Here is a 72,089-nt window from a genome sequence, read left to right as displayed (position 1 = left end):
ACTCAACTTGACCAATAATGGCGGTGAAAGGTGTTCATCAACGGGTTTGGTTTTGGGGAGACATTTTTTAGGTGTCTACAGTTATTTATAGAGAAAATCAGCCAAAAAGATAAATTAACAAAACAGAGTCTGGCGCACGAAAAACAGAGTTGGCGCCAATCCTGGCTAATTGGCGCCAGGCGCCAATGGCTAGCACCAGGCGCCAGGCCTGGCTCCAAGCGCCAACGCCTGGAGTTAGGCGCCTTGCCTGTTTTTAACGCGTTTTTGAAAATCAGATAACTTTGCCGTACTGGAGGATAAAATCGTATATTTTCCTCAGAAATGCTTTTTGATTTTAATTAAAACTCTGAAAGTTAACAAAAGTCAATTTATCAATGCTAATTGAATTAAGAATGAAAAGAACCTTCTAAAAGAATCTAGAAGGCTAAAACCATTCCTAATTGCATTAGGAATAATAAATCATATTAGGCCCTCCCCTAGATCATTGGGCCGCATATAAAGCTCAAACCGGGCCGAGTTTAGTAAATTGGCCATAACTTCCTCAATATTCATCGGAATTGGGCTTATAATATATCGTTGGAAAGCTCTTGTTAATCCCCATCCAACTACACTATTATTGGACCCATATCATGGACCAACCAAATTGGATTGGCTGTTTTCTTAAAATAAGTTTTCAAAAACAGAGAGAAGAGAAAAGAAATTAAAACTATCCGCAACACTAAACTTTCCACACTTTGACTTCATTCGATTATGATTCGACATGAAAGGTACTCATCACTGGTTTTTGTTTTGGGGAGACACAAATGGGTGTCTATAGTACTTATTCTTCATTTTTTACCTTTAATCGCCATTTTTGCCTTTTCAAACTTATTTTTTTTCTTTTCGTATTTTTGGCTTGGGGATACTCGTACCTTCCTTTCTTAGCCCCCAGGATGCTTGGGCGACTCGCTTTCATATCGGACATCGTCTGGTCACGATTAAGAAGAAGCGAGCAACTTACGCCGGCAACTTTCGTCAGAGGATCCTTTCGGCGACTCGTGTGTTGGTGAGTATTCTAACAACACATGTATATATCTATTGTTATTATTATATTATTTTTTTTGATTATTTATCATGTGGTTGTGTTTTGTAGATCGATCTCCGTCCTTGGAGTTTGATCGTCGGAGTCCCTGAGGCTGTTCGGTCTGGCATGGTTCGTTGCCATTTCCGGGCTCTTTATCAGGGACTTCCGGTGCTCCAAAGGAAAGACACTTGGTTTTAAGGTCCGGATGTTGCGTGCGGACCAGCTGTCTACCGAGGATCGAGCTCAGGCGATCCTTGGTTATCCAGCGGAGCAGATGGTGCTGCCAGGTAAATCTTACCCGACATTTGTTGCATCCAGGCTGACTCCTTTTCCAGCTTTTGTTCCAATTAGTATTTTTACTATTTTTTTCTTTTATTTTTAGAACTTTAACTCTTTTATTATATTTTCAACAAGTCGAGCTAGGTGGTTGGGTGCCTTCTACGACGGAGATCACGTATACCGATGCTTTCGTGTCGATAATTCGTGAGATTCTCCCAGCAGCGGAGGATGAGGACATACCGTTTGTTCCTGAGATGGTTGAGTCGGTTTGTTTATTTTGTATATGTATTTATTATTTTTCTTTCATATACATTTGTTCGATAATTGTCCTTGTATTTTTAGAAAACGTTCCGCGAGAGATCATGAACGGAATGGTGAGGACTATGCGTGCTTTCTGAGCCACTTATCGGAGAGCCCTCATGGCTTTTTCATGCCTTGATCATCGGATAGTCGTGGTAAGTTTATTTCTTTTATTTTCTTTTCTTCTCTCCCTCTTTTTTTTTTGTTTAAGTTATTACACATTTTCTGAATTAATATTTGTTTTGGATTTTGCAGGATGTACAGCAGCCTTCCAGGAATCGCCGAGCACCCTGACTTCCTTTTTATTATGTATATATTTTTTTTATGGAAAACAAATGTACATATATTTTTTGTTGTACATATGACACACATATCCTGTATATATATCATATATTTTTTGTTTCCATGAGTTTTTTTTTTTTTTTGAAAAGCAAAAAAATTCCAAGGGAGGCAAAAGGTTCCTGACTTACCCCCTCAAAAATATAATAAAAAGGAAAAAATAAAGGAAAAGGAAAGGAGAAAGAGAGAGAAAGGAAAATAAAGAAAAATAAAAATAAAAAGTAAAAAAGAATAAAATAAAAAGGTGATGGAATAAAAAAGATGAAAAGAAAGAAGAAAATAAGGTTTAAGCATATGATTAGTCATAATATTTCGTTAGTATTCCATTATTTTGTGGTTCAAAATATGGAAATAAACCTAAGAACATGTTTCGATAGACAAGACGCGCACAACTGGATGTGTTGCGCGCGGCTACCGCACGCATATAAATTGGTTGTGTGTAGGATTTTGATAATCCGCATTCATTCGTTAGTAGTACTATAGAGAAAAAGAATTAATCTCTCTAATCTCTCTCCCTCTTTTTTTCAAACAATGGTAAAAACCTTCGAACAACGTTTGAAACAATGGGTTAAATTACTTCCCTTTCAACCGAGGATAAGTTAGCCTTCAAAATATACCATCTTGACCCTCTATTGAGTTATATGCAACTAGTTATAAATTTTGATTTCCTCCATGCTACTGTTAATCATTGGGACTCGAACCACCATGTTTTCCTATTTAAAAGGGATGAAATTGTCCCGTTACCCGACGAGTTTGAGGCTCTACTAGGCTTCCCTGAAAATACTCTCCCTGTGACATATGCCCCTAACTTGTCGAATCCCAAACCTATATTTCAAAGATTCTTTGGCTTGAACGACAATGATATGGCCAATATTGGAACAGAAGAAGGCGTGAATTTAATTTAATTTATTGAACACTTCGTCGCCCCTCGTGACAACTTGACTAAATAACGCTTTAAAATTCGTGCTTTATGTTTTTGTCTTGTTGTCAATTGTTTACTTAGGACAGGGAAAGAGTATGGAGATTATTCTATGGTGTCCATAGTAGAGCAAATAGAGGGGTGTCATTAACCCGCTCCCTTAGCTTTGGCGAAAACTGTTCTGTGCTTGAATTGCCTTAGAGGAGACCCTAACGAGAACGGTTTCACGGGAAGTCCGCTCCTATTACACATACGTTTTTTCGTCGTATTTCAGCGCAAATCAGGAAGTTGCGCTGGCAAGATCAGCGCAATAATTTTCTAGGATACGCGTGTGTGGCGCGCGCAATTGATTTTGATGCGTGCGCCACTGTAGGGAATATTTCAAGCATTACCCCAAACTTGAACCCCACTGTGATCATACACTTAAGCATGGTGGTGTCCAAAGGGAAGGAAGCTAGAGCAAAAGAGTTGTCAACAAGTTTAAGAACTTGTAAACCGTTCACAGGGTGAAGGTTACACCCCTTAACGATCCAAGAGATCATTAACTCCAATAGGTATGGAACCAATACTTGGAAGTTCGGGGATAAAGGTATAAATCCAATCTAAAAGAGAAAGAACCAGCCCTAATATTAGGTTTCTACTTTATTCTTCTCGTATTCATGTGCGCTTTCTCACTAACATACAATCAATAGGTTAACCCTAAACCTATTTAATCTATGTTGGTTGAATATTAATACACAAAAAGATCTATTATTGGCAATCACTTGAATTATAATCATATTAACTTAAACAAGATTTATTAATTATCTTATTAAGCGTGATTACAAGTAGCAATTCCCTTTAAACATGCATAAAAGGCGTGATCAAGCAATAACAATAAATATATAACAATCAACATGATAATCATCGTAACAATAATTATAATCCAAATAATTATAATCATCATAATCATAATAATCATAATTAAAATAATCATGTTCATGTTAAAAATAAAGCATAATATATAAGAGCAAGATCCTAGGCATGATACTAACAAGATTAATAACAAATCCTAACATGTCACTAAACATACAAAAATCAAAGCTTTAACCCTAACATGATACTAACATGATATTAGGAAAGAAAATAGGAAGCATTCTTTTAATCATACTTGATATTAGGAATTTTTAGTTATTACCCTAAGCATGATACTAGGAAGCAATAAAACATCCTAACATGATACTAGGAATCAAAATAACAACCTAAACATGATTTCTATATCAAAATATCAATTAAACAATTAAAGTACTTATTTAGATGCCTCGTACCTCTTTCTAATAACAAAATACACACGTTAGTAACTTCAAGGAAAATATAAAATCAAGCAATTAAATTAAATAACTGAAATAGAGATTTGGGACCAAACCCTCAGTCCTCAGAAATACCAAACCTTTCATGTCTAGGGCGAAGGCTACTTCGAACTTGGCTAGGTATGTCTAAATCTTGTGAATGTGGAATTTTGTTTGTGAAAAGTTGGTTTAAAAAGAAAGAGAGAGAAAATCAAGAATTTCTTGATGAGAGTTGGTGATTAAAAACGGAGGTCTAAGGACGCTATTTATAATGAAAATAGTCAGGATATGATAAAAACGATTCAGAGTTCGAAAAGGAATAAAACACGTCGTTGTCGCCACAACAGCCCCTGTCGCCGCGCGATAGGGTCTGACGTTCGGCGTTAAAGGAGGTTTTTCCACACGTTTTCTATTTTTTAATAAAATTAAATCGTAAAAGTCCGTACGAGGGGTAAAATCATAATTTCATTTAAAACACTTCTTTTATTCCAAATAAAACTCATAAAACATAATTATCAATCCTAATCCTAATCCCATTAGGATTCAAAAGAACCTTCTAGAAGATTCTAGAAGACTATAATCAATCCTAATTGCATTAGGAATGATAATTCATAATAGGCCCTCTTCCAGATCATTGGGCCGCATATAAAAAACAAACCGAGCCTAGTTTAGTAATTTAGCCATAACTTCCTCATTATTCATTGAAATTGGGCTTATAATATATCGTTGGAAAGCCCTTTTTGAGCCCTATCCAACTACACTATTATTAGACCCTTGTCATGGAAAAAACTAAAGTGGATTGACTATTTTCATAAAATAAAATAGGTTTTAGAAAACAGAAAGAAAGATTTTAATAAAGACTAACCGCAACCCTAAACTTTCCACATTTTCACTTCATTAGATTATGATTCGACGTGAAAGGGTATTCATCATCGGGTTTGGTTTTGGGGAGACACAAATGGGTGTCTACAACCACCTGCTTGTGTAATGTCACAAATTAATTTGTTTTCTTTCTTTTCAGATTGGGCTCATAGAGCGTTTGCGAATTGTTGATCAGCCACAAAATCTTGAGGCTAATGGAATGAGGACATTCCTTAGACGTCGAATTCTCTACAAACATAAGAATGAAGAAGAGTGGAACATAAGTAGTATGATCGGGAATAATATTAATTGTCCCTACATTAGGCTTTTAGGCCTCTCTAGCACTACTTACATTTTTCCTTGCAGGGTGATGAGACAATATGGGATGAAACAAATTATTCCCCCACAATATTGTGATGCCCCTAAGGATGTGATTTTTAAACCCAAACGAATTCCCCGTTGGATGGAATATTGGTCAAGTCTTCCCAGGTGGCCTGGGTATGTAGTGCAAAGTCCTATGGCGAGTATTGTATTATCTTCTTTCTGTAAGGCTTGGATGAATGCGGCGGACAAAGGAGAAAAAACAAGGCTCGTTCATAGCAACACGCCGCCTCGGCGCGCAAAATCACCCAAACCTTTGATGCATTCGGCCACCACTACTCCTCCTAGTGGCCAAAACAAAAGAGTGAGAATAAAATTAGACTTCTCATCACCTAAGGCTCGTTCAAATAAACCAAAAAGAAAGGCTCCTACTAAACCCGTGTAACAAGGTGTGACGATTAAGGAACCTTCACCAAATACTCACAAAAAGGCTCCAATGAATACTAAAGGTAAAGGAAAAAGAGTTGAAAAGACTCTTATTCCTAAGTTGAAGAACAATGTTTGGGTTAAGAAGAACGTCGAAGGGGAAAGCTCTAAGGTTGTTGAAACTACTGCAATGGAAACCACTCCTCTGTTTACTGTGACAATTGAGGATATAGTAAAAGCTTAGAGTGTTACACAATTATTAGTAGTTTAAATTCGAATAAAGTGTAATCATTATTATGTTTTTTTAATTATTATCTAGTTCAATGATACTTTTTGTTTTTTGAATCTTTGAATGGAATAAAAATGAGCTTCATTTTTATATGACCGAATCATAAATATTGCCTACATATTCATGTTACGAAATCAGGTTTTTGTGATATTTATTTTTTTCTTCAATTTCTCTTGTAGAAATTAATTGAAAAATTAATCAAACTTTGTTTGATAACTTAAATAAAAGTTTAATTTTTTTGTTTTTTGAGTATATGTAATTTTCGAGAAACGCCCTTTTTATCGCTAGTAAAAATTGAAATATTATTTAAGCGTAAAAATTCTTGGTTTGTAGATCGTCATCAAGTGGTGCGCGCAACATCCAAGGTTACGCGTGCCTATCGCATCCGCGCACAATTATTTTAATTGCGCTCGAAAACTGTGCTAAGAGTGTTAATTTTTTTAATCATATTATTACCCCCCCAAGTGTGAAGAGTTTTTCGTGATGTTCAAAAAAATCTGAACACTTTGAATGATACTTCGTATATGTTTTTTTAATTACCCCCAAGTGTTATGAACTTTACCGTGTTATTCAGTAAAGTGTTTAACACTTAGAATCTTTATTTAAAAGCTAAAAAGTGATTGTTTAATGAATGAACGAGTTTATCCGGATTTCATATGTAATACTTTTTAAGTCGATCAATGTTTATTAATTGGCGAATTTCATCACCCCCAATATCCATTAATTTAACAGCTCCTCCTGATGGAATTTCAATTACGGGGTAAGGTCCTATCCAATTAGGTTTGAATTTCCCTCTTGGATCGGTTGGTGGACCCCTAACCTCTTTTAGTACAAAGTCACCTTCTTTAATATTTTGAGGTTGTACTCTTTTGTTAAAATGTCGTGCACTGCGTCGTTGGTAGACTTGTACATGATGCAAAGCTCTTAGTCGTCGTTCGTCGAGAAATAAAAGCTCTTTATACCTCGCTCTTACCCATTCAGCTTCCGGTAGCTTACTTTCAAGTACGATGCGTAGGGATGGTATTTCCAGTTCAACTAGTTGAACTGGTCCATTCCGAAAACTAAGGAGTACGAAGTTACTCCTATTGATGTTCATATGGATGTTCTATAACCCCATAGAGCAAAGTGTAGTTTATTCGGCCAATCCTTATAATTTTCTGCCCTTTTCTTAATGATGACTGTTATGTTTTTATTTTCCGATTCTACAGATCTATTCATTTGAGGTCTATATGGAGATGAGCGATGATGTCTTACTTTATAACGAGTTGATAAGGTCTCAACTTCAGCTTTGAATTGAGATCCCTGATCACTAATTAGTTTGTGTAGAACTCTATATCTACAAAATATGTTTCGTTCGAGAAACTTTGCGACATGTTTAAAAGTGATATTCACGTAAGAAGCGGCCTCAATCCACTAGGTAAAGTAATCGATGGCTACTAATACGTACTCATGTCCTCATGCTTCTGTTGGAGAAACTTTACCAATTATTTCAATTCCCCATGTCGAAAAAGGCCAAGGGTAAGTGAGGTTGTATAGTTTGGATGGTCGAAGGTGTTGTAAATTAGCGAACATTTAGCACTCTGGACATTTTTTAACATATTGTATGCAATCATGTTCCATAGTGGACCAATAGTACTCTTGTTGCAAAATTATTTTAGCAAGCATTATTCCATTCATGTGAGGTCCACAAACACAGTTGTGAGTGTTCTTCATAAGGCGTGTGGATTCGAGTGGTCTATACATAATAAGCTTTAACCATTAGGTCCCTTTTTGCATAAATATATTGACCATTTAATAGACCAAATTGGAGTGCGAGTGTTCTCAAAGATCGTAAGTCTTTTGATGAAGTACTTTTAGGGATATGTACCATGAGTAATATATTGGAGGATATGATCATACCAAGTATTGTCTCCTTCGATGTCATTTATTTCCTCTATTGCGTTGCAATACGCTGGTTCTTCTCTTCTATCAACGCGTAATGTCATCATATTTAAATGATCCGGAATGTTGATCATTGAGGCTAATTTTGCTAGCGCATTGGCTAATTGATTATCATCCATTGGAAGATATTTAAAGTCAATATGTTCAAAATGCTCGATGAGTTTCTCTATGTGTGCTTGGTATAATATCATCGTGAAGTCCTTTATTTTCCATTTTTTAAGTATATGATTTATTATCAAACTGGAATCTCCATATACCTCTAATTTTTGCACAGCTATGCTAGCTTTTGCTTCTAGTCTAATAATGCACACTTCACATTCTGCCGCATTATTAGTAACCTCAAAGTCTAGTTTGAAAGAGATTGGAGTATGTGCTCCCTCTGGACTTATGGGTAACACTTCCACACCACATCCTTTTTGATTGGATGCGCCGTCGGGTACATTACCCATTTGTCATCTTGTGTCATGAGAATCTCTTCATCCGGAAGATGAGTAGTTTTTGCATGACTTGTTTGAATAGGATGTTAGGCCAGAAAATCGGATATAACTTTTCCTTTTATTGATTTTTCAGGAATATATTTTAGTTCGAATTCGGCTAACATTACCAACCACTTGGATATTCTTCCTTGTATGGGTAGTTGTTCAAACAAATACTTTATCGGATTTTGTTGTGAAATCACATAAGTAGTGTGTGGAAGCATATAATGTCGTAGTTTTTTAGTTTCCCACACTAATGCTAAACTTGTTTTTTCTAAGGTGATATATTTTGTTTCATATTGAATGAATTTCTTACTTATGTAATATATCGCACGCTCGACTTTTTCTACCTCTTGTGCTAACATGGCCCCTATGGTCGTGTCTATGACTGTGATGTATAGCCTAAGAGGTAGTTTGGTGGTGCTAAAACTGGTGGACTTATGAGATAATCTTTGATTTTCTCAAAAGCCTTTTGGAATTGATCGTCCCACTCATGTTTTTCTTCTTTTTTCAATTTTTTAAATATTGGCTCACAAGTCATAGTCAATATGTTGATAAATCGACTAATGTACTGTAGTTTTCCAAGGAACCCCCTAATTTCTTTTTCTGTTTGAGGGGGAGGCATATCAATAATTGCCTTTATTTTAGAGGGATCAATCTTAATACCACGTGTGCTTACTACCTATCCGAGAAAATTGCCAGAAGTTACTCCGAAGGCGCATTTTTGTGGATTCAATCTCATTTTATATTCTTTTATGCGAGTGAACAATTTGCGTAAGCTATTATGTGTCCCATTCTATATTTAGACTTTAGATTCATATCATCCACATACACTTCTATTTCTTTATGCATCATATCATGCAAGAGAGTCGTAGTCATTCTTTGGTACATGGCTCCTGCATAATTTAGACCAAATGGCATGACTGTATAACAATATGTACCCCAAGGGGTAATAATGCACGTGTTTTCTTCATCCTCTTTTGTCATTAGGATTTAGTTGTAACCTGCCTGAAGGATAACATCGCATGTTCAGCCGTGTTATCTACCAATATGTCAATATGAGGTAAAGGGAAATCGTCTTTAGGGCTAGCCTTATTGAGGTCCCTAAAGTCGACACACATGCGAACTCGTCCAACCTTTTTAGGGACTATGATGATGTTCGCTACCCATTCTGGGTAATTACATATGCGAATGAAACCTGCTTCTAATTTCTTTTGTACTTCTTCTTTTATTTTCAAAGCCACATCAAGTTTCATTCGTCGAAGTTTTTGCAATTTCCCTATCTATTCCAGGCATGTCCTTGTATAACAAACCAAACACGTCTTCGAATTCTTTGAGCGTCAATATGAGGATCGATCGCTCTTTCTGATTTAAAGTTAAGCTAATTTTGACTTCCCTTTTGTTCTCATTAGTTCCTATTTAATTATTTCAGTTTCTTTAATTATAGGGTTCTTTTGTTCTCGTTCATTCATTAATTCAACCAATTTGTTAATATTATCATCTTCACTAGATTGATTGTTATCGCATTCAAAAGATTCAAAAGAAGGCATATACTAAAAAATAGAGCTCAAATTATTAAATTAAAAAGAAAGTACATCATGAGAAGAATCCTTTTTGGGATCTTCGTCCTTAGAACTAGAAAATAAAGACTCGATAATGGCCACATGGCTTAAACTTTCAGATTCCTTAAAGTCTAAACTAAACTCATCGTCGGATTCTTCAAACATCTTCTCTTCGCCTGTGATAATTTCTAGTTTATTACCTTTATGATTGGTCCATTTGAAAGACTTTCTCCATCCATGCTCAAAGGTCTCATTAGAAGGGGTGATCAACGAGGTTTGGTTAAAAGCTTAATCTTGGATGGCGTTCTAATTTTTCATTGTAGCAACATGGTTTTGCTCTATTCCAAATAGCAAGTTGAATGCTCGCCTATCATAGCACCCTAGAGTTGGGTGTTTTGATTGAACGATTTCGAGATCGTCATTCAAGAAGTAGCAATCGTGGAATATTTCGAATCCAGGCTTCTTGATACCCTCTAGAACTAATGGTTTCGGAAAGTCATAGCATGGGTAATCTTCTCCTTCCCTGGCCTAATGAATTTTCCATTAAGGGTTTGATTGTAAGATGGGAGCAAAGTGATTATCCCTTTCTTATTGTTGTCTCTACGTGCTTTGATTTTAGCATCGTGAGACTCTAGTTCTTCTTTGGTTAGTTTGTATCTCAATCCAAAAGAGAAACTTTTCTTTGGGATATAAAGTAAAAGAGATTTCATTATTCCTATTCCTAAAGGCATCCCAGGAAAGTAACTACTCTTAAATAAGATGTTGTTTACTGTTGGGGTGGAATATAGATCAAGCTTGAATGGTTCTTCAAGGCTTTTCTCCATTTCTAGTGTGCAGATTGGCTCTGCGGCGAATCCCCACATGTCCTCTTCATCATTATCGTGGTTTATTTCTAAAAGTGATTGATCGTTTATTAATATTTTGAGAGGAGAAGCAAGTATAGTCATAGGATGACCTTGATAGTTCAACCTAATCATTTGATAAAGTGAGGATGGTATTGCACCAAGCTCATGTATCCAAGGACGTCCAAGAAGAATATTGAATGTAGGTTTAATGTCCATGACATGAAATTCAACCATTTTTGAATTGGGTTTGTGGTAATTGATAGCTTAACAGTTCCACTCACTGATCTCCTCGAGTTGTCATAGGCTCTAATGCTTTGTGTTGTTGATTGGAAGTTTTTTTTCTAGATTAAGGCCTAAATATTTTGCAGTTCGCAATGGGCACACATTTACAGCTGACCCATTGTCTACCAAAGTAAGAGGGATGTTATATCCCTTGCACCCCACAGTTAAGTATTACGCATTGTTGTGGGTAGTGTCTTTTGAAGGCAACTCATCACTAGTAAAAATGATTGATTTGTCGGATTTCTCGCTAGTAAGCAAGCTAACGAGATCCTGGGGAGTTGTGTTCGTACTTATAGACAAATCCGTTAGAGCATTCGTAAGAGAGTTCCTATGTTCTTTAGAAGTACTTTGGAGTTCCCAAATGCTAACATTCGCCTTGGATTAGCGAAGTTGTTCGACCAATGGATCTTCCACCTCAAGTGTGAATTTTTCACTTAACCTTGAGTTTGATTTTGTGTGGTCGAAGATCCCTTTGGTGGTGCTTGGTAAACTCTCCTATAACGAGTTAGATGATCTATCTCATTTGGTTTAGCTGTAAGACTCATGAACAACCTTTCTTCTAGAGACTTTGAGTGCGCCTCCATTTCAAGATGCTCCATGAGTTGTGCTTGATGTCATTGTTCATCTAAGGAGAGATTTGATAAATCTTGTGATTTCCCCAAGAAATGATTCCAATCAAGCGCTCCACTTGTCTTATTTTGTAGACAAGGTGGAGGTGGGACGACGACATACTTAGAGACATATAAGTCTTAAAATTCGTCATCCCATAACCCACACACTTCTTTAGTTACCCATACGAGTGTTGTGGTTAGAGGCTTCCCTATAGGTGTGATATAGTCCAAAGGGTTGAACGTATCACTTCCCATATGATCCTAATCAATGTGAAATGTCCCAAATGGGGATACATTGTTGTTGGGTTTAGGCGTGGGAATTCTCCCCAACGTCTACTAGATCTTGCACCTTGTGTTCAGGAAAAAGCAACATTCAGTATCATGCCCAACACCTCTATGATAAGCACAATAAGCATTTCCATCCCATTGAGCGTATCTTCTTTCTGGTGGAGTGGGTGGTATCGGCCCTGTTGGTGCAAGTAAATGATGAGTGACATTTATGTTACCCTTAGGGGTAGTGTATTGGTCTCTTTTCTCCTGTTTTTCTTAGGTTTTCTACCTCTTTTCTCCTCTTATGGCTTCCTTTTCTTTTATGGATGAAAAGTATGCTTATTTGCGCTTGTTTTGATAATCTTTATGCATAATTTTATCATCCCCATGCTCTCGTGATCTTTGCTATCTTTTGCAGGTTCCATGACGGTCCTAAGCACGGTAGGAGGCCCCTTGGCCAAGTATGGAGGCATGGACAAAGACAAGAGGAGCAAAAGGGAAGAAGAGGAAGCAAGAAGAGGAAGTTCAAGAGGAGGTGTGGCCGAACCTCTAAGAGGTTCGGTCGAACCAAGGTGTGGTCAAACTTTTGAAAAGTTCGACCGAACCTCCAAGGCAGTTTCAACCAAGTTTTCAGCATGTTTACAGGAGGGGTCGAACCAGGAAAGTTCGACCAAACAAGGATCAGGGAGGTTCGACCAAACCTACCCTGAGTTCGGCCGAACCTACCCTGAGTCCGACCGAACCTACACAGAGTTCGGTCGGACCTTTTCCCGTTTCAGCTGACTTTTTGCGGAGCTTCCTAAGCAATTTTGTAAGGGGTATAATTAGATTTTTTTTGCTCATTAAAAAACCAGATTTTTCAGTTTAGAATAGTTTTTAGGTTAGTTTTAGGTTTTTAGAGAGAGAAACTCTCAAATTTTGGAGAGAGAAAGTGAGGAGCACAATGGTTTTCATGGATTTTGGATAATCAAAGGAGGAATTTGATGATTTGAAGATCTCCATTTTATATCAATGAGCATTTCTTACTCTCTTCTCTCTTTATGCTTTATTAATTGCTTTGTTAATCATGTTTGAGTAGATTTCCTTCTACTAGGTGTTGAGTGAAGCTTTGTTATGGTTAATTGAGTTATTTGAGATAAATTTGATGATAATTGTGTGATTAAATTGATTGAATTGATGATGGCATGTTGTTTGTTTTAGATTGGATTGATCTCCCAAGATAGCAAACTTAATTGCATGTTAGTTCTAGTTTGACAAGGGATTGTGAATTAGAATTTATATATTTGATTGCATTTTGGGTAAATTTCTTCTATGCACCTAGTCAATGAGGGATCTAGGCTAGGAATTTGAGAGATTGCTCTTGATGGTAATTAATTCCCATTTTAATTCTTTCTTTGCATGATTGATTATCAAATCGATTCCCATTAACTTGTTAATTGTTCAAAGTGGATCTTTTCCCCTAGTAGACTTTATCATACCTTGTTCTTTATATGTGTTTTAGTGTAGTTGTAGTGTCCTTTATCCGTAAATCGACTTCGGCATAGCTTAGGCATTAGATTAAGAACAATCTAGCATTACCGTTCCTTGTGGTTCGACTCCGAACTTACCACTAGACTTGTTTAGGGGTTAGTTTTAGGATTTATAAATTTATTTGATTGAGTGTGGAATGTGCGACCGTTCTAACGCCCGTCAGTAAACCTTTTTCACTTAATTTTTCTAGCAACTCTTTGTAACTCACAGGAAATGGTGTAAATTTTCTTTTTATTGTCCATCTTCTTCGAGGATCATTACTGTGATATTGAGTTATGTTATTATATTGCGTAGAAGTTGCAAATACATCAATAGAGGATGAATTATTATCATTCCTCTTTTTGTAGTTAGTCTTAGGTTGATGATGATGAGGCTTATTTGCTTTTTCTTTAGCAAAATCATCTCAATCCTAGTAGCCACATAATGGACCTTTTGAAAAGTGTGTAAACTAAGGTAGCATAGATGTTTGTTGTACTTTTCATGACAATTGTCAATGAAATTTTTTACTAACTCGAGTTCAGGTGGCCTTTGGGTAAGGTGAGCCACCTTTTCTCGCCATCTACCATAGAAAGCAAGGAAACCTTCATCGCCGCCTTGCTTAAGCATTTCTGCGTCAAAGTACTTGTTCCCCATTATAGAACGAAGAACAAGCTTCTCCAACGAATTTTCTTTCATGGATTGTTGTTCCATCTTTTGTTGCAAGCATAAAGTTTCAGCATTTTTCTTTTCAGCCTTTTCAAGTTTCTTAATCCTTCTCTCCTCATCCTCTTGAGCCTTTTCTTCTCTCAAACAAGCAATCTCTTCTTGAAGTTGCTCTATGGTTGACATTGTTGTTGGACTAGAACTAGTTGTTGAGGGAAGGTGATTTGAAAGGGGTGGATTGTTTAATGGCAAACGTAGATTGCGAGCGCCCGGGAGTCTTCGTTCCCAAGCTTGAAAATCGGCCCTAAAAGAAGTACGAAAGGATAAGTAAATCTATACGTTTGTTTAGGAGAAAAAAGAAGAGGAAAGAACACAAGATATATTCGAACGGATGACATCACCTTTAAACAATTCTTCGATGAAGATATTGTTTGAATTGAGCCAATTTTTTTTTCAAAAAAAATCAAAAAGGCCCATAAAAGTAGGCGCGCGCAAGTAATTAGGCTACGCGCGGAAGGCGCGTGCCACCTGTTCGTACAATTTTTTTCTTTTAAATTCGAGCGGTTTTTTTGTTATATATATCTCATTTTTTTTAGAATTTTTTCTTTTTATGTTACCCTTCGAATATGACTCAAAATTACGAAGAGACAACTTCGTAATTGGGAACCTAAACTAAACTAAAAAAGAAAAAGAAAAAGCTATTATATCACGTCGCACGTAGTCATGTAATCATATAAGCATACAATAAGCCAAAGTTCACACAATGTCATTCTAAGGTCATAAGCTTGGGTGTCCAAAGGTATCATATCTTAAGGAACGATGCACAAATAAATCACTCAACGTATTGACTCATGACATAGTCCTCCCAACATTTTGTTGGCGATATGGGTGGGATGATTGTTATTGATTTTGTGATAGAATCCTAGTGTTGGCAACCCCTAGTCAATGAGCCAATCCCCAAAGGTTAAAGTGCGCTATGATTATGCATGATGCAATGTTGCTTGTTTGGTTTTTACTTTTCTGAAAAAAGAAGATATTATGCGTTCAAGTCTCGCTTTCTAACTAGAGATTATCCAAGTTAATTCCCGTTACAATCCATAGGCAACCTAGTGTTGGAAACCTTGAACCATAACTAAGAACTAATCTTGTAACCTCTAAGTCCCCAGTCAAGTCGCAACTGTAAGGAGGGTGTTCCCATTGTAGGGGATCCTTCTCCTTAAATGCCCATGGCCCTTTAAAAGCCTAGGACTTTACAATTGTTAGGGTGTATTAGGATTTGAATTACTAATTGTTTGGGGGACCTTGAATTAGAATTGATTCTATCATCACGCTTTTTTGTAAGAAATAAGTAGGAGTTGCCAATGAGTTTTAGGAAAACTCATAAACCTCGTTCATTCCTTTCTCCCAAGTAGAGTTCATGAAATAATTAGCATAAATAATCGTAAGTTTACCTATACCAAATTGGTCTACATAAACCAAAAATGAGTTCGGGAGCGAGGGTACTAAGATAACGTTCCCTTTAGGGGGGAATCGATATCCTATCCCTAGTGCAGCCTCTACTAGCTCTTCCTTTTTCACAATTTCATCACCAAACAATATATGCAACGTGATACCTATAACTAAGTTAGTTGATTTTATTTACATGCATCAAGCACGTAGGAATTACATTACAAAGTCATGATTCTTTCTATAATTCAAATTCGTGAAAGGAACAAAATAAACAAGATTCGTCTTGGCTTAAGTGATCAATCAACAATTAATTATTCAATTCTATTCTTATTTAACGCAAGATACTATATGGAATTAATTAATTAAAAATCCATTTAAAGTGATCAAACAACACTAATTAATTAATTAAAGTTGTTTTAAACAATAAAATAAATATGATTGATCTAAGTGCTTGGGATTTTACCACTTCTCTTTGCTAGATCTTCGTTTAGAACACTTAGGGACTCCTTCTTGTTCAACAACCTCCACCGTAGTAACAAGTATGAGGGGGTGAGTGTTTAGGACAAGAGGGTTTGGTAGCACACAGGTTCACAAAGTTTCTACTAGAGTATTAATTAGGTTATTTTCTGTCTGTTTGAGCCTCATATTAAGCCTCTATTTATAGGGAATGGGTGTGTTAAGGGTTTTGAACATTCTGCCGCAGCAGGTGTCACGCGCATCTTAATGAGTTGTGCGCGGCATCCCAGCGCAAGTGATTTGGTTGCGCTGCTATGGGCAGCACAACTGAATGTCTTGCGCGTGACATTATGGTCATATATTTTTATGAAATTCAAAATCTTCCAAGAGCGTATCACTAGCGGTTGCGCTGGGTGTCGCGCACAACTCAATTAGTTGCGCACGCCAGACCAGCGCGACCCATTGAGATGCGCGATAATTTTCTATGGCACCATTAATTTTTAACTTAGGCGCCTCCAAATCTGTCATTTTTAGGTCTTAAGCTCGGGCTTAAGCCTATTATGATCGGGCTTTAGTTAATTGGACCTTATTGCATTTGTATTTAGGTTAGGCTAGTCGTTTGCGTGTCTTTATGATTTAACCAGTTATCCATAAGTGTTCTTCACGTTGATCCAACACGAAGATTGTTTTATATATAGTCATTACACTTCTTGTCAGGACAGAAGGCCAAAGTAGATGTCTACACTAGGATTACTCAAAAAATCAGACTCCACCGTGCCATTAAATAGACACAAAGCATCTTCAAAAGCTCGACCAAGACCAACAATGTTAACATGTAGAAAAAGTCTTGTCTGCAACCCAACAAACTGTAACCGAGTAGCAAGAAAAGCATAATTTCGAACATCACCTGCGGAATAAACACCAAGCCCTCCAAACGCAAATGGTAAGGTTGCAAGTCGCCACTGCCAATTGCCAAATCCAAGCCCTGAAGCAGTAACAATATGCTCCAAAGAAGATCGAAGAGCCTCGTCGAAAGTGCGCTGAGCCGCCTCAAAAGTACTTGGGGGACAAGTACGCAATGCAAAGTAGAGTTTAGCAACTTCGGTACATGCCCTAAGTAACAACAACTCACACTGAGGATCATCTAGCGTAGCAACCTTATCCATAAGCGCAATGGTCTTGGTCACCCACTCACCCTATGCATCACAAGCTCACTACTAAAACAAGAATCAGAACTAGCGAGACCACCAAGTAACTTAACACCACACAAAGGTCGAGCAATGTTAGGTGGAAAGACACCCACAAGCCTGCTTCGAGGGTCTTCTATAGGCCAGAAAACTTTAGTTTTGTCCACGTTATGATGTAACCCAAAACGAGGTCCTTCCTCCATAATCACCAAAAGAACCTTCCCCACCACCGTGTCACCAATAACAGTGCCGTCATCCAAATACCAAGCCTGAAGACATACACCAAAAGTGTCTCTGATTTTACACATAAGGGGTTGTAAAACCTAAGCAAAAAGCAGAGGACCAAGGGATCACCCTGCTGCACCCCTTGAGATGACCATAAGGTGTGGTCCCCATAATACAATCCGGTTGATTAGAGTAGCAGAATTCAACCCACCACGAAATACCCAGACAACGACAACGGACTTCACGTGACATGACCGCACGATCAACTAGATTGAAGGCATTTCGAAAATCCATCAGCAACATTGAAAGACCAACATCAGAATCACGAACCTCAATCAACCGATTCACAACATGAAGATTTGCCTCACCACCTGAAGAAACCCCAATGCCAAATTGAAGACCATCAAAGTAACTTCCCAAAGACTGCTTAACTAGAACAGCACCGACCTTCAAAACTAGACGCCGCCAAACAGTACCCACGACTATAGGATGGATACCACCACCGGGTTTGACAAGTGGTGTGAGTGGAGCACTAGAAATATACTCTCCTGGTTTTATAGGACATATACAAGCTAGAAACATATTAACCACCCCGAAATAGAGTCAACCAACTCGTCTGAGACAGCCAAAGCAGCACCACTCAAGCAATCCATAAGGTATTTAGCACGTAACCCGTCCCTACCACACAATGTGCCACGTGGTAAACTTTTAATTCGATCCAAAACAACAGCAGAAGTAGCAACGAGATGAAGTTGATCAACATGTATATCAACAGGCAATGATGGAGGTGGAAAAGAAGGGTGTTTTGAAAGCAAATCCGCAAGAGTGACCTCATTATACGGAGCAACATCTAAAGAAGAAAGGACCCTGACTGCTTCGGTGTAATGGCCATCACAAATCTTCCTACAACACTGCATGATATTACACTCTTCCAAATCAAGATCCCCATCATCAACCACCGACATAGTAGGAGAATCCTCTGCCTAATTTTCCCTCACAAGCTGCAAACTACCACCTGGTGCACTCCAAGAACAAATAGCACGGGAAATACTTTCCTCTTAATGCCGACGCTTTACGAAAGACCTAGACTCACTACTACTCTGCGGGAGAAAGGTTTTAAGGGTGCAAAGAGGTAAAACCAACAATGATACCCATCTAGAAATGTCATCAAGCTTAGAGATCACCTTATCAAGAGTACCTTTAAGAACCCGAGAAAACCCCAAATGACACTTGGGAAGGATAGATTTCATAGTCTGAAACCCCTTTGAGAACAAACAATTAAGGAGAGCCGCCCTTTAAAAAAATAGTAACAACAACAACAACAACAACAACAACAACAACAACAACAACAACAACAACAACAACAACAACAACAATAATAATAATAATAATAATAATAATAATAATAAAATCTGCTCTGCTCTGCTGACTCCTGCTCTACTCTGCTTAGAAGCTCAAAAGAACAGGGCCTAAGTAGATATAGTTTCATACTATTAATTTTTTATAATCTCTAGTCTTATGCATAGTCTTATATGGAAATTAATGAATGATGAGATTTTAAATTTTGGAGCAATCAAATTACTGTTTTTGGTATAGTATTTGAAAAATAGATGATTCAAATTTGATTTTAGAGATATATCAGCTTTTTCTTCTTTTTTTTTTTTTTTTTTTTTTTTACAACAAGCAACTAAAATAAAACTAAAAAAAAATAGTAAATCAACTTTTTGGCATTTGAAAAATAGATGATTCAAATAGCTTATAGGAGTTTTGTAAGTTCATCCCTATCCCTACCTTATAAAAAGTATAAACTATTCTTATGAATAGTGTGATGTCAATTATACCCTTTAAAATATGCATTTACATGTTTACTAAAACTACTCTTATTAATAGTGTGATGCCAATTATACCCTTCAAAATATGCATTTACATGTTCTCCCTTATTAATATGTACAAGTTTTTATTATGCATTCATTTATGTTAATTGTTTTTTTTTTTGCCTTTATTAATGTTGATTGCTTTTTAATTTTTAACTATTTAAATTAAAATAGTGTGCGGGCATTTATATCCCTAAAATTATTGTATACATATTTTTCCTGATTAATGTAATCAACAACTTAAAAAAAAACTCCCCGAACAAGGCTAGCTATGGTGCGCTAACCACCCTAGTGACTCTAAAAATTTGTTTAACATAGTTTTCCATATGAGATGTGTTGATCAATTCTTGCAATGAGTTAGAACTTGATGACTCTAGCTGCACACACAAGCTAATTAGCCTCAACAAATATAATTTGAGTAACTAATGTAAGAATGCATTTGTGTCATGGTCTTTCTATGGAATGTAATTAATGTGTCTACGGCTAATTTCTATTTTGACTTTTTCATGGGATAATCACTATACAAATAGGAAAAACTTACAACGATAGACAAATGGAGTACGATATATAACATGATATTATTAGGGCATGTTCACTTCAGCTTAATTTCAGCCCAATTCAGTTCAGCTCCAATCAGTTCAGTTCAGTTCGGCTCCTAATTTCCTTCTCTCATAAAATATTCATTTAAGTTCAGTTTAGTTCAATTCAGTGCAGCTCAGCTCCAATAAGTTCAGTTTAGTTCAGCTCAACTAAGTAAATGTGAGCAGGCCCTTAATAACCCTGATTAATTCACTTATTTCATTATCCTATTCCTTAACGACCCTGATAAATTCACTTATTTCATGATCCTATTCCTTAACGACCCTGATTAATTCACTTATTTATTTTTTATTTCAAATCCGGCCAATTAGACTACAAAAAAACAAGTTTAAGCAAGAGAATAGAAATTTATTCATATAAAACTAGGTTACCTGATTAGGGGATTTTTCCCCACCAATCATCATCTGACAAGTGGACCAATCAGGTTCCGCCATGTGTCCGTCACATGGGCCAATAGGAGCCTGCCACGTGTCAAGCAATGATCCGTCCACTATGGACCAATTACGACACGACACGTGTCCTTCCCATGACACCTGGGATAACCGGTCACCTAGGCCCAACTTCCGAGGGAAGCCCAATCAGCCCAAGGTTAACCTAAACCTAGATTGACACGTTTCCCGAGGTTATAAATACCTCCCTTAATCCTCATTAAGGGAGATGACACGCTAAAAACGCAGATTACACACATTAAACACTCTCACCTAGAGAGACCCAATCACTTTAATTTCCGCATTAATTACTCCTTAATCAAGTACTAACTTGACCGTCGGAGGCGGATCTCCAATCATCCGGAGCATCCGTTTGTTTTGCAGGTACAGGCGTCCGGTTCCAGTCTCGGAATTGTAACTCTCCCGCAGGACATCAGAAAACCCCGAAACATTTTGGCGCCGTCTGTGGGGAGAGTACTTCTGAGATGGCATCCACGTCTGTACCGACTCCTGAAGAGAGGCGTCCCCTATACGACCCTCAAGTTCAGTCGGACCACGATACTGAGAATGAATTTGAAGTTGAAGCTCACACAACTTCAGACGGGACCCTAAGGGCCCGACGTACCCGTCATACCGAAAGGAAGGAACGGGAACATCTTCAAACTGGAAGTGAGCCAGCAGGCGCACCGCCTGTTCGGCAGCAGCCGACTGATGGGTCTCCTCCCATCACAAGGAACGAACTCGTGACCTTCATGAGGGACATCAAGTGAGAAATTCAAGAGTTGATCAACAAGAAGCCGCCTGCTCTGGACAAGGAGCAGTCGGCTAAGAAACCCTCCACTTCACTGAAGAGGAAACCAGTTCAAGGACGAGAGGCGACCCCTCATCCTAAATCTAGGAAGTGGGAGCCACCTGCCCTTGATTTCACAAAATACCGTTTCCCTACTCCAGGAAATAGGAAACCTGTTCGTCATATTCAGGCGGACGGGTCGAGGAAAACATACACAGACGCTCGGCTACTGCTAGAGCAGAAGAAGAGTGACCGATTGTCAGAGTCGGCCTCTACTTCAAACTTCCAAGACAGTCTGCGAAATACCTCAATAAGGCATACTCAGTCGTATCATGAGGGCCAGTCAGGCGGCACCTCCCGTCAGTCTGGCTTTCATAGCGACCAGGCGGTACCAAACTTACCGTTTGTACCGCAACAACAGTATTTTTTACAGCCACCTCCGTTTGGTGGACATACAGCAAAAAATGTCCAACCTATGGACTGGCAGCTACGGTTGCTTAGACTTGGTGAACAGCCGTCGGCCTTCTCCAAGGAAATTACTGAAGCCGCTCAGCCGGCCAAAGTGAAAAATGTATTAGTAGGCGCCTATGACGGCACTACTAACCCAGAAGACCATCTGATGGCATTCACCAACCTGATGTACCTTCAAGGGTTGGATGATCCCACTTGGTGCAAGTGTTTCCCAGCGACTCTCAAAGGAATCGCACAACAATGGTTCGGCAACCTGCCGACTGGTTGTGTAAATAACTTCAAGACGCTTGCTTACTTATTCACCTCCAACTTCGCCATGAACATCCCTACGAAGAAGACGACCCTTGATTTAGGAACAATTCAGCAGGGCGAGAAGGAGGGGCTTCGTTCTTACATCAGGCGGTTTAACCTGATGAGAATACAGATTCAAGGGTTACCGGATGAAGTAGCCTATACTGACTTTTTCAGAGGTCTCAAAGACGGGTCGGCCTTCAAATTTAATTTGGTCCGAAAGAGGGTGGCGACTCTTCAAGAGGCCTTGATTGAAGCGGAAGCCTATATACAGGCGACTGATCTTTGTAGTACGGTAAAACAGTCAGACGGGAAAAGGTCCGACAAAAGAGAAGGACGACAGAAACAGTCGTCAAACAAAGACGAGAAGAGAAAAGAGGTCTGGGCGGCTGATTCCTCTAAACATCCGGCCCAGAAAAAGAAAAAATAATTCAAACCATACTCCCCAAAGTATGCGTTTAACAAGGATAGCCAGTTTATCCTACAGGAAATCAAGGGACGGATCTCAATTGAGAAGCCGGTCCCCATGAAGGGTTCTGCAAAAAACCGGAACCAAGAAAAATTATGTGCTTATCATGAAGATGTTGGTCATCACACCAATGAATGCATCAGTCTCATGCGGTATCTGGACCGCCTGGCTGAGTAAGGTGATCTTGACACTTATGTCAAGAAATCTACGGGGAACACTTCCTCAAAAAAGCAGTCGACCAAAAAGAATCAACAGGCCGACAGCTCCGATACAGATGATGCAGTCGTCTACACCATTGCAGGCGGCTTCTCAGGAGGTGGCCCCACTATTAGGGGAAACAAAGACAATATCAGACGGTTAGATGTAAATTCCGTTCACCAAGAACGGCCCTCCAAATATTCATTTCCTGAGATTGTCATCACTGAAGAAGATCTAGGAGGGGTAAGAGGGCCGCATGACGACCCTATCGTTATTGAATGTAAAGTGGCCAACCAGAGAGTTGGCCGAATCCTCATAGATACCGGAAGCTCCTCAGATCTCATCAGTAGCAAATGTCTGTCGAAACTAAAATATCAGACTGATTGCATACATCCAGCATCCCACCCTTTAGTAGGGTTTGGAGGAGGAGTCGTCCACCCAGTGGGACGAGTGGATTTACCCATCCTCCTGGGCGAAAAAGGGGAAGGACGACACATGGTAGTCCGGTTCCTGGTAGTAGAAGAACTCTCGGCCTACAACATGATTATGGGACGACCAACCCTGAATAATTCCAAGGCTGTTATAATCCCATCTCTTATGTTGCTCAAGTTTGAGAGGGATAATGGAACAGTCGGGTCCCTAAGGGGAGATCAGAGGATGGCTCGAGAGTGCTATCTCTCGGATGTCAAGCCCACTGTTATGGCCACTGGGTCAAGTGGTGGAAAAATAGACCTTGACAATGTCAAGGAGAGTGCGCCTGTTCAAGAAGCAGGCGGCAAGAAGAGAAAGGCATCCCAGACAGGGGCCGCACGAAAAGACAGAAAATAGCAATCATTGGCAGAGGAGCGGTCGGATGAATTCCGCCCTCAGCCGGCTGGTGAGCATACGGACCTGATCTTAGACGACTCGCGTCCTGACCGAATAGTCAAAGTTGGGACGGCTGCTCTGAGAGTCCTGGGTGACGAATTTCACACACTATTGAAAGAATACAAGGACATCTTTGCATTCGAAGTCCACGAAATGCCAGGCATTAGTCCTGATCTGGCGGTACATAAACTGGCCGTGGATCCGAAAAAGAAGCCGGTACGGCAGAAGAAGCGGAACCATGGCGAAGAAAGAAGTCAGGCGGCAGCCGCCGAAGTTAAAAAATTACTTGATGCAGGGTTCATTCGGCAATGTTACTTCCCAGACTGGGTTGCAAATGTGGTGCTTGTAAAAAAGCCGAATGGCACCTGGCAAATGTGTGTAGACTACACAGACTTAAACAAGGCGTGCCCCAAAGACAGTTACCCTCTGCCTAAATTGATAACCTGGTCGACTCAACAGCCGGCCATGCTTTGATGAGCTTTATGGACGCCTATTCTGGTTTCCATCAAATTCCTTTATGGAAGAAAGATCAGGAGAAGACGGCCTTCGTCACTGATCAGGGGTTATACTGTTACACAGTCATGTCGTTTGGTCTTAAGAATGCCCCGGCTACCTTCCAGCGAATGATAAACACTGTGTTCTTTGATCAGATTGGGAGAAACGTCGAGGCATACATTGATGATATGATTGTCAAGACTAAACTTCAGAAAGATCATCTGTCGGACCTCCGAGAAACTTTCGCCACACTCAGGCGGCACCATGTCATGCTCAATCCCAAGAAATGTGTATTTGGAGTTGAGTCTGGGAAATTTCTCGGGTTCCTTATCAATCAGAGAGGAATAGAGGCGAACCCTGAGAAGCTGCAGGCGGTCATTGACATGCAGTCGCCTCGTACCATCCGAGAGGTTCAGAAGTTAACAGGTTGTCTGGCGGCCTTGGGAAGATTTCTAAGCCGATCAGGCGACAAATGCCTATACTTTTTCCAGGCAATTAAGAAAAAGGCAAGGTTTGAATGGGGGCCGGATGCTGAGGTCGCCTTCCAGAAATTGAAAGTTCACCTGCATTCCTTGCCAAGGCTGGTCAACCCTTTGCCCAAAAGAAGTACTCTACATGTACCTGGCCGTCTCTGATCATGCGCTAAGCGCTGTTCTCCTTGCTGAAAGAGACGGCTGTCAGCTCCTGGTCTACTTTGTCAGTCACGTACTAAAAAATGCCGAGTTGAGGTATCCCCTGGTGGAGAAATTTGGTCTTGCACTCTTCATGGCTGTTAAAAAATTGAAGCCCTACTTTTTGGCACATGCAGTCGTCGTGTATACAGACCAACCTATCAAGCAGCCACTGACCATCATGGAGTCGTCAGGCCGAATGATCAAATGGGCCATAGAAATACAGAGCCTCGAAGTTACTTTCGAGCCTAGAAAAGCAGTGAAGGGGCAAGCCTTTGCTGACTTTATTGTTGAGATGACTCGTCCTCCTGACTCTCAAGTTACAGACCAAGTCTGGAAGGTATATGTGGACGGAAGCTCTACTTCAAATGGTTGTGGAGCAGGCGTCATATGTCAGTCGCCAGAGGGTGACAGGTACAAGTATGCTCTACGCTTCAGTTTTCAGGCCTCAAACAATGAGGCAGAATATGAAGCTTTTCTAGCCGGAATCCGCATGTGCAAGGCGGCAGGGGCAAGAAAAATAGACGCCTGTTCCGATTCACAATTGATAGTGAGTCAGTACAATGGCGAATACGAAGCAACCCATCCGGCCATGATCAAGTATTTACAGGCGGTCCGACAAGCAGTCGGCTCCCTTGAGGATTTCCATCTGACCCAAGTGCCGAGATCAGAAAACAACCAGGCGGATGCACTTTCAAAATTAGCATCATCCGCCTCCTGTGATACTCCTCGAACTGTTTTTTGGGAAGTAATGGAGAGGAGAAGCATTGAGGAAAAAACCTATTGGAATCTTAGACAGAAGCTCAACCTAGATGGATCCAATCAGGGCATATCTGACAAATGGTACCCTGCCGAATGATCATCAACAGGCGGCAGCACTGAAAAAACGAGCAACCAGTTTTGAAATAATAAAGGGAGAACTTCACAAAAGGGGGTACCTTCAACCCTTCTTAAAGTGTGTTACTCCAGAAAAGGGGCGAGAGATACTAGACGATCTTCACTCTGGTTACTGTGCTTCCCATATAGGCGGTAGGACGCTTGCTCAACGGGCAAGGCGGCAGGGCTACTTTTGGCCTACTTTAGAAGCAGATGCGATGGTGATGGTGAAAAAATGTGACAAGTGCCAAAGGTTTGGCAAACTAATTCACCGTCCGGCTACTGACCTCACTACCATTCATAGCCCACTACCGTTTGCTAAGTGGGGCATGGATATTCTGGGTCCATATACGCCTGCTACAGGCGGAAGGAGGTACATACTTGTTGTCGTTGACTACTTCACTAAATGGGTAGAGGCGGAGGCTGTAAAGGGAATCAAGACGAAGGATGTAATTTCATTCATTTGGAAAAATGTCATCACTCGGTTCGGGGTTCCCATGTCTATGGTTTTTGATAATGGTCCCCAATTTGAGACGTCTGTTCTCAAAAGCTGGTTGGGTGACCAAGGAATTGCACACTACTTTGCATCTGTCGGCCGTCCACAAGCAAACGGCCAGGTAGAAGCCTTTAATAAAATCATCTCAGACGGTCTCAAGAAAAAGATTGAACGAGCAGGCGGCCTATGGGCGGATGAATTACCACATGTTCTCTGGGCCATTAGGACGACTGAAATAGGGGCGACTGGAGAAACTCCATTCCTCCTAACTTATGGTGCGGAAGCTGTTCTTCCAATAGAACACTACGAGCCGACTCTTCGAGTAATGCTATATGACGAAGAGGCAAACTGGGAAGCCATGCGCCTGGCATTAGACTCACTTCCTGAAAGGAGGGGCAATGCTGTCTTGCGCCATGAAATTTACCGCCTGAGAATGACTAGATCATACAACAAAAAAGTACACAGGCGTCCACTCAAAGTGGGGGACTTTGTACTTAGAAAAATGGAAGCAGTTGGTAGGGCTAATGAGTCTGGCAAACTAACTCCCAACTGGGAAGGACCCTACCGAATCTGTGAAGAGGTCAGGGACGGTACCTACCGTCTGGGAACACCAGACGGACAACCGTTGCCTCGAACTTGGAATGTAGATAATCTTAAGAAATATTTCTTTTGAATGATGTAAATAGTCAAGGGCTACTTAATAAAAGTTTGCATACTTAATATTCAATTTTGTACTAAGAGGGGCATGCCTGCTGACAAACAGTCGGCTACTCTCCATGTTTAATTTTTATTCTTACTTAAGAGGGGCAGGCCGCCTATACATTTACAGTCGGCTACTCTCCATTGAGTATTTTACTCTATCTTCAGAGGGGCATGCCGTCTGTACCTTTACAGTCGGCTACTCTCCATTGAGTATTTTACTCTATCTTCAGAGGGGCATGTCGGCTGTACCTTTACAGTCGGCTACTCTCCATTGAGTATTTTACTCTATCTTCAGAGGGGCATGCCGTCTGTACCTTTACAGTCGGCTACTCTCCATTGAGTATTTTACTCTATCTTCAGAGGGGCATGCCGGCTGTACCTTTACAGTCGGCTACTCTCCATTGAGTATTTTACTCTATCTTCAGAGGGGCATGCCGTCTGTACCTTTACAGTCGGCTACTCTCCATTGAGTATTTTACTCTATCTTCAGAGGGGCATGCCGGCTGTACCTTTACAGTCGGCTACTCTCCATTGAGTATTTTACTCTATCTTCAGAGGGGCATGTCGTCTGTACCTTTACAATCGGCTACTCTCCATTGAGTATTTTACTCTATCTTCAGAGGGGCATGCCGCCTGTACCTTTACAGTCGGCTACTCTCCATTGAGTATTTTACTCTATCTTCAGAGGGGCATGCCGCCTGTACCTTTACAGTCGGCTACTCTCCATTGAATATTTTACTCTATCACCATAGGGGCACGCCGTCTGGACATACAATCGACTACTCTTCATAGAAGAGGGCCGACTGGTTCCAAACACACAGCCACCCTCCTTATACTTAACTAAAAATGATCAGGGCCAGGCCGACCCTGTGCCTAAACAGGCGGCTACCCTCCTTTTACTTAGCACCTACGTTCACCAAGAACTAACCAAGGCCACAGGCCGACTGACCAGACCAGGCGCCAAGCCAACTGATCCAATCTTCAAAACTAATACGACCTGTCCCAACATCATAGCAGGCGTCCGGCGGCATCCCTCCGGATGAAATTCGTCGCAGAGAGCAGCTCCCTTTTGGGTGGAACATTGCTCTATAAACTAATTACACGGCACCTATACGACTGCCCCCAAGGGCAACCACGTAGCCGTTTTTGAGACAAGGATAACTCTATCACTAACCAAACCAGTGGTAGCAGTTGGCATCTGAGTCAGATGACCGCCTGTATTACTTGGGATAAATGTAGGGGGTACCTCTTGAGTTAATAGCCAACAAACATTGGCGAATCAAAAAGTTCAGCCGGCCTCCGCCGCCTGGTACCTTTACTACTCAAGCAGGAGTGACGGCGACTGAGTAACTCCAAAGTTAACTCATAGTCACTCTCTCAAACTTAGTATGGAGCCTAAAAGGTATGAGTCGTCCGCTTGTTTTTAGCAATTAGGGGCTCTCAACCACTACTCCTGCTAGGTTAACAACTTATGAGTTAAAAGCCAACAAACATTGGCGAATAAAGGGGAACAACCGGTATCCACCGCTTGAAACCTCTACTACTCAGTTACTTGGCGACTAGGTAACAACCATGTTTACTTGGTCACTCCTTAAAAATTTTAGTATGAAACTAAAAAGGTGTTCATACAGCACCTGTTCACACTAGATTAAATATGGCGGGAAACAGTCGGCCTAGACGGCCTAAAGTCTCTAGCCTAAAAGCATGACAAGTAGGAAACAACTTTCCTACTTGATTAATTTTACAAATGACAGGACCGCCTGCCTAAAGGGGATCCAGTCTTTAAAATGGTTCGAATACCGATTGGATAAATGGCCGACTGATCGTCTAGCCTGGAAACAGACAACCAGTCGTCCAGGGGCATAGGCGGCGTGACTAACTATCCGTACCTGTCTGCAACTATCGGCCATGTAAAACAGTCGGTATAGTGTACAATTGGATATCAGAATATTCAATACTTAAACAAATTTGAAGCAAAACAAAATTTTCATTAAAAAGAAGCCGGTCTTTAAAGACCGGCAAAATATTCAGAGCCCCGACCCCCTGGCCGGGTAAATACAAACAAACGGCACGCAGGCCGTGGGAAGAAGACATAAAGCTAAAGAAGGGGGCAGATCTTCAATATCAGCAACTGCCGCCTGGTCAGCACTCTTCTTGCTGGACTCGGCTTCAGCTGCATCCTTCTTCGATGCATTACCCCTAAGCGGCACAAGCGCCACTACCGGCTGCTCCTCCTCCTCCAACGCCTCTTCCTCAGCAGCCGCAAGGATCTCCTGATTATATCTATCAGAACACTGGCGGTACGTTTTTTCCCATGAGGCAAAGTCGGCATTGGGGAAGAAACGGCCCCAAGTCATGCGCTGGATTTGAGCAGAGTCTTCCATCATCTCCTGGACCAGCTCTTTCTTTTCTTGCTCGGCCTTTTCCGAGAGCTCCTGAGTAAGACTCTTCTCCTGGGTCACCAGGCGTTCCTTTACGCTCACCAAGGATTTCTCCAAGGTTTCGTATGAGGACATCTTTTGGCGAAGAGGTCTCAGCTCGGCCTTGAGGTTGTTGATGGTCGCCTCCAGCTCGCTATTCCTCTTCTGGGCCGCCTCTAACTGAGCCCGGATAGCGGCGGTAGCCTGCGCCTGATAATAAAGAATATCAATGGTCAGAACTTCATTTTGGGCAATTTGAAACATTGCCTTATCACAGTCAGAGGCGGCCATAGCATTTGCAGCCTTTACCTCTTTGTTCTTCCGGTCAAGCGGCTTGCGAAGGCCGTTCACTCGGAGCAGGGCCTAAGTAAAAAGGGGAACATGCGTCAGTTTCCAAACAAAAAGAAAACAGGCGTCCTGGAATTCAAATACTCAAAAATATGCTAAGTATACCTCAGCAAGGACCCCTGCAATCCCGTCTAGGTCAAGGGTGCCGACACCCCTGACCGCCTCCCTTTAAGCTGGAGGTACGGCCTTGATCATAGACTTGGCCACTTCGACCAAGTCAGGCTCCTGAGGGCTGGCTGCATCAAGCATAAACAAACGGATTAGACCTAGTAAAGGAGGGAGCAAGTCTAAAATTTACAAGGACAATTTCATACTTCTAGGTGGCCCAGCTGGAGTTTTGAAAAAAGTGGCCGGCTGTTTCTCAGCCGCCGCATGTTTCCTGGCAGAACTAGGAGAGCTCGCAACAGTCGTCCTCCGGGCCTTGGGGTCAGGCTGTTGGGAAGAAGAAGCTCTTGGAGTGCCCGTCTAAAAAAGAAGAACAGAGTCAGTATATGCATAAACACAACTCCAAAAAGAGGGTGAAAGGTTCGAAGCCCACCAAGGGTGCCCCCTTGTTGGGGGAGTCGGTTGAAGACTGTTGCATGATGGAGGCTCGCAACATGGCCGCCGCAGTCTTGGAGGCGGTAATTTTGCTCATGGCGTCCGCTGCAAAAACAAATAGCAAAGTTAATAAAAGTCATAACAAGAAATGCACGGAACAGCAGAGTATTCGACAGGCCGGCTACCTCTTGAGCACCGACTGCTGAGGCCACAGGCGGCCAAAAAGTACTCGTCGTAGAGCCATTTGAAGCTCGGGACGCAGTGCAGGGGTACTTGCTCTCGTACCCCTGAAGTAGAGTTCACCTTCGACTCTACTTTGAAGAGTCCTTTATCTAGGATCTCTTTCTTAGCCTTGGGGGGAACAGGCGGCATGCTGCGGCCGCCTGCAAGAAGGGGCGGATTCCTGTTCCACCTGTTGAAGCGCTTGTTCAGCTCTGTGTCTGAACTCTCAATGATAAGGAAGGTGCTCCGCCAGTCCTTCCATTTGTTTGCTTTACCTCTCGTCATGAGGTAGCCCCTGTGGCTCGTCAATTGATACCAGCCGGTACCGCCTGCCTTAGGGGTCCGGCTGAGGTAGTTCATGTGAGCGAAAGCCTCGAAGCTCGGCTCCACCCCGTGCAGTTCGCACCCGGCCACATAGCCGAGTACGTTGACCCAGGAGTTCGGGGCTAACTGCCATAACCCCAACTCATACCCATCCAAGATCCGATGAACAGCCGGATGTAGTGGGAAGCGCAGCCCAGCCTTGATGGCCGCCTCGTAGCAGCCAAAGCAGGCGCCATCATAACTGGTACCAGCCGGCCAGACGACTGTGTCTTCTGGATCCGGCACGAACACTAAAAAGTCGGGGCCCATTGTGTGGTTTGCGATAAAGCTCTCCACTTTCTCTTGCATGGCTGTGATCCGGCCCCGAGGTACCGTGCAGTAGTAGGGGGTATTTTGCTCTCGGTGAGAGGCGGATGGCTCCGCCCAATCGTCCCCCTTCTCAACTGCGTGAGAAAGCCTCGCCTCTTGTAGGCGACTGTTTTTCTCTTCTGTGTCCAGGGAAGCATGGTCAGAAGAGCTAGACTCGGATTCGTCCTCTGACGAGTCCGAAGAGGACGACTCCTCCCCTCTCCCGGAGGGGCCCGCCTCCTCTCCTTTAAAAGGAGCAGGAGAGAATGTAGAATTGTCAACTGTAAAATGGGAAGGGGTCACTTTGACTCCTCCCTCAGAACTGCCGGCTTTCAAGCCGCTTTGTTTCACTTCCACATCTGGCGCCTGGTCAGATGTTTCACTAATCGGCACCCTGTGGGAGGAGCCGTCTGAGTTTGAGATCCTGGCAGTCTTTTTTGTTCTGGCCATCATGTTCTGCATAGACACAGATACAGTCGGACTTTGTATAAAGGGCAAAGATGGGTCCAGAAAAGGGCAGGCGGCACTCCTAGTCCTAGATTCAGCCGTCCCCGGTGACCGGCTGATCACTAACCTAGGTCGTGTCGTGTGCTTCCGTGGTGCCATTTCAAAAAAGAATAAAGTAATGAGAAAATTAAGAGTAAGAGAACCGACGGTTACCTGAACGAGTGACGATTGATGAAGTTCTGAAAATCCTTTGCAGTCGGCTTGTCAGAGCAGGCGGTGGGCAGAAACGGTCTAAAATGTCAGAGCAAGTTCAGGGGTCCGAATGTTCTCTCACAAAGTTTTCAAGTGTGAAAATGACCGAAGTCAACACTCCTGTTAGTGATCAGGCGAAGTGAGAAGGCGAAGGGTCACTTCCAGAATTCAAAATTTTGGCGGGAGAATCTCTCGGCCTCTCGCCGAGTGACACCTGTAGCAGGCCGTCGCCTGTTACAGGGCGATACCTGTCACAGGTAACACGTGACCAGTCACGTGCCACCTGTGAGGGGCAAATGATTAGGGGATTTTTCCCCACCAATCACCATCTAACAAGTGGACCAATCAGGTTCCGCCATGTGTCCGTCACATGGGCCAATAGGAGCCTGCCACGTGTCAAGCAATGATCTGTCCACTATGGACCAATTACGACACGACATGTGTCCTTCCCATGACACCTGGGATAACCGGTCACCTAGGCCCAACTTCCGAGGGAAGCCCAATCAGCCCAAGGTTAACCTAAACCTAGATTGACACGTTTCCCGAGGTTATAAATACCTCCCTTAATCCTCATTAAGGGAGATGACACGCTAAAAACGCAGATTACACACATTAAACACTCTCGCCTAGAAAGACCCAATCACTTTAATTTCCGCATTAATTACTCCTTAATCAAGTACTAACTTGACCGTCGGAGGCGGATCTCCAATCATCCGGAGCATCCGTTTGTTTTGCAGGTACAGGCGTCCGGTTCCAGTCTCGGAATTGTAACTCTCCCGCAGGACATCAGAAAACCCCGAAACATTACCTAATTAGTCAAAACAAAGTATGTGAATATATCACTATCAGTCTGCCATGCAACTGAAAAATTAAGGAAATATTAATCTAATTTTATTAAGAATTTAAGATCATATATATCACACACATTGTTATTAAAGACTTTATGATGAATAGAAAAACCAGTGTAATGCATTTCAAATTTATGGTATTGTATGAACAGGCTAAGGTTCATAAAAGTTAAAAGGGTAAAAAAAATTAGGTAAGAAAATATAATACTCCAAGTACCTCATTATGTTCAATTTATTTCCACTCCTTTATGAATTTATCATTGTTCAATTATCTCTTTTCAGGTATGTGGGATTTATAAATTAGATTAGACTAATTTTTTTATAAAACAACACAAAATATTTGGTCAAAATGATCTATGGTACATAGAATATTACACAACCAATAAGGTTTTGCCTTATTGATTAAGGTGAAGGGTTTGTGTATGCCTGTATAGGGTATAGGTTTGATTTCTTTCTCTGTCCTCCCCATTAATATTTTGTATTACTCTAATGGTTCATTTACACCAAGAAAATAAAAATATATGTAATGTTTGTTTAAGAAAAGTAAATAGAGAAAATAATAAAAGTAAGTTTAAAATATAAAAAAATTTGTAAACATTGAAGGGATAAAGAAATTTTATTAGATAAAAAAGAAAATTGGATAAAACTAATTTAATTTTTGTAAAAAAAAATTGCTTAAAGGAATCGAACATGAGACTAGAATTGTGCATGAATTTGTCGTGAAATCTTTCAACCATTAATTGAACTATTACAAAACTTAATTTTTTTATGCTATAAAACTGTGGGTGCTAGCCTTTAAAATATAAGGCCTGACATTTGGGCCACAAGGGTCGGGCCTCAACCAGCCCTCCTGTGGCTCTGCCTTTGATTATTAGTAACTAAAAAAATTCTTTTAGATTGCATATTAATTCACCGCAATAAACTTTAGAATTACCATAAATAGTATAATGTAATTAGGCGGGAAAATTTTTATTATATGAGCGACATGTGTCAGTTTTAGATTAAACGTCCTCTATTTTAGTATAATTACTAGATTAGGACTCATGCTATGCACGGTAATTTCACTACTTTTAATTAGAAAAGTAATCATATTTTATTAATAAAAATATCATAAGCAAAATACAACTATAATATATTTATTAACATGACTCAACCCGATTAAAAAAAATCCTAATAAATTACGAAAATTTTGATAAATTTATTGAATGAATGCCAATACTTTTCATATAACACGACAACATGACATGAACCGAACACGAAAAAGAATATTTGTGTCAAGAATTTTCGACAAGTTTAATTGAACAGGTCGAAACGACACGTCATGTGCTCATTATATAGGTCGGGTTAGTGTTGAGGATACCCAACGGGTTTAATTTCGAACAGGAATACAACACGACACAATTGTCATCTCTAATTTAAATTTTAAAATGTCCAAAGTAAGTGATTTAGAAAATATTTTAATATAATATGGTAAATATATGAATCAAAATTATTACAATTATATGATATGTTGAATATTTTGTGCAAATTTTATAGTAAGCCGTAGATGGTATTGACAAAAAAAAAAGTGAAGGGGGATTTTTTGGAGGGAAAAAACAGCATTAGGAATAGACACGTGTCAAGCCTGGTGTCTGTTTTAGTATTACACAAGTGTCCTCTAATGATGTCACCATGTTTTGTTTTAGTAATAGTTAATAGATATTGGTAGATAGATTTTCTAAGTCATGGTGGTTATCTTCATGCAAGAATCAAACTTGAATACCTTGTCTATGCATAGGCGACTGGATGAGCATATATGTCTCGATCAAAGCTGGACTTTTGCATGGAGTAATCATCATGCTTGAATGTTCTATTCTTCTATTTGAATGAGCACTAACGCTCCATTTTGATTATTGCATAAGCTACTAATCTAACATTTAATTTTGCTTTATTGTTGCACTAACATATATAGTAATTTTGTCAAAAAAATAAAATAAACATATATAGTAATATAGCTAATCTTTGTTATTGTTGTTTTATTGTTCCATTAACATATAGTTACTAATGTAACATTTAATATTGCTTTATTATGCACCTTTTATGTACTTGCTCTAATTATTCAATTCATACAAAGTGATGTAATAGTAATAAGGCATCTCTTCCTCTCAACAATCTCTACGTGCAAAGCCTCTCAAAATTACATGAAACTTGAACTAATTCAAAATAGCCAGAAAAGTCCGTTTGACTCAATCTAATTTCACCCCAAATCCTGGTCCATCTAGGTTATATTTAGCTCACCTTATTTTTACTTATTATTATTATTGTTGGGCCCGTATCACTAAGCGACCTAATACATTTAGGGCATCATTCCATGATTAGAAGATACACTAAAGCAGGCAAAACGACTTGACTGGAACAAGCAAGGCAAGCAAGATCAGAATATCAATCATGAAGATACTTACCAAGAATACACCTATTGAACATGGAAATAGAATAAATCAAGAAGATCTCTCACGCTTTGAATATATTCAGTATCTTTGTAACCTTAATGGGTCCTGAGTATAAATAGCATAATTAGACATCATAATACTCATGTACGCTCACATATACATTAATATAAGCTGATTATTTTATACTCTCGGAATCATGTCTTTGTTGAACAAGGAGGCATGTCTGTACTCAGTATTGTATCTCTAAACTTATTCTCTTTCAGTTTAATTGTTTACTTATTTCTTTATTATTGCTCTTGGTTATTGTATTCCATACTTGTGGTTTTATTGTTATTACCCCTAAATCCCTAAGCAAATTCCTAGATGCCTTCACTAAGATTTGCCTAAACAATTTGGCGCCCACCGTGGGGCTGATAATCAATTAACCTACCAATCCGCCAAAAACCAAGACAATCACCATGACTGGACAGCTAGTACCTTTCACCATAGCCGAAATCAATGAAGGAATGAATGCATTCCGTCAAACCTTAGACTAGCAAAAAAGCCAAATCGAAACATTGTTAGCCCAAAAGGTTCAAACCGAAGCCAAGCTAACTAGCCTAACCAAACAAAATGAAGCCCTCCGCAGCCAAATATAATCAGTTGCATCCAAAATCGTTAACACTAGAAAAAGCACTGAAAGTATAGCCATGCAGCTTGATATGTCCGGAACCTTCCAAACCCCTAAAGGGGAAAAAGGCTCTAACAGCAAGGAGCAACCCCTGGACTTAGATTTTATGGATGCATGAACTCTTAAGAAGAAAAAACAGGAAGGAACTGAGGAGGGAAAGATAGAAAAGGTGGTCAAGGAGTACCTCAAAGCATTTGAGGCCAAGATTGCCAAGATTCCTGGAGTGCCAAAGCCCATGGAGGAAGAAGCAGCAGATGGCTACATAGAGTCTCCTTTCTTAGAAGAGATCGTCATGGTGGAAGTGCCAAAGAGGTTCAGTATGCCCAATATGGCCATGTACGATGGAACAACAGACCCTGATGAGCACGTATCCCTCTACAAGCAGAAGATGATGACTAGCTCGATCTCCAGAGATATTAGAGAAGCCATCATGTGCAAAGGCTTTGGAGCCACATTATCAGGTTCAACCCTAACTTGGTTCATTAATTTAGATAATGGGACAATTTGATCTTTTGAAGGGATGGTGAATCTCTTCAAGATTCAATTAGCTAGTAGCAGGAAAATCGAGAAGCAATCCTCAGATCTCTACCGTGTTGTGCAAAGACATGGAGAATCCTTGAGGGATTATCTTAACAGGTTCAACAGGGAGAAGATCGGGATACACAAGTGCGATGCTCCTACAACAATCGATGCATTCAAAAGGGGGTTGCTAGATCATAGTGAACTCTATAAGGAATTAACAAAGTATCCCTGCACAACCTTTGAAGACGTACAAGCCAAAGCTATGGCACAAGTCAGATTTGAAGAAGATGTGTATGCAAAGAAGACTCCAGAGCCAGATCGCCAGCCAAGAAGGAGTAATAACTTCCCCAGAAGGGATCATCGATTCAAGCCATACTAGCGTTCCCGTTTTGGTGAAGGGTCAATCAATGCTGTCAAGGGAGAATTCTCATATTAGAGGGAAGATCCTGAAATGAATATTGTTTCGATGTTAACCCTGCAGGTGTAATCAGAACCTTGATCAAAATGGGAGATACCGTGCAGTGGCCCAGAAGTGGCCTAAAAAGAGTGACAGACCAAGATAAAAGAAAAATCCATCAAGATGGTGCGATTTCCATTCAGATATTGGCCATACAACTGACGAATGCGTCGCGCTCAGGAAGGAAGTTGCTTACCTATTGAAGAAGGGCTACATTAAAGAATTCTTGTCAGTTAGGACCGGAAGGGAGAATGAATCCAAGCAAGGTGCCCCCCTACCTCCTCCTCCAATCGTCAAGACCATATGCTTCATATCAGGAGGGTCAGAGGTGTGCGGCTTAACATATTCAGCAGTGAAGCGGCATGCAAAAGAAAGCCATATGGATCAGCCCGATAGAAAGGCAAGGTCAAAGATGGACATCCTAATCATGTTCGAAGAAATTGATGTCGTAGAAGGCCATCATGATGGCCTAGTTATTTCACTCCCAGTAGGAAATTGCATGATCAAGAGAATCCTCGTTAACAACGGAAGCTCCGCGAACAGCATTATGATTGATACCTTGAAACATATGAACATTGATGAGAAGAGCATCGTCAACAAGTCAACAATGCTAGTAGGTTTTAGCGGAGAGACCAAGAAAACAAGCGGAGAAATAACATTGGCAACTTACACAAAAGGGATTAACCTGCAAGTCAAGTTCCTAGTGATCGACACCTTATCGTCGTATAATATGATTCTGGGCAGACCATGGATACACGAAATGAAGGCTATCCCATCTACTTATCATAAAGTCATTAAGTTCCCTACAAGGTGGGGCATTCAAGAAATTAAAGGGGATCCTAAAGAAGCCAAAGAATGTTACAAGATCTCCCTGAAAGCAACATCCGTAGAGAAGAGTTCAGCATAGCAATTAGAGGGTCAGTTGGGCCAAGAAAAACTCAGTATAGCAGAAGAGCAAGAAGCAATAGAGGTCCAGCTGAACCCCAACCATCCAGATCAAAAAGTCAGGATAGGATCAGAATTGAGTTTAGACCTTCGACAGCAAATTTCAGAATTCTTGGAAATAGAAAAAAAACGCGTTTTCTTGGACTCATGAAGATATGAAGGGAATCTCTCTAGATGTGATCACTCACAAGTTGAACGTAGATCCAATGCATACACCAGTGAAACAGAAAAGAAGAAAGTTCACGCCAGAAAGGAACAAGATCATCAATGAAGAAATTTAAAACTTGTTGAAGACAGGAAAGATTAGAGAAGTAAAGTACCCAGAGTGGCTTGCCAACATAGTAGTAGTCAAAAAGAAGAACGGAAAACGGAGAATATGCATCGACTTCACAAACATCAACAAGGCCTGCCCAAAAGACCCCTTCCCATTACCTAACATTGATGCCATAGTAGATGCAACAGCAGGGCATGAGCTACTCTCCTTTATGGACGCATACAACGGGTACAACCAGATCCTCATGCACAAGGAAGACTAAGAAAAGATTGCATTCATTACTAGCCAAGGAATCTATTACTACAGGGTAATGCCTTTTGAATTGAAGAATGCAGGAGCGACGTACCAGAGGTTGGTAAATAAAATGTTTGCAGAACATGCAAATTGGGAACACAATGGAAGTCTATATAGACGATATGGCAGTCAAGTACAAAAAGGCTGCTGATCACGTCAAGGACCTCAGAGAAGCTTTTGCCATCCTGAAGCAATACGGAATGAAGTTAAATCCTATAAAGTGAACATTCGGAGTACAATTAAGGAAATTCTTAGGTTACATAGTGACACAAAGAGGAATAGAAGCTAACCCGAACCAATTTAAAGCCATCCTAGATCTAGAACGACCAAAGTCAAAGTAAGATGTTTAGAGTCTAACAGGGAGAATAGCAGCACTGAATAGGTTCATCTCTAAATCTTTCGACAAAAACAAAGCTTTCTATGAAGTACTGAAGAAGAATAAAGAGTTCAAATGGGAACGGGAGCACGAAGAGGCTTTTCAGAAGCTGAAAGAGTATTTAGCTTTGATACTTTCCAAACCCAAAGAGGGAGAACCAGTTCAGTTGTACCTCGCAGTATCTGAAAGTACGATCAGTGCAGTTCTCACCAGGGAAGAAGATAAGGAGCAATTTCCTATCTACTATGTAAGTAAAACCTTACTCAGTACGGAAACAAGGTACACCCCCTTAGAAAAAATCATCTTAGCTTTAGTCACCGCTTCAATAAAATTACGCCCATACTTTGAAAGCCACTCTATACGTGTACGAACCAAATATCCCATCAAAGCCATCATGAGGAGCAAATCATGAGACCTTAATGACCTATAGTATCTACAAGGCACACAGCAAATTCAGCAGGGTACAATCAGGAAAAACAAACAACAATGCAAACCCAGCAGAAACAACAGTACAGAAAGAGCAACACAAAGCACACGACAACAATGCAATAAGTAGATGTCCAACAAGGGCAACATGATAGCACTACAATAGTTTATCAAAAAGGAAAAACGAACCTTGAGACATAGTTGGGGCAACTTTTTTCTCAGAGTTGAAATCGTCCAAAGCCTTATTCTGGACAACCACCTCAGGTTGCGTTAACTTGATAAAAGATCTCTCGTCCTCACTCAACTCGTACAACTTATCGATCAGAAACGGAGATTGAGAGCGCTGCTTCAATTTACTCACTACAACCATCAAGCAAATAAGCCCAAATCAACAAAGAAGGAAAACAGCACAAAGAAAACAAGAAAATAAAATACCTTCAGCTTCAACAGTGTCAATAAAAAATCACAAACATCACCCAATGAATCAATCCTCACAAAGAAAAACTTGTGGTACCACTTCTTATCAAACGCCTTCTCCAGACCTGTCACCAAAGGACCGACACCATCCTTTAAGCGAATCCAACTCGACCCTTGCCACTGGTCCTAATAGTGTAAGGATAGCAAAAATCCCTTACATCCATTTTTATACCTAACCTCGCACTCAACAAGTCAAAAATTCGCAAAACCCTCCAAGTCTGGGGCAATAATTGACGAGGCAAAACCCTAGTCTTAGACAGAATTTGACAAACAAGGGGGGAGAAAGGAAAGGTATGCCCAATCACAAAGGGATACTAAAAAAAAAAAACACCCAACCAGGGGCAGTCTAGTCCACCCTTTCCCTTGAAGATGGTATTTTCACCACCACTCCATCAGGATACCACGCAACAGTAGCGATTTTCTGAACATCCTCCTAGCTTCATCATATGGGAAGGATAGACATCCTTAGCAGGGAAAACATTCTGCGCGATGAGAGTCAATTTCTTCACACCCTCATCAACCCCAGCAAACCCTGCTCTCACGGCGTCACCCAATGCAAAACACAAAGGAAGCAAAAGAAATAAAAGAAAAACAGGGAAGAACAGAGAAGAGAGAGAAAGTAGCTGAAGAAAATTCGAAATCGGGGCAAAGAGTGAAGTGATTTGATGTAAGCCTGCACACCCAATAAATACTGCAAGAGAAATAAACCTCCCTTTACAGTTATCGAGGCACTTGCCTTAAAATTGCCATCACGTTTCTTATTTTTGTTAATCGTTGAAATAACTTCCAAAAATTTGAAAATTCTCCAACGACTCCCTTTAGGTAATTTCACCTTCAATACTTGAACATAAAATTTAGGGGCAATTGTTGGGCCCGTATCACTAAGCGACCCAATATATTTAGGGCACCATTCCATGATCAGAAGATACACTAAAGCAGGCAAAACGGCTTGACTTGAACAAGCAAGGAAAGCAAGATCAGAATATTAGTCATGAAGATACTTGCCAAGAATACACCTATTGAACATGGAAATACAATAAATCAAGAAGATCTCTCATGCTTTGAATATATTCAGTATCTTTCTAACCCTAATGGGTCCTGAGTATAAATAGCATAATTAGACATCATAATACTCATGTACGCTCACATATACATTAACATAAGCTGATTATTTTATACTCTCGGAATCGTGTCTTTGCTGAACAAGGAGGCATGTCCTTACTCAGTATTTTATCTCCAAACTTATTCTCTTTTAGTTTAATTGTTTACTTATTGCTTTATTATTGCTCTTGGTTATTGTATTCCATACTTGTGGTTTTATTGTTATTACCCCTAAATCCCTAAGCAAATTCCTAGATGCCTTCACTAAGATTTGCCTAAACAATTACAAACTAGATCGACCTGAATAAGTCCAGATCAAATTAGATTGGAAAAAAACAAATTATAACATAGTGTATTGTTATATGTGCGTTTTTTGTGTTCCGTATGAACGACACCTTGAATAGGACTAGGATTAAATTAAGAAGTGAAACAAGCCAAACATTTGGACAAAGACATGCATTTTTCTCTAGTCGTCAAATTGGAGGTGAATATGTTCTATTTTTGTAATGAAAAATACACATTATTACGAATTTAACAAAACCCTAATTGATACATACAATTTCAAAGACTAGTCAGATAAGACATTCGTATCAGATTAGCAAAACTGAGTTTAGCATACCAAATTAGAAAAAATAAAAGATTAAAGCATATCAGATTAGAAAAAATTAAATTAGATCATTTAAGGTGAACTTAACTGACCCTTAAGTTTGATTATTAGCCTTCGACCTAGAGTGACCCATTCTTACTTGTCAACTATACATAAGGAGGTGTTTGGTTCAAGCATATTAGGTATAAGGTATGGGTTTGTAATGACCAAAACCCATACCTTGTGTTTGTTTGTAGAAATTTCATTTTCCAAACCCATACCTCAAACCCCCAAGGTATGGGTTTTTGAAACCCAAGGGGGGGGGGTGGGTATGGCTCAAACCCATACCTTTAGTTTAAAATTAAAAAGAAATTGTCATTCCTAGATAAAAACCAAACATATGAAATCAAGTATCAAGTTCCAACCCCATACCACCCAGGTTTAATTCCTCATTCCAAACTTATACCATTGTTTGAACCAAACGCCCACTAAAAGGTAATCTGTATTTATATCTATTTCTATTGCTCCCTCTGTTTTTTTAAATGCATCAGTTTGACTAACACATTTGCTGAGACGTAACTTTTACAGTTGATATCTTTAATTATGTATTAGTAAATATATTACTCCCTCCGTTTTTAAATACTTGCTCCATTTCTCCAGGCGCAGAGTTTTAGGAGAAATTGGAGAAAGTAATAAAATATGGAGGTAGTGGGGTAGTTGAAAAAATAAAAAATTGTAAAAAGCAAAAGTAGTGGAAGAATAGGAGGAGAGAGAGTATTATGTTGGGTCCACTAAGTGTGAGAAATGAATTAAATATTGTAAAAGCTTTTCATAAAAGGAAATGGAGCAAGTATTTAAAAACAGCAGGAAAAGGAAAGTGGAGCAAGTATTTAAAAACGAAGGGAGTATGAAACTAGATATTATGACTAATCTGATGGCATACTTCCTCTGTTTTTTTTACTTGACCTGTTTCTTTTATCACGCTTGTCAATGCAAAACTTTAATGATCAGTTAATAACTTTAATTCTACATAAATAAAAATTATAAGGTCATATATTATGGTAGTACTTATTGAGACAAATTCAAAAAGATCTTACATGAATATATTTTTCCTTACATATTATTCACAAATGATGGTCAAAGGAGGGGTGATGAATAGTGTAAAAGTCAAAGCGGGTCAAGTAAGGGTCTGTTCTCTTACGTTGAAATTCAGTTCAGTTCAGTTCAGCTCAGCTCAGTTCAGTTCAGTTCAGCTCAGTTCAGTTCAGTTTGGTTCAGCTCCTAATTTCCTTCTCTTATAAAATATTCATTTCAGATTAGTTCAGCTCGGTTCAGCTCATTTCAGTTCAGTTCAGTTCAGCTCAGTTCAGTTCAGTCAATGAGAACAGCCCTAAAAAAGAACGGAGGAAGTAATATATAATAACATTTATTTATTTTATAGAGGTGAAAAAACTAAGCGACCATAATATGTGAATAGTGCAAAAATCAAAGTAACGCATTAAACAAAACGAAGGGAATATATGAAAACACAAATTATATATGTACACCACATGTCCACCTCTTCTTCACCCTTTGAATTTATTTTATTATAATTTACTTTTACAATTTTTCTTGTCTTAACAACCTATACATCTTCCCCACTCATCTCCAACATTTAAATCCTTTCAACATTTTTCATCAACAATATATACATTTCACTTTTTAATTCACATACAAGTAATCTTTTTTCCCCCCACTCCTTAATTTTTTTTTTTTTTTTTTTTTTTTTTTTGAGAATTCCTCCCACTCCTCAACTTCCATTAAATTAATTTATAAATTTTCAATCACATAATGGTTACAATATTTTTCCTAAAACATTCATTGAGATTACAAGGGATAAAAAATTATTAAGTTTATTCTTTTACGATTTTTCTAGTCCAAAAGGCTAGTTTATCTTTTTTTGACAAGTACATAAAAAGGTAATATCTATACTATGAACACCACTCTCTCATATGGATGATCAAACACCTTTTTTTTTTTTTTTTTTTTTAAGAACTTAATTTTTATTTTTACTTGTAAATTTTTTTATGGTTTTTTTTTTAGAAAATGACACCATAAATTTCTCAAATATTGGATTATAGCACAACAAAATTTAAAACTTTTATTATAAAAAAAAGGATTTCCTCCAAAAAAACAAATCGTTAGTGGGCCCCACAATAGACACGTGTCACTATTCTATTGAATTAAAAAAAAATCAAAATAAAAAAAAAAAGAAAAAACTCTAATTAAGTCCCAGCCACCACCTTTACCTCCGACAGCCTTACAACCCAGCCTCGAAATCCCACCTAGCCACCGTAACCTCTTCCTTCATCTTCGAAACAAACCACCTAACCCCCATTAAACCCACTAGCCCACAAGCCCCACCCTCCACAGGTCGACAACCCCCGAAAAATGAAACCCTAACTTCGTCATTCACGCAGTGGCAGACACCAGTATCCATCACCAAAATTGTTTGCTCTAATGATGTTATGGTCGATTTCAAACGATTTTGGTCGTTTTGGGTAAGGGTAAGGGATGAGTGGGTTGAAGGGGTTAGGTTGGCTGACGGATTTGTGGCGGGAAAAGAAAGAGGGGGTGGATCTACGTGGTGGAGCTGGCTGATTGGTGGGATTTACCTAAGGTTTTGGTGGGTGAGGGTGTCGACTGGTGATTTCGACGGTAGGCGGTGGAGTGTACTGCTTCCGGTTGTGGTTGTGGGGCTGGGTTAAATTTTTTGTTATTTATTAATTAATTAATTAATTTAAACTAGTGTCTTATTGACACTTGTTCAGAGTGGGTCCCACTAACAGATTCCATCAAAATATCCGTTAGGTGTCGGTAAAATCTAAATTTTTGATTTTTTTTTATGGTGTTATAATAAAAGTTTGAAAATTTGTAGTGTTAAAAACTTATAATCCAAAAATTTGTGGTGTTATTTTCTAAAAAAAACTATTTTAAATTTTTTTAAATTCTTTTTATACTTGTGCGGCATCGAGTAATATACACTACAAGGTACTAAACTTTGCTATTTGTATCAATTAAGGTACTGAACTTACAAATGTATCAATTAGAGTACTATGACCATCTGAGCAGGTTACCTTTCTGTTTGCTACCTGTTGCTTCAGGTTACTTTGAATTTAAGAGTTTAATAAAAATAAAAATAAAAAATTATGTCAGAGAAAGCCTCGAGAATGCAAAAAGCCATCATGAGCTTCGTTTGGCGCGCGAACTCAAAAGGCAGATGCCTTTCCACCACTCATTTCTTCCTATATAAAGAATTGAAGGAAGGTAAAAAGATCATTTTCATCTTCTTTCACATAAACCCTAAACAGAGAGGAATTCTCAAACGTGTGTGTTCATTAATGTGGCCTGTTGATTCAGAGTGTAACTCCTGCAAGTACGCTAAGCTCTACTCAAAAGAAGGTATATTCCTTTTCTTTGTTGTTTTGTGTTAAATTATGATAGTGATAGTTGTTTATTTCTCTGTTTTGGTATTTTGTTGATTAGAATTATGAGTTTAAATTTTTTTTTTCTCAAAATTGTTCATGATTTTGTGTTGTTAGTGTGTAAAGACCATGAAAAACATAGTTGATCATATAAATTTTTGTTAGTGTGTTGAGAATCTGCAATTTAGGTTAGGGTTTTGATGTAATGGGTGTGTGGGTAAATCAGGGGTTAACACATGAACTAGATAGAAACTGATATATACCTTGATATGGCCTTAGGTATGGACGCTCTTGGGCATGCTCACCCTATGTTCAGCCAACAGGACCTCCTCGATACCCATATCTTCAGCAGAGTTAACAGGGAGGACGAAGTGAACGTCCAGTTGGTGTGCAAGAAGTGGAGAATTTGGTGGCGCCTCCGTCACTTGGCTCTCCGTCTCCCCTTTTATGGCCCACATGCTGAAGTGGCGGAGTGGGTTCTGAAGGACATCGTCTTCAATGGGGGCAGGGACTTCCATGCCTGGATGACCAAAGACATGACGATGTACTTTGATGGATTCCCTCTGCTTTTCAAGGAGGATTAGGGGACCTAGGCTGAGGGTAGTGTAGGAAGGGGGTTTTTTTTTGGTGCAGCTGATTAGGAATGAATGTATAGTCATGATGCTGCTTAGTTAAGCTAATTATGGTGTTTATAGGTAATTATTCAATGTCATGGGAAGGTAGTCTTTTGGAGTGACAAAATGTAGGGCCTTTTGTGATTTTGTCACTACCATGACATTGTTTAGTTTCATTTTAAGTATGTCTGCTTTTGTAAACAATTAACAATGTTGGTTTTTGGATTTAGATGTTTATAAAAGTTGAATTGGAATGGTTTATGGTTATTTATCAATCTATTTAATGTTGTTATTTATGTTTGATTTAATTAAGTGTTAATTATGTTTTATGATCATGGTGTATCATAATTGAATATTGTGTTCATCCAAACTAAATTAGAATGTGAAACATATGTAATATGAACTGAATTATTGATGAGAGGCGAAAAGCTAGGTCGTTGGACTAACTACCCTCTACCAAACAATATTTATATACCTAAACCTACACTAGACAAGTCTAATGGTAAGTAAAGGGTCGATCCGCAGAGACGGCTAAATTATCATCACACTACCACCAACTAAGCTAGGTCAAGAAGATATGGGGAGTAGATTAAAATAAAGAGGAAAACTAACTAACTAAGGAAAGAGAAACTAAGAGGTAAAATCACTAGGGAAGGGTAATCAAGGCAATCAATGTGACAAGCACAAGAATAGCAATGAACATGGACATTCTCAATAACTTGCTAGGGGCAAATCTTAATCATCTAGGTCTCTCCCGAGCACGCTACACAATCAAGCACCCAATCCCGGTCGAGGCTCGTGATCAACTCAAGGGGTTCACTTCTACCTAAATAGCTCTTTCCCAAGCAACTAAATAGGATAGCAATTAGATCATGCATTCAACCGGCCAAAGCAAAAGCAAGCATTAAACACACCTCAATGAGCACAACCAAATCACCAAGAAATATACATACAAACCAATATACAAGCACTAATCAAACGCAAGCAAACAATCATCATTAATCTAATTGGTCAAGTCGATAATATGGAGAATTGCCTAACAACCTAGGTCACTCCCGCACACACTAGGCCATTAAACTCTCAACCCCGCCTATGAGGTCATGGTCAACTAAACAATGAAATACTTCTATCAAGCTAGCTCACTCCCGCACAACTAACACAATAGCAATTAAATCATGACATCAATTGGCTAGAAAGACACCAAGCATTAAGACCTTCATTTTTAGTTCAATACATCAACAATTCCAATTAGCTCATCAATAAAGTGTTCATCTTGCTCATTAATCCCCAATTTAACCCTAACCCTAGCTAAGAAAATTACTCTAACATAACTAAACTAGCAAAATCAAAGACATTAACACAAACTAAACTAACAAGAACAACAAACATTAACCAACAAAGAGGAACAAGAGAGAGACTAAGAATAAAACCCAACAAGAAGAACAAATTATCAAAACTACTATACTAATCAAGCAAATAACTAAACAAAGCAAGAATTAAAGAAAGCAATAAATGAGATAGAGTTTAGAATGCTCATTAGATTTATGAAGAGTAATCCAAAACAATGTCACTTTGCATCTTCATCTTCTTCAATCCTCCATTAAAGCTTCCAACTTTCTCTCTCTAACTATCCTAAATCTACTCTAAACTGCATTATAATGGATTAAAGCAAGGATTAAAACTAAATATATAACTAATCTAAGCTAATCTAAGAGTTGAAGATGATGGAGAAGCTAGGGTTCTTCACCCCAAAGAGGAGAGAGGAAGAAGACCCCCAAAAAATCCCCAAATCAGCCTTTAAATAGGGAAATAAATCGGCTGGGCTGACAGCGTGCGCGCCCGCGCAAAAGGACTGCGCGCCCGCGCAGGAAGCTTTGAACTGGCAGCAACCTTCAACTTCAAACGGCCATAACTTTCGGTCTTGGAGGCTTCTGGGGGAGTGCGACCTACCGTTGGAAAGCTCTCCAAGTCTAGTTTCCAACGCAAGTTGAATCACCTCAATCCATTTATAAGTAGATCAAAAGTTATGACCAAAATAGTGAACAACAGTCAGGCTGTGCCCTCTATGCGTGAGAGGGCTCTACAGGGCGCGCAAGGCATCTACAGAAAATTGGCTTGCTTGGTGTTTTCTTGCTTGCTCTTGCTCCTCTCATGCATGGGTGCTTGCTTGCCCTCTCCAAGCCTAGCTCCCTTGCTTGGCTTCTCTCGACCCTTAGCTCATGTTTTAGCTCTTCGAGTGGGCTCCAATTCTCGAGGTCTTGTTTTATCTCGGGATCATCTCCAAACACCTACAAAACACGAGAAAAAGCCAATAAAAAGGAAAAAAGAGACAAACGGGGAAAGAACAACAAGAGGAAGCAAAAACACAAGAAAATGGATAAAAGAGGCATAAACAAGGGACAAATGCGGGAAAATACCATGATTAAGGGATCTAAATAGTGGCATAAATGTCACTTATCAATTATGTGTGTATAATTAATGAATATTGTGTTAATTATAACTTAAATTGATTGAGAAACATATATAAAATAGATTGTAGAAACATATGTAATCATAACTAAAATAGATTGTGATGATCATGGTTTGGTAAATCTAAAGTTGTGTTACATTACTTTTTGACAGAATAATGGCTTTGAACCCTTGCATTGTGGTTCATCATGGTGGTCAATGGTTGGTTAGGGGGGATATGTATTATAGTGGGGGTAGGGTTAATGTCTTTGAGGACATACCTGAGTGTGTGGATTCAGATTATGTGAAGAATATAATTGAGTTTTTAGAACATGATGACATTGTGAAGATGCATTACTTAGATCCTAGGAAAACAATGGTTGATGGTATTAGGTTCTTGGCTTTTGATAGTAAGACATTTGATCCTTTCTTGTCTCTTTTATTGGAGTTTAAGGTAATTCATATCTACACAGAGCATGAGTTAGGGGCTACATTGCATACAACTGGTATGGGTTTGGGTCATGGATCTTTTACTGACTTGCTTACTGGTGGTGGGGTAGGGTGTTCAGCACCTAGGGATAATGAAGATGTTGGGGTTGATGTTGATTATGATAGTGAAGGGACAGATGAGGATGATGATGAACTCCTCAATTCTAGGAGTAAGGTAAGCCAACATAAGTTAGAGGAAAAGAGTTATGAAGAGGAGATGGATATGTTAAAGAGGGTAGCAGAATCTAAGGATGGGGAAGCTGATTTCATTGCCAATGATTGGGAGGGTGAAAGTGATGTTGACAGCCCTAGTGAAAATGAGGATGATGATGACTTTGGATACCTTATGCCTCAAGGTGAAAAAAGGCAGAGAGCTATTGAGAGTGACAATACAAAGTCTAATTTTTTTATAGGACAGAAATTTGAAAATGCTGTGAACTTCAGGAAAGCTTTAGCAAAATACACAATTGAGTGTGGAAGGAATTTACATTTTTATAGGAATGATCCAAATAGGGTTGGGGCTAAATGTAGAAATTTTGCAAAGGGTTGTCCTTGGAAGATATGGGCATCCTTTGAGCAGGTTAAAAGGAATTTTCAGGTTAAACTTCACAATGGGGAGCATACTTATGGGAGGTCTATGCAGATAAAGAGAATGAATTCAAAGTGGATTGCAGAATATTTTGCAAATAGGTTTAGAGTTAACCCTTACATGAAGGTCCATGACATCATTCAGACACTTTGGTTAGAGAAAGGACTGAAAGTGAGCACACTAATGGCATATAGGGCAAGGAAAAAGGGGCAGGCTAATATTGTGGGAGAGTATGAAGAGCAGTACTCTCTCCTGCCTAGGTATGTTGCAGAAATAAGGAGGTGTAACAGTGGGAACATTGTGAAATTGCAGTTGAATGATCATGTGTTTGAGAGATTGTACATCTGTTTTGAGGCTCTAAGGAAGGGTTTCCTTGCAGGTTGTAGGCCATTTATTTCTCTTGATGGCTGCTTCCTAAAAGGGTCTTTTGGTGGTCAATTACTTGTTGCAGTGGGAAGGGATGGGAACAATCAAATGTTCCCTATTGCATGGGCAGTTGTAGAGGTTGAAAAAACAGATACTTGGACCTGGTTTCTTTCCCTACTTGCAGATGACTTGGGGACACAACAAGGGGCTGGATACACTTTCATGTTAGACCAGCAAAAAGGCTTATTAGCAGCTGTTGCAGCTGTATTCCCAGAGGCTGAGACAAGAGTGTGTGCCAGACATGTATACTGCAATTTTAGGACTGTATTTGGAGGAGGGCTTGAATATAGGAAGCAATATTGGATAATTGCAAAGAGCAACACAGAAAATGATTTTAAAGCAAACATTGATCAGATGAGAGCAATATCAGAAGATGCTGCAGAGGATTTGCTGAACAGAAATTACAAGAAGTGGTGTAGGGCATTCTACACCCCTATGTCTTGTTGTCATAGTGTGGACAACAACATGAGTGAAGTATTCAATGCCTACATTCTCACCTCAAGGCATAAGCCCATTATCACTATGTTAGAAGATATTAGAGAGGGATTAATGGAGAGGCTTCACAAAAAAAGAGATGAAAAAGGCAACAAAGACATATTATTATGCCCTAGGATCCAAAAGACTCTTGAGAGAAATAAGATATGGGCAAGGGGGTGGAATGCTTTTTGGGATGGGGGTTTCTGTTATGGGGTAAGGCAGGGTGCTACCCAAGACAAATTTGTGGTCAACTTACAACACAGAACCTGTAGTTGCAATGCTTGACAAATAAGTGGAATTCCTTGCAAACATGATGTGGTTGCTGTGTGGAACAAAGTGGATGAGCCTGAGCATTATGTGAATGAGTACTTCACAAAACAGACTTATCTCAAGGCCTATGAATACCTTCTAGAGCCTTTGAATGGGCCCCAAGAGTGGCCTGAAGCTGATGGTGTTGTCATTGCACCAAAATTAAAGAAAATTCAAGGAAGACCCAAGAAAAACAGGAGGTATCAGGTGGGAGAAGTAACAATAACTGGCAGGTTGAGAAAGACTGGAACAGCCATGAAATGCAGCTTGTGTGGTGTCACAGGCCATAACAAAAGAGGTTGCAAAAACTCTGGTCAAGAAAGGCAACAGAACACACATAACCAACCCAGTGCATCAGAACAGGAAGCATCTACAACTCCTACTGTTCCAATGCACATGAGAGGGGTTGGGGTCTACACTTACCCCAATGGATATCAAAGAGTTGCTACTGTAAGTTCACTACTTTATTAATTTGTAAATGGTTCTATCTGTTGATAATAGGTCATTAACATTACTATTTTTACAGCCTGCAAATTTTCAAGCACATCCTCCACCTTTTGCACAAGCTGCTCCACCAAGGCAACAAGTGTAGAGAGAATTTTACAGTGACTATGAGGGAGATCAGACCCTGTACTCTTTCAGTCAAGACTACCCCCTGTCAAGCCAACAGAGCCAATCATCTGTAATTTCTAGTCAAGCACTGCAGGTATTACAAGTTATGCAAATACAAATTCATTTGAGCACTTTAATATCATTTCCATTCATTAATCAAGCAAGTCATTGCATAATGTGATTACAGGACCTAGCAAGATCTAAGAGAAAAGGCAAGCAGTAAGGTAAACCTGATCTACATTACTTATATTATTATTATTGGCAATACATTACATCCTAAACATATACCAACAATACCCTACAAATAACAGAACAACCACTTTCCATAAATCACAGTTAACCCCTAGGTTAAGTCTAGCAGACCTTCTCATCTTCAACAACAGGTAATCACTCTCTATTTTCCTAACATGCTGCTTACATTGCCTCAGTTCCTTCCTCATACTCAACAATTCAGAATTCAACTCCTGTTTCTCTTGCATTAACCCTTGAATTACCTCTGTCTGCCAACTGGTTTGATCCTCCTGATCCACCCATTTGAAGTACTTGCAGCCCCTTCTTCATGTGTCTGCATCATAATCAGGGCAAGCAAGGAACCTCCTACCAGGATTATCCTTTGTCCATGCCCTGCTCTTGGACACTAACAGTCCACAATTGCATCTCTTTGAACCAGCACTCACCCTAGAACTGCTCCTAAACATCCCTTAAATTTATATAACCAAATTGCTAAAAAAAATTTCAACTTAATAATTTTGTGAATTTTTTTTCAATGCAGATGATGTGATTTTGGTGCTGTGGAATGGCAAAAAATGGAGCCAAATATTTATAGAATCTCAAGTTTTTGAGTAAATTGTAACGGCTACTTATTTTTTGAAAAATTGCCAAAGTTCATTACCTTCATTAAATTCTGTCAGAATATTAAACTTTTTTTTTTTTTCTATGCTTAAACCGGTTATAGTAGGTTCAAAGTTTAGTACCTTGCCTGATACATTTAGAAGTTCAGTCCCTTATTTGATACAAATAGCAAAGTTCAGTCCTTGTTGTGTATATTACTCGTGCAGCATGAGATGGCGGGAATTTACATACTTTCACTGTCCATTCCCCAATTTCCCTCTTTCTTCAAAACCCTAAATCCCGCCAATTTCTCCCATTCATCTTCAATTTATCTCATCAAATTGAACTCAACAAAACCCTAACACACCATAAATTCTCTCGATCTTCCACAATTTCGCCTCATTTTATCGACATTCACAGAATTTAATTTTAGGGTTTACAATCGGAAAACTACAGTATGAATTGCAAAATCAAAGATGAAGTCATAGAAACAATTAGGTCAGTAGTAGGGCAAGATTACGCTGAAATGGACATAATCAGAGCTCTTCACATGGCGAACAATGATGCAACTGGTGCAATTAACATTATTTTCGATACCCCCAATTTCATTTCTCAAAGTCGGCAAAACCCTAGAATTAATACGAGTCAGAGGGTGAAGATTCCAAGCTCGAATTTGATCACGATTGAAGATACAAATGAGGATTCTAAATCAAATGGGGAAGTAATTTGTAAGGAAATGGTTGTAGCTGATGTGCAGGAGAGGGAAAAGGCGATTACTTGTTCGAGTTCGAAGCCGGTAGGCGAAGAGTGGTGTTTTGTTGGGTATGGTGAGATTTCTGCAATGTCGACGAGTAAAGGGAGGAGGATTAAGATTGGAGATGAAGTTGATTTTGCGTTTCCTGTGAAGAACAAGCTGAATTCGAATTCGCCTTTACCAGGAAAGGTTTTTGGTAGAGGAAAACAGGCTGGGGCTTGTTCTGAGATTGTTAGATTTTCTACAAAGAGCGGTGGCGAGGTAGGTGTACTTAATTGTTTGGAAGATTTTTACTTGGTGAAGTTTGTATTGATATTGTTGTCTTCATTATTGAGTTTGATGTTGTTTGTAGATTGGCCGGATTCCGAATGAGTGGTCAAGGTGTTTGTTGCCCCTTGTGAGGGATAAGAAGATTAAAATCGAGGGATTTTGTAAATATGCTCCTGAAATTTTGGGTATTATGGACACCATTGCGTTAAATGTGAGGTGAGTATTGGTTATGTTTGGAAAATAAAATGTTTTAGTTTTGATGTGCTTGTCTAATATCGAGGTATATCATGATAAGCTTAATCAATGAGGATTGTTTCGGTAGGATTTCGTGGAATTGATTGCATGATAGTCGAATTTTAGTAGTTCAATGGGTTAGATTATGGGTATTAAGTACTTTTGTTGTTTATATACTGCCTAAAATGTGTGCACTTTGCTTTCTATCCAGTGTCTACATAAACAGTTCAATGTTCCAGAAGCATCATCGAAATTCATTAAAAGCAGCTGCTACTTCAAATGAGGAAACAGTTGTTCATCCTTTGCCAAATTTATTCAGGTTGCTCGGGATAGCTCCTTTTAAAAAGGTAGTTCAATGATTTTTAAACCTTTCTGCATTTGGAGTAGTGCATAGTGCATATTGCACAGTGCATTTCACTTATAAATGCTTAGCAAATATATTAACATTTGGCTTTCTTTCTCTTGCAATGTAGGCTGAGTTCACTCCTGATAATTTGTACACTAGGAAGCGGCCTTTGGATTCTATGGTATAGTTCATGTTTGTTAGGTGGCCAAATTTTGTGGTACACAACCTTGTGTTTAATTTGAAAATTGTATGAACAGGAAGGTCTGCGCACCTCATTGTTGAATGCCAAGAATGTTAAGAACTTGACATCAGATGTAGATAATGCTGAAGGTGAGGAAGGTGTATCCGATGCTGATGTTGATAGCATTGTTGGAGTCGGAGACAGCTCTACGCTGGAGGTATCATGTTTTTCTACAATCTCTATTTGTGCCATCTAAGCTTGTATTAGCTGTCCACTAAACTTTCGTGTAAAATATTACAGGAAATGGATCCGCCAAGCACCCTTCTTTGCAAACTCCGTCCCTATCAGAAGCAGGCACTTTACTGGATGGTCCAGTTGGAGAGGGGACAAACCACTGATGAGGCTGCTTCTACTCTTCACCCATGTTGGGAAGCATATCGCCTGGCTGATAAGTATGTTTGGTTCGAATCTAATTTATTACAGAGAATTAGTATATAGGAGTCAGCAGTGTTTTGTGAAATAAGATATATATTTGAGCTGGAATCTTGTGCTCTGCAGGAGAGACCTTGTTGTCTACTTGAATTCATTTTCTGGTGAAGCAACTATGGAATTTCCAAGTACACTTCAAATGGCTAGGGGAGGAGTATGTCTCTTATGCTATTAATGGATAAACACTAATCTTTTTTTACTATACAAATACTCTATCTTGATTATGGTTTGTGCTTTTAGATCCTGGCAGATGCAATGGGTCTTGGAAAGACAGTCATGACCATATCCCTTCTCCTGTCTAGTTCAGAGAGAGTTGGATCACCTAGTAGCCAGTCGAGCCTTTCATCCGGTGAAAGTACGGAGCTCATTAAAGCCACTGATGCATCTCCCGATCCAACTAAGAAGGTTGCAAAGTTTCAGAGCATTGAGAAGCAGATGAGAAATGAGAATGTTCTTATGGATGGTGGCAGTCTTATTGTCTGTCCTATGACACTCCTTAGCCAATGGAAGGTATTTACTTATTCATGTTTTTTCAGATTCTTAAAGGAATCAGTCTTCATATTATGCAAATCACCAGGCTGTTGCTCACTTTTGTTTTTGACAGGCAGAGATAGAAACTCATGCTCTGCCTGGTTCCCTCTCTGTTTATGTTCATTATGGACAAGGTAGATCAAAGGATGCTAAACTCTTGGCTCAAAATGATGTTGTTCTCACCACCTATGGAGTTCTAGCTTCAGAATTTTCATCTGAGGTAGATTGGAGCTGCTATGATATTAGAGTGTTTGCCACATTGTCATTCACCTGATATTCTATATCTTCCTCTTTGATACAGAATATTGAAGGCTGTGGTGCTCTTCATTCTATACGTTGGTTAAGAGTGGTGCTTGATGAGGCACACACAATTAAGTCCTCAAAAAGCCAAATTTCTGTGGCTGCTAATGCTTTAACAGCTTATTCGAGATGGTGTCTCACTGGCACTCCTATCCAGGTGACATCTCTTTTTGACATCTCTTTTTTAATATATATGTAATTTCTTATTAATATATTGCCCTTTTGTTTTACCATTTTATTTACTATCCTTTGTTTTAGTAATCCTGTCTGTGTAGTGTACCACCCTTTCTTTAATAGTATTTATCATATTTTTGTTTGGTTAAATATTTAGAATATTTATTTAGTGCCTGTTCAAATTATGGTGGTGGATAGACAGAGAAATAGTTAGAAACATTGTCAAGTGGATAAAAAAGGGGTTGATGTGATGAAGAGAGGGAAGAGAAAGTATACTTGAAATAGAAACATGTTATATTTTTGAGACAACCCAAAAGAGGGGTGAAATTAAGAAAAGAGTTAGTATTTCTTGATTCTTTTTATCAACTCTGCAAGTGTTTTGGAATCACTCAAGGATTCTGTAAATGGGTGTTCTAAATTGTCAAAGATCTTGTTTTATGATTTTAAATTTTTTTATTTTTTGAACTTAAAGAATATTATGCCCAGAAGAAAATTGGTATCTGAAAGATTAATATTCTACTATATTTGCTGGTTTATCCAGGCAATTTTTGGGTAATTTGCTGCTTTATAATTCTTTGCAGATAGAGTGTAATGCATACCTTCAGCTGTTGTGCAATACTTTCTCAGCAGTTAGAATTTAATACATAACTTCTGTTGTGTAGTGCTTTATCTGCTGTTAGAATGTAATGCATACTATCTTCTGTTGTGTAATGCTTGGTTTAAATACTGCCCCTTACCTGTAGTATTTTGAATTCATCTACGAGAACTATAATTTGTTTAATTTATGATGACTTACATCTGCTTTTTTGGTTTTCAGAACAGTCTTGAGGACATATTTAGTCTTCTTCGATTTTTAAAGGTGGAGCCATGGGGAAATTGGGCATGGTAATCTTCTGCTCTGTTTTTTTTCCATCTTGGAAGATTGTTATATGCAAGATAGCAACTATTTGTTCACTAGTTTAGTGAAGTTTCTTAATGGAAGATTAAAACTTATGCCTGCATAACATTTATTTTTTAAAATTTTTATTTTCCCTTTATTTTTTTTAATTTTTTTTTTTTTTTTAAGTTTGGATTATGAGCTTCTGACGCTAGGCTTTTAAATATTAGTTGGTTTGGGCTGTATGGTTAACCAGTTTATGTGATTCGGGGTAAATGTGATATGATACCTTGAAGTAGAATGGGGAGGAATCCTTAAATCCTATGCAGTTGTGGTGATCCATTAGTTCTAGCATCTAACACTAAGGAGATTTAAGTTTCGTTGTCCCTATTACATGTTTGTCAGTTGGAATAATTTTCAAGTCGTCTAATGAACCATTTTCTTCTACAGGTGGAATAAACTTGTTCAAAAGCCATTTGATGAAGGTGATGAAAGAGGATTGAAACTAGTTCACTCCATTTTAAGGCCAATAATGCTACGAAGAACAAAGTACAGTGTTGATCGAGATGGAAGGTGAGCTAGTTAGACTAATATACGTATATCACCCCATTTTTGAGAGAAATGTGATGTCTGTTCAATTTTTTAGTTTAATTTGCCATTTTTCTGTTCATTCAGGCCTATTTTAGTCCTGCCTCCAGCTAATATCCAGGTAGTTTATTGTGAGCTGACAGAAGCTGAAAAGGACTTTTATGAGGCTTTGTTTAAAAAATCTAAGGTATTTTTCTTAGCATGGGTTTATCCTGAAGATTTTGTCTTGGCATACTCCATCTTTGGTATATCTCATATCTCAAGTATATTGCAGGTGAAATTTGATCGATTTGTGGAGCAAGGGCGGGTTTTGCATAATTACGCTTCCATATTAGAACTACTGTTACGACTTCGGCAATGCTGTGACCATCCATTCCTTGTCATGAGGTGAGAATTTCTCATCTCTTTTTTGGTATCTCCATATGTGATTTTTGTTGACATACTACCTCAGTGGCTGGCCTTGTTGATCGCTTGATGCTGTTTGTGGTTGCATTATATTTTGCTTATACCTCATCTTGGTAACATGCATTACAGTGTAATAACAATGTTTTGTAATAACAATGTTTTCTGAAGCTCTCTAATGATTTTGTAGTTATAGCAGAACCTTTTCATTTGAAATTTAGATTCTCTTAAGATCTAGTTTAATTATCCTAATGTACTTTGGTTGATAGGAAAATTTGGGTGTCAAATAATTTTATTATGCCAGTTCCAGAATTTCCTCATAAATCTGTTGCTTCATTGTATGTTCGATGCTGAGTTATTCATTTCTTATCATGTTCCATACCCTATTGTCCATACTTCTGTTTTTGTGGACATCGTTTCTGAAACTAGCTAAATGTGTGCAGTCGAGGTGATACACAAGATTATGCTGACCTGGATAAGCTTGCCAAACGATTTCTTAGAGGTGGTCGCGGTACTGCTGAAGGTGAAGCAAAAGTTGTGCCATCGAAAGCTTATATTCAAGAGGTCGTAGATGAGCTCAAGAATGGTGAGCAAGGAGAGTGTCCAATATGTCTTGAAGCTTTTGAAGATGCAGTTTTGACTCCTTGTGCTCATCGCTTATGTCGAGAGTGCCTTTTGGCAAGTTGGCGGAATTCTGCTTCGGGTTTATGTCCGGTCTGCAGGTATGTTCAAGTTTCTTTAGCAGCTTACCAAAGTTTATCCTGTTTCTCTTTTGTATTGTTACTATTGTACTTCTCCTGGCTCCTCTACCCTGTTTTATATTCATCCAGTGCAATCTAATACTGCCACTCTTTTGATGTCCTTGCTTTTCTGCCCTCTAGACTTTCCTATTTGTTTGCGCTGTAAGATCAATATTTTTCAGGCTCAAAAGATTTGATGTTTTTTTTCAGGAAATCGGTGAACAAGCACGATCTCATCACAGCTCCAACTGACAGTAGATTTCAAATAGATGTCGAGAAAAATTGGGTTGAATCTACGAAAATTTCATCATTGTTGTGTGAATTGGAAAATCTACGATCTTCAGGATCCAAAAGCATTGTCTTTAGCCAATGGACTGCCTTTCTGGACCTGTTAGAGATTCCTCTTACTCGGTAATTTTCTTGATTCTGGTTGTTAGGTTATTAGCTTTGATATATGCATCGCATGATAGACTGTCCAGAAACAAACTTGGTTTGAGACTTGTCGGTTTATCAGCGGTTTAATTTATCTCTATGTTATCAACTACACTATTGAGTGCTTTTTCTGGAATACTTGTTGCCTATTTAAGTATTCATTAATAACACTTCTAGTACTTGCAGGATAACATTAAATCATACAAAATCAAGTTCACTGTTATTAGGGCTGCCTGTTAATTTGTCACATTTTATATCTGTGCAGCTCTTGCATTGTCTAAACACAAGTACTGTTCAGATTTCAGATGGTAGAGATCTTGGCATGTTTTTTTTTTTTTTAATAGCTTGTCTTTAAGTGGAAAGGCTTCCTGAAAGACCTTGTCTATTGTGCTTGGATGTCGCTGCAATTTGATACGAAGGTGCTTACATCAACACCGTTTTCCATTTAATTTTTTATTTTATTTTATCGTGTATCTGAAGCTGTGTACTTATGATTGACTTTTATAATCTGAAATTGCTATCTTAAGTGATTGAATTTGTGTAATGTTACATAGCTTTCTCTGGATTGATATTTTTTTTGTACTCGGGAGTTACTTTGGCATTTTTTTTTTGGTACGCAGGAATAACATATCTTTTCTTCGCCTTGATGGAACCTTAAATCAACAGCAACGTGAGAGAGTATTAAAAAAGTTTTCTGAAGATAGTGATGTCATGGTTTGTCAAAATTTACTTTTGACTTTCTATTTATGCTCTTTACAATGCTCAACATTTTCTTAGTATAAACTGTTGTCTTTTAGGTGCTATTTTCTTGTATTAAATTTGTGTGTGGATAATAGGTTTTGCTCATGTCATTGAAGGCTGGCGGAGTGGGAATAAACCTAACTGCTGCTTCTAATGCTTTTGTCCTGGTAGGTGCTGAATCAGTATCTGTGTTTTGGTTGTTTGATGATTTTCTTGAACACAACAGTGGTTATTTTTGTGTGATTGATACCTCTTTATAATTTCTTAGTTTCCGAATGTGCATTAATCTGAGAATACTATTGGATTTATATAATACTCCGTAGCATTTTTTAATCTAATTGGCTAAATGAAATTACAGTAGTTGCTACTTGCTAGTTCACATTACTATGCTTTTGGTGCCAATGGACATCTTTTAACTTGTATATCCGTTAAATCTTTGATTCTACCTGAAAAAATGCATCTACATTAGCTGCTAGTGGGTTTTATTTTCCCTTTAATATATATGTCAGTAACTTATTGATTAGGTTGGCTGAAAGAGTAGTTCTTTCTTTGCTCGTCACATTTTATTTCAAATACATTTTATGAAACAGTGAAAGAACTTGGAGCTCTAAGAATTCTGTGTTTGATGGTTCTTATTACTTTCTTACTGCTAAGACACCATTTTTAGCAGGATAGTACATTTTAAAATCGATTCTAATGTGCTTCCACGTGAACTTCATAAGTTGTTACTTACAAGACATGTCATCGTTTATATCGCCGTGGAGATTATTTGAAGCTTGGATAAGTTGGATAAATTTGCTTTTATTAAAAGTCTTTTGCCTTATTTACCAACATGGTTTTCACATGAACCGGGTTTCTCCCTAGGCTACCAAGCGCTCCGCCCGCCAAGCGGGCGGCAGGAGCAGCAGGCAAGTGCTTGGTAGGCTAACAGCCCGGAGAACCTGCCGTGCTGCTATATTTTGTTACCCCTGTCATGTCAGTTTCAATTTATAATTGCATATGGTAAATCAACACTAGGGTTCAGTATATTGATCAGATTCTAGTTGTTTTTTTTTTGTGATTATGAGGATAGTATAGGAAGGGAATAAGTTATTTTATAAATGTTTGGACTAGAAGCCTCTTTAATGTTTCAAAATGTATAATGTATGATTGCACGGTAGGTCTAGTACTTGCATTATGGATTCTGCAACTTGCTGCAGCTACCTGATGCGTGAAAGCATTGAATATGAGACTATTTTCAATATATATAAAACTGAAACCACAAGTTCTGCTGGCCTTGTAAATTTGCATTTCAATGTTAAGAAAAATCATGGACAATGGCTGCTCGTGAAACTTGTGAATTTTGTTTGCTCTTGCATATTTTACTGCATTTTCCTTGCTGTTATTCAGTCATGTGATCCACATCTTTACTGTTGGTGTTACGTATATAGGATCCATGGTGGAATCCGGCTGTTGAAGAACAAGCAGTCATGCGCATTCATCGGATTGGCCAAACTAAGCCTGTATCAATTAAAAGATTCATTATCAAGGTAATTTTTTTTTCATTTTGGACCTATTTTTTCCTTGAAATAAATAGGTTTTTCCACCAATCTACTGGCATTAGAAGTCATGTTTCACAAGCTGCCCATTTCCTATAGAGCCCTTTCTATGTTGTAACTACTAGAAAATTTAATTATGGGATTTGCACTTCCCAAGTGTTCTACAGGACCCTTTACAGGGTTTGTTTATTGCTTTTACGTGGTCCAAACAATATATCTTTGAATGTGTTATTCAACATGAACGTTCGATTGACTTTCAGTAAATGGGTTGATTTTGAATGACCACTAACAATAAACTGCATCAGGGAACGGTGGAGGAAAGAATGGAGGCTGTACAGGCTAGAAAACAGAGGATGATTTCTGGTGCACTGACTGATCAAGAAGTCCGAAGTGCACGCATAGAGGAGTTGAAGATGCTTTTCACTTAGAGACAAAAGCAAGATTATGGAGTGGCTGCACATGCACTAAGTGGTCTTCAGGTTCCAGTTTTGGTGATCTTGTGTGGATGCACGAAACACGCCCCTAAATCTTATAACCTTGACTCTTCCTGGGTACCTTAAATTGGTGTTTTGGTCGAAATTGAGGCTATAGTTCTAAATGACACCCACAGGTGAGGGAATTTGTGCCGTTTATGGTTGTTCGATATTGGGGTCTGATTGTGGTTGTTAGATGTAAATTATATTGGGGGGGGGGGGGGGAATTGAATCAGATCATTGCTTTAGTGGTTCGCACATATGATGTATATTTGTGATGTAAGATTATTAGAAGTTAATGAAATTCACTGTCTTGTTCATTCTGTAATTTCTGCTCTTATTTTTTCTTTCTTTTTAATTTTGTAAGAATCCTTATAGTTTATACAAATTCAAACTTGAAAAACAATTGTTAGGAAAATACCGAATACTTGAAATCATCATAAGCGTATGTTAGGATTTAGATTAGAACAGAGTATTCTAGAAAGGTACAGGAAAGGAAATTAGGTAACCGATATTTGTATTGAATATTAGTGTAATCAGCAATAAAATCACCCTTTCGACAAAAAGAGAATCTCTCCCAACATAATTATCACAATATAATTTTTACATACCTTCCTCACAAAGCAAACATCTATTTAATACAAAATTCCTCATAACAAACTAAACTTATTTAGGGAAATAACAAACTAGGAATGAATTATAAAATTGCCCCCAAAGGCACAAACTCCTGCTTATTCCAGCTCACCCATCAAGTTGATGCGAGGCTGATTTAGCTTTCCTATATTACATGTAAATTGTATAGCAGACTTGTGCTGATTATTGGGTTGGTTTCTTGTAGCGTATACAAATGTAAACATCAATCCGAATAACCCTAAAACTGTAAAAAAAAATTATGGAAGAATACTCCTAAACTCTAAAACTATGCATTAACACTTGATAGTATACTACTTACTAACAACTATGATTGGACATCTAATCCCTCCTGTTAGGGGTTGATGAGTGCAAAGCGGAAGTGAAGATAAGTTTGATTGAGAAGTATAAATTGAATTGATAATTGGCAAGATAATTAATATAAATGAACACATGATTTTATGTAACTACGAGAACTTTTATCCCACTATTTGAAAATAGAAAAGTACAAGTATAAGTAGGAATAGTGGATTCGTAAAGAGGGTAAATAGTACAACAAGCTGTAGTTTGTAGAAAGACTTATATATGGTATGACTTCTTGTGTTGTGTTGTATTCCATGATTTAATGCCCATGACCTATATTTATAGGTGTGGATGGAGCTTAGAAGAAATGGCCGGAATATTCTACAAATTTCTCCATCATTCTTGACTTCTTGTATCCATAACGTTCTAGAAAATTTACGAACAATGTATTATATTCTAGCTAATAGCTTCCAATATCAATAATAATGCTCTAGAACATTCAAGTATAATATTATTCTAGAGAAATCAAGAACAAGTAACGACCTTGCTTGATTATTCCGGAAGCTTCTAGAATATGCACAATACTCTACCATGCAAAATAATGGGCTTATAAAATTTGTGTCATACCCAACACCTCAAACTGAGATGAAAGTTGTAAATGCTAAATGAACTCCAGAACATCCTTCATACAATGATTGCCCATAAGTATGGTAATTGATTTCAATTTCCTCAACAAACAGTCAGGAAACTTGACTTGTCATCCCAAAAAAAATCAGTGGCTGCTGCCATATCAACAGTGAGTTTGAGGGTATCATTTTCAAAGATTTTTCCTTCAAGGATGTAAGGTAATATCACTTTTAAACTTGAATAGATTCAACGATTCCAAAATCGATAACAAGGGGCATGAGATTTGTACTTCCCGCAAATTGAATGACTTGCTCAAGACCTTAATCAGAATATCTAGTTTTGCATTCAAAATGAATGGGCACAAGCTCGGCGCATCGATAGTGATATTTGTATACCTGGGCACCGTGCCGGGCCGTGCCGCCGCGGGCCGTGCCTGTCGGGCCACGGGCTGGTTCGTGCCGTGCCGGTCGTGCCGGCGGGCCCAGGTTTTCGTGCCGTGCCGTGCCGGCCATTTTCACAGGCCAGCCCACGGCACGGCACGGCCCTCGTGCCTGGCGGGCTCGTGCCGTGCCGGCCACGTGCCGGCCTGCGGGCTGGCCTGCGGGCTGGCAGCGGGCTGGTGCAGTTTTCAATTTTTTTTTTTTTTTTTTTTTTTTTTTTTTTATGACAACATTATAAATTAATAAGTTTATAATGTATATAAGTTATAAAATTATAATTATAAGTTTTATAAGGTTATAACTTATAAGTTTATAACTTATAAGTTATAAGTTATTAAGTTATGAATTTTATAATTATAAGTTGAATATTTATGTTTTATAATTTGTATATTCAATATTTATATTTATATATTTACTTTATACTATTACTTTAAAATTTAATGTTTATGATTTATTAGTAATTGGTATAATTTTATTTTTTTTTAATATGAATTTACAAATTGTAACAAAACGGGGAAAAAAGGCAAATTGGACTTTGGATGTGAAAAATGCGTACTTTATATTATTATTACTTGAGTTGAGAAAATTGTACAATGATAACAATGATAAAAATCATACAATGATGGTATTAAACAAAAATTGGAAAATGATAAAATTGATATTTTTAAAATCGTACAATATACAATAATTGTCTATTCTTCTTCTCCTTCTTCTTGCTCGTCTTCGTCTTCGTCTTCGTCTTCGCCTTCGCCTTCAAGGTCATCGGCTAGTTGCATAGATTGGGAACTAGCCGAACCCGAACCGGAAGCGGAGGTTCCTTCTTCGTTGTCGTTGTGGTCGTAAGAACGGTCTTGTGAGCGATTTTCCGCATCCAACCAATCTTTGAAACACACGCACATTTCTAGTGTTTCGGGTTTTAGACTTGTTCTTCTATCGTCTAAAACCCTTCCGGATGCGCTGAAAGCTCGTTCGGAGGCGACGGAGGAAACTTGGATAGCAAGAATGTCTCGTGCCATTGCCGCCAAAGTTGGATGCTTCGAGCTTTGTTGTTTCCACCATGCAAGGAGGTCGAGGCTGTTTATCTCATCGTCGTCCATGCCTTTGGTGAAGTCGTAACTCAGGTACATCTGCAACTCCGAGACGTCGCTTTGCGTTCTCCTGATTGATGAATCACCTGAAAACCTTGAAATCAAGTTAGTAGCTTGTGAAAATAAATGTTTGGCCTTCTTACTTACGTTTTTGGATGGTTGGGAAGGCCCTGAGCGAGGAACGGTGCCATATTTGGCTTCATAGACTCTATATAAAGCAAAAAACTGATCCTTCACATTTGTCTTATAGTTTTCTACATCATCGTCAAGAAACATGCATTGAAAGTAAATGTCAACTAACATAAATGTGTTTTCATACTTTTGCCTAGGATCTAATATGGAAGCAAAAATATAAATCAAAGGAATTTCACTATAATATTTACGCCATTTTTTTTCCATTGCTGGAAGATACTGATCATAATCACTTTGATCGCGATGATCAGCGAAAAGTTGGGCGAGTAAGCATGAATTAGAAAGAAAGTTTTGAGCACAAGGATTGTAAACAGTAGAAAAACAATACGTCATGTTATATAATAACTGTAAAAATTGCATATATCTTTCACAGTTTTTCCAATCATCATCATACAAAGCATTTTGTGGAAATTTTTGGTTGTAAAATAATGTTAACGGGCCCTTGTACTCAATTGCCTTTGTTAACATGTCATAGGTGGAATTCCACCTAGTTGGGCAATCGGTTCTAATTTTTATTACCCTTATCTTTTGTTGTTTTAGAAAACTCTTCCATTCTTGGTATCTCATGTTAGAGCTATTAATAGACATAATAGCATCTCTGATTTTGCTGTAGTATGGGCCAATTGCCCGAACTCCATCCTGTACACATAAGTTAAGTACATGGCAAACACATCTAGTATGAAGAGCTTCACCGTCTAATAGTACATCGGTTAAGTTTTGTTTGATAAGATTAGCTGTGTATGTCATAGAGGTTGCATTATCAAAAGTCATAGACATCATTTTATCTCGAAGGTTGTATTCGTCTATTGCTTGCATTAAATGGTGAACAATGTTAATGCCGGTGTGTGGGTATTCCAGCATTTTGAAATGTATTATTCTTTTTTGTAACATCCATTGATCATCTACCCAATGGCAAGTCACACATAAATAGTGATATTTATAACCACTATCCCAAGAATCGGCTGTTAAAGATACTCTACAGTTAAGGTTACTCAATTCGGCTTGTAACCGGACTTTGTACTCTAGGAAATTTTTCATTGCGGCGGAACGAACGGTTTTCCTAGAGATTCTTTTATGTTGGGGTTGTAGTGCTTTGTTAATGTAGGTGTTGAATGCGTCACTTTCCGAGAAAAGAAAAGGTTGTTCGGCGTGTACTATCATTTTTCCTAGTTCATCCCTATCCCTCTCATAGTTGTATGTAAAGCCGTATGGATGGAATTGGGAAATTTTGGGCTGGGTTGGATCACTAGCTGGTTTTGCACAAGCTTTCATGTGTCTAGATAAGTGTCCCGTCCCGTTTTTAGTAACTGCCGTGAATACACTATTACATGTTTTACATTTTGCCCATTGTTCACCATCTTTACTTAGGACAAAATAACGCCATACCTCACTCCTTCGGTTTTTCAAAAGTAGCATCTCAGTTTCGGTTAACCATTCATGATGTGTGTGATGGTTAGTAGTGGGACTAGTGGGAGTGGCAGTAGAACCGGAGGGAATTCGGGTACTTTCTTGGCTACCTTGGCTAGAACAATAGTTTTGTTGATCACCGATATAATTAGGTGGAAATTGGTATGGTGGTAGTGGAAATTGGTTTAGTGGTGGTGCTGGAAATCCCGACGTATTATATGGCTCATAGCCCGGGGGGAAGTAAATGGGGTCATTGGTTTGACTCGTAATTTGGGGGCTCGTTGTATTTGGTGGTTCCCTAGAACTACTACTACGGATAAGTCGGCCTTTCCCCCTAGACCTAGATGATGGGTTGTTCGATGCCATAATTAACAATTAATTTTTTAATAAAAAGTGGTTAACTATAATAATAATAATTAATAACAACAATTTTAACAATAAAAATATCAATAATAATAATTAATAACAACAACTATAACAATAACAATAACAACAAAAATAAATAATAACAACAATTGTAACAATAATAATAATTAATAACAACAATTATAACAACAACAATAACAAATTAACAATTAACAACAATAATAATTAAACAAGATTATTCTAATAATAACAATAAAACAATAATAAATTTAAGATTAGTTTAGATCTTACAACCGTGCTTCAACGCTCCACTAATTACGATTACGAACTTTTTAATTTTTTCCGATATTAGGAAAATAATTAGAGAATTTAAGAGAATAATTAGAGAATTTAAGAAAATAAGGATTATTAGAGATTTAGAGAATATAAGAGATAAGAAGAAGAGATTGTGATTTTGTGATTTGGGAATGAAATGGAGGTGAGTATTTATAGAATTTTTGGCAAAAAACTAGCCGTTTTATAGCCGTTGGCCCGCGGGCCGTGCCTGCGGGCCGTGCCTGCGGGCCAGCAAGGCGGGCCATGCCCGTGCTCGTGCCGGGCCGTGCCTGGGAAATCTCAACCGTGTCCGTGGCACGGAAGTTAAACTTCGTGCCGTGCCGTGCTTGACTTCGGGCCGTGCCGGGCTGCGCCGAACGGCGGGCCGTGCCGGGCGGCACGCGGGCCAACCCGGCCCGTGCCCAGGTTTAGATATTTGTCGGCCGACCTTGCAACGAATATATAGACCCTCAAGGCTGGTACTTGAGGGTTGAGTTCCGTATTGACATCTTTTGCCTCATCAAAATCATGAACAAAAAGAACTTTTAATGACTTGCAATTTTTGACTAATTTTTCCACAACACCAAATTGTGAAAGAGAAATGTCTATTTCAAGGCTAAGGCCCTGTTCTTTTGAGCTTCTAGGCAGAGCAGAGCAGAGAAGAGCAGGGGCCAGCAGAGCAAAGCAGATTAAATTTCAGCAGAGCAGAGCCGAGCAGAGTAGATTATTATTATTATTATTATTATGATTATTATGATTATTATTATTATTAATGTTGTTGTTGATATTATTATTATTATTATTATTATTATTATTATTATTATTATTAATACTATTATTAATGTTATTATTATTAATGTTGTTGTCATTATTATTACTATTACTATTACTAAGTGCATATACCATTTGTTTCGGGGTTTTCTGATTTCCTGCGGGAGAGTTACAATTCCGAGACTGGAATCAGACGCCTGTACCTGCAAAATAACGGAGACTCCTGGGAGCTCCGCCTCCAACGGTCAAGTTAGTACTTGATTAAGGAGTAATTAATGCGGAAATTAAAGTGATTGGGTCTCTCTAGGTGAGAGTGATTAATGTAGGTAATCTGCTTTGTTAGCGAGATCAGCCGGTAATTACTGTGTGTAATTAATGTGTTTTTCGTAATGTTTTTTTGTAATCCCTCTTTAATGAGGATTAAGGGAGGTATTTATAACCTTGGGAAACGTGCCCATCCTAGGTTTAGGTTAACCTAGGGCCGATTGGGCTTCCCTCGGAAGTTGGGCCTGGATGGCCGGTTTCTCCATTAGGCATGGAGTATGCCACATGTCATGACATAATAGGTCCAAGGTGGACGAATAAGCGCGTGCCACGTGGCAAGCCCTGACAGTTCCAACTGGGAGACACTTGGCAGGACCTGACTGGCCCACGTGGCGCACTCCGATTGGAGGAGCAAAATCCCCTAATCATTTGCCCCTCACAGGTGGCACGTGATTGGTCACATGTTACCTGTGACAGGTGTCGCACTGTAACAGGCGACGGCCTACTACAGGTGTCGGTCGGCGAAAGGACGAGAGATTTTCCCGCCCAAATTTTGAATTCTGAAAGTGACCCTTCGCCTTCTCACTTCGCCTATATAAGGGAGGATTGTCTTGAGTCATTTTCACAGTTTGAGAACTTTTTGAGAACATTCGGACCCCTGAACTTGCTCTGACATTTCGGACCTTTTCTGCCTACCGCCTGTTCTGACAAGCCGACTGCACAGGATTTTCAGAACTTCATCAACCGTCACTTTTTCAGGTAACTCAGTTCTCTTACTCTTAATTTTCTTTTTATTTTTTGAAATGGCACCACGGAAGCACACGACACGACCTAGGTTAGTGATCAGCCGGTCACCGGGGACGGCTGAATCTAGGACTAGGAGTGCCGCCTGCCCTTTTACGGACCCATCTTTGCCCTTTATACAAAGTCCGACTGTATCTGTGTCTATGCAGAGCAGGATGGCCAGAACGAAAAAGACAGCTAGGATCTCAAATTCAGACGGCTCCTCCCACAGGGTGCCGCTTAGTGAAACATCTGACCAGGCGCCAGATGTGGAAGTGAAACAAGGCGGCCTGAATGCCGACAATTCTGTGGGGGGAGTCATAGTGACCCCTTCCCATTTAACAGTTAACAAATCTGCTCCTTTTCAAAGAGAGGAGGCGGGCCCCTCCGGGAGAGGGGAGGAGTCGTCCTCTTCGGACTCGTCAGAGGACGATTCTGAGTCAAGCTCTTCTGGCCATGCTTCTTTGGACACAGAAGAGAAAAACAGCCGCCTGCAAGAGGCGAGACTTTCTCACGCAGTTGAGAAGGGAGACAATTGGGCGGAGCCATCCGCCTCTTACCGAGAGCTAAATACCCCCTACTACTGCACGGTACCTCGGGGCCGGATCACAGCCATGCAAGAGAAAGTGGAGAGCTTTATTGCAAACCACACCATGGGCCCTGACTATCTAGTGTTTGTGCCGGATCCAGAAGACACAGTCGTCTGGCCGGCTGGTTCCAGTTATGATAGCGCCTGCTTTGGCTGCTACGAGGCGGCCATCAAGGCAGGGCTGCGCTTCCCATTGCATCCGGCTGTTCAGCGGATCTTGGATGGGTATGAGTTGGGGTTATGGCAGTTAGCCCCAAACTCCTGGGTAAACGTACTCGGCTATGTGGCCGGGTGCGAACTGCACGGGGTGGAGCCGAGCTTCGAGGCTTTCGCCCATATGAACTATCTCAGCCGGACCCCTAAGATAGGCGGTACCGGCTGGTATCAATTGACAAGCCACAGGGGCTACCTCATGACAAGAGGTAAAGCAAACAAGTGGAAGGACTGGCGGAGCACCTTCCTCATCATTGAGAGTTCAGACATTGAGCTGAACAAGCGCTTCAATAGGTGGAACAGGAATCCGCCTCTTCTTGCAGGCGGCCGTAGCATGCCGCCTGTTCCCCCCAAGGCTAAGAAAGAGATCCTTGATAAAGGACTCTTTAAAGTAGTGTCGAGGGTCGACTCTACTTCAGGGGTATGAGAGCAAGTACCCCTGCACTGCGTCCCGAGCTTCAAGTGGCTCTATGACGAGTACTTTTTGGCCGCCTGTGGCCTCAGCAGTCGGTGCTCAAGAGGTAGTCGGCCTGTCGAATACTCTGTTGTTCCATACATTTGTTGTTATCCTTTATTAACTTTGCTGTTTGTTTTTGCAGCTGACGCCATGAGCAAAATCACTGCCTCCAAGACTGCGGCGGCCATGTTGCGGGCCTCCATCATGCAACAAGCTTCAACCGACTCCCCCAAGAAGGGGGCACCCTTGGTGAGCTCCGGACCTTTCACCCTCTTTTTGGAGTGTTTATGCATATACTGACTTTTTTCTTCTTTTTTAGACGGGTGCTCCAAGAGCTTCATCTTCCCAACAGCCGGACCCCAAGGCCCGGAAGACGACTGTTGGGAGCTCTCCTGGTTCTGCCAGGAAACAGGTGGCGGCTGAGAAACAGCCGGCCACTTCTTCTAAAACTCCAACTGGGCCGCCTAGAGGTATGAAGTTGTCCTTGTAAATTTTAGACTTGCTCCCTTTTTTACTAGGTCTAATCCGTTTGTTTATGCTTGATGCAGCCGGCCCTCAGGAGCCTGACTTGGTAGAGATGGCCAAGTTTATGATCAGGGCAGTTCCTCCAGCTGAAAGGGAGGCGGTCAGGGGTGTCGGCACCCTTGACCTTGACGGGATTGCAGGGGTCCTTGCTGAGGTACACTTAGCACATTTTTGAGTATTTGAATTACTGGACGCCTGTTTTCTTTTTTGTTTGGAAACTGACGCCTGTTTCTTTGTACTTAGGCCCTGCTCCGAGTGAACGGCCTTCGCAAGCCGCTTGATTGGAAGAACAAAGAGGTAAAGGCTGCAAAAGCTATGGCCGCCTCTGACTGTGATATGGCAATGTTTCAAATTGCCCAAAATGAAGTTCTGACCATTGATATTCTTTATTATCAGGCGCAGGCTATCGCCGCTGTTCGGGCTCAGTTAGAGGCAGCCCAGAAGAAGAATGACGAGCTGGAGGCGACCATCACCAATCTCAAGGCCGAGCTGAAACCTCTTCGCCTAAAAATGTACTCTTACGAAGCCATGGAGAAATCCTTGGCCAGCGTAAAGGAACGCCTGGTGACCTAGGAGAAGAGTCTCACCCAAGAGCTCTCGGAAAAGGCCGAGCAAGAGAAGAAAGAGCTGGTCCGGGAGATGATGGAAGACTCCGCTCAAATCCAGCGCATGACCTGGGGCCGCCTCTTCCCCAGTGCCGACTTTGCCTCTTGGGAAAGAACGTACCGCCAGTTTTCTGATACTTATAATCAAGAGATCCTGGCGACTGCTGAGGAAGAGGCGTTGGAAGAAGCGTTGGAGGAGGAGGAGCCGGTGGTGGCGCTTGTGCCGCTTGGGGGTAAGGCATCAAAAAAGGATGCAGCTGAAGCCGAGTCCAGCAAGAAGAGTGCTGACCAGGCGGCAGCTGCTAATACTGAAGATCTGCCCCCTTCTTAAGCTTTATGTATTCTTTCCACGGCCTGCGTGCCGTTTGCTTTGTATTTACCCGGCCAGGGGGCCGGGGCTTTGAATATTTTGCTGGTCTTTAATGACCGGCTTATTTTTAATGAATTTTTGTTTTGCCTCAAATTTGTCTAAGTATTCCATATTCTAATATCCAAGTGTTCACTAGACCGACTGTTTTGCATGGCCGATAGTTGCAGACAGGTACGGAAAGTTAGTCACGCCGCCTATGCCCCTGGACGACTGGTTGTCTGTTTCTAGGATAGACGATCAGTCGGCCATTTATCCAATCGGTATTCGAACTATTTTAAAGACGATCCTTTTTAGGTAGGCGGTCCTGTCATTTGTAAATTTATCCAAGTAGGAAAGTGGTCTGACCAAGTAAACATGAGTGTTACCTAGTCGCCAAGGAACTGAGTAGTAGAGATAACAAGCGGCGGGTACCGGTTGTTTCCCTTTATTCGCCAATGTTTGTTGGCTTTTAACTCATAATTTGTTAACCTAGCAGGAGTAGTGGTTGAGAGCCCCTGTTTGCTAAAAATAGGCGGACGACTCATACCTTTTAGGCTCCATACTAAGTTTGAGGGAGTGACTATAAGTTAACATAGGAGTTACTTAGTCTCCGTCACACTCTAGATTGAGTAGTAGAGGTACCAGGCGGCGGGGGCCGGCTGATCCCCTTGATTCGCCAATGTTTGTTGGCTATTAACTCAATAGGTTACCTAGTAGGAATAGGGGTTTGAGTGCCCCTGTTTGCCAAAAAACAGGCGGTCTACTCAAACCTTTTAGGTTCCCTACCAAATTTGAGGGAGTGACTATGAGTTAACGTTGGAGTTACTCAGTCGCCGTCACTCTTGCTTGAGAAGTAGAGGTACCAGGCGGCGGAGGCCGGCTAGACCCCTTGATTCGCAAATGTTTGTTGGCTATTAACTCAAGAGGTACCCCCTGCATTTATCCCAAGTAATACAGGCGGTCATCTGACTCAGATGTCAACTGCTACCACTGGTTTGGTTAGTGATAGAGTTATCCTTGTCTCAAAAACGGCTACGTGGTTGCCCTTGGGGACAGTCGTATAGGTGCCGTGTAATTAGTTTATAGAGCAATGTTCCACCCAAAAGGGAGCTGCTCTCTGCGACGAATTTCATCCGGAGGGATGCCGCCGGACGCCTGCTATGATGTTGGGACAGGTCGTATTAGTTTTGTAGATTTGATCAGTTGGCTTGGCGCCTGGTGTGATCATTCGGCCTGTGGCCTTGGTAAGTTCTTGGTGAACGTAGGTGCTAAGTAAAAGGAGGGTAGTCGCCTGTTAGACACAGGGTCGGCCAGGCCCTTATCTTTTTAGCTAAGTATTAGGGGGGTGGCTATGTGTTTGGAACCAGTCGGCCATCTTCTTATGGAGAGTAGCCGACTATATGTCCAGACGACATGCCCCTATTGCGAGTAAAATACTCAATGGAGAGTAGCCGACTGTAAAGGTACAGACGGCATGCCCCTCTGAAGATAGAGTGAAAAACTCAATGGAAAGTAGCCGACTGTAAAGGTACAGACGGCATGCCCCTCTGAAAATAGAGTAAAATACTCAATGGAGAGTAGCCAACTGTAAAGGTACAGACGGCATGCCCCTCTTATGTAATAAAAATTAAACATGGAGAGTAGCCGACTATTTGTTAGTAGGCGTGCCCCTCTTAGTACAAAATTGAATAGTAAGTGCAC

General features: G+C 39.7%; 3 protein-coding genes across 4 annotated transcripts; all 3 read left to right on the top strand.

Moving 5' to 3' along the window:
* The first annotated feature begins 35,912 nt into the window (after positions 1 to 35,912).
* Positions 35,913 to 37,563, top strand: LOC110731890. The gene is made up of 3 exons (XM_021911810.1): positions 35,913 to 36,138; positions 36,196 to 36,534; positions 36,800 to 37,563. The coding sequence occupies exons 1-3, from the start codon at positions 35,913 to 35,915 to the stop codon at positions 37,561 to 37,563; spliced, it is 1,329 nt and encodes a 442-aa protein (XP_021767502.1).
* Positions 37,564 to 47,839: 10,276 nt separating this feature from the next.
* LOC110731889 lies at positions 47,840 to 50,543 on the top strand. Its single transcript, XM_021911809.1, has 3 exons — positions 47,840 to 49,910; positions 49,980 to 50,401; positions 50,478 to 50,543. Exons 1-3 carry the CDS (start codon positions 47,840 to 47,842, stop codon positions 50,541 to 50,543), a joined length of 2,559 nt encoding a protein of 852 aa, XP_021767501.1.
* Positions 50,544 to 51,496: 953 nt separating this feature from the next.
* On the top strand, positions 51,497 to 60,841 carry LOC110731793 (DNA repair protein RAD5A-like). Of its 2 annotated transcripts, XM_021911674.1 has the most exons (20): positions 51,508 to 52,409; positions 52,501 to 52,634; positions 52,864 to 52,999; positions 53,126 to 53,179; positions 53,256 to 53,396; positions 53,480 to 53,631; positions 53,738 to 53,822; positions 53,909 to 54,178; positions 54,273 to 54,419; positions 54,501 to 54,656; positions 55,491 to 55,558; positions 56,001 to 56,123; positions 56,226 to 56,325; positions 56,413 to 56,525; positions 56,984 to 57,262; positions 57,491 to 57,691; positions 58,333 to 58,426; positions 58,549 to 58,620; positions 59,884 to 59,982; positions 60,297 to 60,841. In XM_021911674.1, the coding sequence occupies exons 1-20, from the start codon at positions 51,852 to 51,854 to the stop codon at positions 60,417 to 60,419; spliced, it is 3,105 nt and encodes a 1,034-aa protein (XP_021767366.1). In that variant the 5' UTR covers positions 51,508 to 51,851; the 3' UTR covers positions 60,420 to 60,841. The 2 variants fall into 2 exon arrangements, 1 of the variants encoding a protein (XP_021767366.1); XR_002513354.1 differs by lacking the exons at positions 58,549 to 58,620; positions 59,884 to 59,982; positions 60,297 to 60,841 and adding an exon at positions 57,978 to 58,131 and having other exon boundaries at positions 51,497 to 52,409; positions 58,333 to 58,413.
* The last annotated feature ends 11,248 nt before the right edge of the window (positions 60,842 to 72,089 follow it).

This window comes from Chenopodium quinoa, unplaced genomic scaffold (assembly GCF_001683475.1).
Source record: "Chenopodium quinoa cultivar QQ74 unplaced genomic scaffold, ASM168347v1, whole genome shotgun sequence".
Taxonomy (NCBI): domain Eukaryota; kingdom Viridiplantae; phylum Streptophyta; class Magnoliopsida; order Caryophyllales; family Amaranthaceae; genus Chenopodium; species Chenopodium quinoa.
This window is presented reverse-complemented; position numbering and strand designations above follow the sequence as displayed.

Coding starts and splice junctions, on each gene's coding strand:
- LOC110731890 (XM_021911810.1), top strand. CDS start 35,913: ATGGAGGAAGAAGCAGCAGATGGCTACATAGAGTCTCCTTTCTTAGAA. Junction 36,139..36,195: donor CTTTGGAGCCACATTATCAG/GTTCAACCCTAA, acceptor GATCTTTTGAAG/GGATGGTGAATCTCTTCAAG. Junction 36,535..36,799: donor AGATCGCCAGCCAAGAAGGA/GTAATAACTTCC, acceptor ATTTCCATTCAG/ATATTGGCCATACAACTGAC.
- LOC110731889 (XM_021911809.1), top strand. CDS start 47,840: ATGGCTTTGAACCCTTGCATTGTGGTTCATCATGGTGGTCAATGGTTG. Junction 49,911..49,979: donor CAACTTACAACACAGAACCT/GTAGTTGCAATG, acceptor TGTGGAACAAAG/TGGATGAGCCTGAGCATTAT. Junction 50,402..50,477: donor GATATCAAAGAGTTGCTACT/GTAAGTTCACTA, acceptor CTATTTTTACAG/CCTGCAAATTTTCAAGCACA.
- LOC110731793 (XM_021911674.1), top strand. CDS start 51,852: ATGAATTGCAAAATCAAAGATGAAGTCATAGAAACAATTAGGTCAGTA. Junction 52,635..52,863: donor ACCATTGCGTTAAATGTGAG/GTGAGTATTGGT, acceptor CTTTCTATCCAG/TGTCTACATAAACAGTTCAA. Junction 56,526..56,983: donor CATCCATTCCTTGTCATGAG/GTGAGAATTTCT, acceptor AAATGTGTGCAG/TCGAGGTGATACACAAGATT.